This window comes from Stegodyphus dumicola, chromosome 7, assembly GCF_044657685.1.
Source record: "Stegodyphus dumicola isolate Sdum_Otavi_A_Nest chromosome 7, ASM4465768v1".
Lineage (NCBI taxonomy): Eukaryota > Metazoa > Arthropoda > Arachnida > Araneae > Eresidae > Stegodyphus > Stegodyphus dumicola.
The window spans coordinates 33,749,923-33,822,011 of NC_140774.1; the positions used below are offsets into that span (position 1 = coordinate 33,749,923).

Genomic DNA, 72,089 nt, shown 5'->3' on the forward strand with positions numbered 1-72,089 from the left:
TTCTAACTATATTTTACAATTCGTTTTGAAACAAAGCGTCCTTTATTCTGCTCATACGCCAATCATCGCGCAAAAAAATTTCCAAATGTATTCGGGAACGGTCAAAATTTATATTTTTGTTGAAATATGGTATTTGAAATTTTTAGCGTTTGCAATATTTCTGTTACTTCATACAAGTAAGTGAAAATGGGAAAAAAGGGTACTCAACTTGTTCTCTGTAAATGGTAGTTTATAATCCGATACCTCAAAAGTTTACCATTCAATCAAAAGTTTAAAAAAGTGTTTAAAATTTCAAAAATCATGAGATTAAAAATAAACTGCAGTTTCATTATGGTATGCAGATTTCAGTTTAACATCTGAAACAATTTTAAGTTAAGCTATTATAATAGGCCTAACAGTTTAAGAATTAGTCTTCGAGGAAAAAAATAACCTGATATATTAAAAACGATTGACTTAAAATGGCAAAGGCAAATTATAAGAGGAGGAAATGTTATTGCAGTATTTCTTTGCAATTATTTCTATTTGGAAACTTGAGTATTGAATTTTTGTGCAATGTACTTGTTAATTAAAGAAACGATTTATTGTTCGTATCGTTAAACGATACAGCTAAGTGTTTATTTCTTTGGACTGTTTGCGCACAATAATTGTAACAAGTAGTTCTATTACGTTGCTGAGACGACAATGCCTTCTACAGGTGTTTTTGCTAAGAAAAAAAAATCTGCGAACTGAAACAAAAACTGAAAAATAATGGTAAGCAGCCTTAAGAAATTTTTAAAAGTAACAAAATCGAAGCTCTTGAAATGTAAATTGGCAACATTTGATATTCATAGGTATTAGTAACGTGTAATTTGGACATATTTCCTGTTTCAACAAACCAGATTTTCTTCATATAATGAAAACAATAATTCCTTCATTTAAGTTTCAGCAGCCCAAACGGAAACGTGATTAGTGACAGTAACTGCCGTACCGAAGGGCCCGGGTTCGAATTCCGGAGAAGGCGTGGATGTACATTGTCTGTCCCTTCATAGGAGTTAATGGTGGCCCACCTATTAGGTGTCTCCATAATAAAGTGACCACCGCTTTCTGCTAGTGGTCAACGCCTATAATGGCTAGTGCCCGCTATTGGGGGTAAAAATTAGTGTCAATAATAAGGGAAAAAATAATGCAATAACTACTACTGGGATGAGACAAAATGCGATTGGCAAAATAATACTTATCGACTGCCTCGATGCAGAATTACCTTATAAAATATTTCTCCGACCTTCTTAGCATGCCTTCCTGGTGTAGTGGTCAGCACGCTCGGCGCGTATGAGAGAGATCCGTGGTTCAATTCCCAGCGAGGGCATTGCTCATTTTTTATTTCTCCTCCTTCGAAATAACCTAATGTCTCTACAGTTGCGCCCGAACTAAAAAAGGTAGTGGATGATAATTCTCCACCACCAGGATTTGGAGACTGGGTACTCTAATCCCCAGTCTCCCTTTAAAAAGGGGAGTATATAAGGAATTTCTCCCTGCCTTCTTAGCATGCCTTCGTGGTGCAGAGGTCAGCCCGCTCGGCGCGTATTCGAGAGGTCTGAGGTTCGAGTCCCGGGGAGGGCATTGCTCATTTTTCATCACTTCTGCTTTCAAAAAATACCTAATGACTTTACAGTGTCGCGCGAACTAAAAAAGGTGGTGGATGATGATTCTCCAACGCCAGGATTTGGCGACTGGATCCCCTAATACCCAGTCGCCCTTTAAAAGGGGGAGTAAGGTATTTCTCCCGCCTTCCTAGCATGCCTTCGTACTGAAGTAGTCAGTACTCTCGGCGCGTATTAGAGAGGTCCAAGGTTAGAGTCCCGGCGAGGACATTGCTCATTTTTAATCTCTCAGGCTTTCAAAAAATACCTAATGACTCTACAATCTTAAACCTTTGATTTGAGGAAAAACACATAATAATTATTAATCTTAATAATTATTTTACAAAGTTATACTACAATAATTTTTATTGCGAAGGTTTATATAAAATTAATATTTTTCTGAATGATATGTTTTTGTTTATTAAATTATTGCATTTCTGTATTGCACCACTAATGTTCTAAACTTAAAACATACCCATGACACTAGTAAGAATCATACAGTAGACACATTTACCTATCTCTGAATGGTTTTATTAACAACGCTTCTCGGATTACTGTAGACGCTTACATTCTTACTAGCGGTAACAATTCTCCGTTCTCACGAAATCCTCATTTCTGCAGCGGGAAGACAAATCGCGGAAGATTACGGCGAAAAACTTTTCAGATTTGAGATGCCAAACCTTTCATTTCGTTTATTTACTTTTTTAAAAGTGCATTTATATTTCTTCCCGTTTGCTTAAAACCTCTTAATATGCATTGTCGTCTGAAGGATGTGGAATAAAAATCATGTATATCATTATCTTCTTTGCCTAAGAATGCGAGAGATTTTCTTTTTTATTTCGCTTTATTTTATTTTATCTAAGCGTTTGAGGGAAAGATTTATTTTATTTAAATCTTTCGCTTTTAAGTAAACGCGGATCGGTTTCGGGAGTGAATGTGTATGTGTGTATGGAATATTAAACGTCAAAAAAAGGGCATGTATTTTTCGTATCTTTTAATTTATTTATTTCTTGAAGAGAATTTTTTTTACCATTTCTTTGCCGGATCTTTATCAGAAAGACAAAAAAAAAAAAAAAAAAAGTGGTGTGAAAAAAGTACGTGTAGGGATGAGATGTTAATAATTTTTTTAATCTCATTCAGAGATATTGAATTAAAAAAATCATTTTGAATAAATAACAACTTTTTTCTCGCCTCGAATGTTTATTAATTGCCCCAAAATTAATTTTCTCATTTGAAATAAAGGATTATGTCTTTGGTCATTGCTCATCGCTCGTTTTTTGATCAATTATGATTCACTACGTTGTTTAATTATAAGCAATTCAGTTTTTTTCTCTCCCTGTTCAAGTATATATAAGAAATTTTATTGGAAGAAAAAAATATATTTGTGAGAATGCTAAAGCGATTAAACAGACATTTAAAGAAATCCTTTCTTTTTGTACCCTTTCTCAGTTTAACTGGAAATATAATCATTTACTCACAATAACTTTTCCTTTAGAGGTATTTTTAACTGAGTAATAAATATTAGCTTTTCGTACATTATAATAAATAATCATTACAAAAATAAAATATATATGTAATTTCAACTGAAATAAAGCATAGAGTAATTGTGTTAAATACAGTAGATTCATTTTTAACCGGCCTCTGAGAGACTAGATCTCAGGCCGGATAAACGTTGCTGTCACCTATATGGTTTAAGGTATGGACCAAAGACGCGGACCAGAAGAATTCTTCGCTACTCGCCAAGGTAAAATTCGTAGAACTGTTCTGTTGTTATTGTCTGACGAGCGAAAAAATAATCAACAGTTACGTCAAAACAATCTAGAGATAAGGGAAAGAATACCTCCGTTGAAGACTTTCTAAAGAAAACTGGCTTGTATTAACGTTACGCACGGCTAAAACAGCTGATAGATGAAAGTCGATCGGCACACCTGGCCTGCTTGCATAAATTAATCTGGTGTCGTCCGGATCATGCAAATACCTATCACATATGTCTCCTCTACCCGGGACTGGACGTCGAAAGGAACATTTCTCAGAACCCTCACATTTCCAGGAAGCCTACGTAGCTAGGTTACCATTTTTACTTAGTAAACTGAACCGACTTGAACCCCAAGCAGTAATCGATTATCGCTCAGATTCTACACGGGACAGAGCTCCAGACGAAACAATTTCGGTGAAGTTTCAAAATATCCCGATTAGCCGGGGCATCGTTTCCGTAGCTAGGCGGGACTTCGCTTACAGCAGAGCTGTTTTTTCTAGGAATCCTCCGTTTAAACCAGTGCTACCAGAATCTCGTTTCTCACAAAAGTCCATTCTAGCGGGGACCGTCGCTAGGCGTAATAACCCCATAATGCAACACCCCGAAATCAAGACATTATATGGCCATACAAGGGCAAAGTATTTGATATTAAGCTGCATGTGTTGCCTAAACTACATAAAATTCTCTACACACTAAAACTTCATATGTTAAGACATAAGCCACTGCTTGCTGTTCCATAGTATTATGTCCAAAACTACATACATTACGCTAAATGCTAAAAACATACCAAAAATAAATATAAAATTAAACATTAATTCATTTATATTGCACATTGACACGTTACTACGCTTGATATGTGCCAGTATGCAAAGTGTCAATGTACAATACCCAGTCTGAAGATATATCTGCACGGCGAAAACACAAAGGCGCCCACGCAGCCAGCTCGATGTCCTGAATCTGGGTTGAACTGCCAGTGTTCAGCGCTCTTTTTCCCTCAAGCGCTACTGAACTTGATATGCAAAGGAATAAAGCCTATATAATTTAATCTTACTGTAGCAAATGTGTAATTGCTATAACATATAGTATATATATATAATAAGGAGAAATATTGTAGTGAGCTTGCTAAAATATATATATATATATATATCAGATGAAAATATTTACATCAAAATTATGACTTAAATTATCAGTAGCCTCTTAATTCTTCTTTTAATTTTGATGCATCCTTTCTCTATACTAAAAATAGTAATTGCTTATAATAACTTACATTATGTTTAATAAATAAATAAAGTTTAAAAAAATTAAAAATTTGTGTAAATCATGTTACCGAGAAAACTTAACAGCTGATATGATCACCTGAGAAATGATTGAAGAGGAATTAATGGCAACACTTAATACTGTAATCGTCTCTACAAGTATACGGCTTTGAAAATTTTGTGATTTTGCTATTGAATTTATGTAGCGTAACTGTGAAAAAGTGATGTTAATTTAAGCAAAATATTTTAATCGAAATTTGGATACTCTGCGTATTGGAATCAGTAGAAAAACAAAAGGAACCACTAAATCTGGTGAAACGAGAAATAGATGAAACGTAATGTGGAATATTTAAAATTTCAAGATTATTTTAAAATTATTCTTAAAGTAATATTATATATTTGAAAAACAGCTTTTCTTGTCTTTCTTACATTGTTACTTTAACCTTTTTTATTCTCACCAGAGATAATTTATTTATAAATTTCAGCTCTAAAATATTAAGGTAAAATAAAATTCAATAAATCTTTTCTTAAGACCGTTTGGAAAACTTTCAAAATCCCAACTTATATTTTTTCTTTTTAATCAAGCATTGTTAGCGTTACTTCAACGTTAGCGTTATTGTCATTATTGTGAATAAATGTGCTCATTTACTTCCGATGTTTTAAAATCCAGTTGAGTTGAAGGAACTTAATCAAAAGTTTTACTTTATTTTAATGAAATAATATATAGATTTAGAATCATTTACATTGAAAAAGAATCTGATACTTTTTGTTTCGAAATATATCCTTGATGTTTTTCAGTGGCAACAGATACTTTTTTATAAAATTTAAACACCCCAGTATTGCACTACAGCTGGTTTTCATTAGAAGATTTTTCGGAATTCTCTCTGATACTTATTAAAACAAATTTTGATAATTTAATGCATTCTAATAATATCTTCCATTTGCGTATTGCTCTTATATAAACTTTTATTTTCAAAGCCACCAAAAGAAATGACTGCAAGATTCCTGACATTCTATCCATGTGAGAACTCTCTGTAATTGAGAGTTTAGCATAAAAGCCAACCGAAAGCTCACTACTTTAAGTACTAAAGCTCTTTCTCTAAGAGCAAAGCAAATAATGAAATAAAAAAAAAAAAGTGGCAGAAGCCATCGCCGAAGAAGATACATCACCAATAAGTGGCCACAATACTAGAAACACGAAACTGCCGTTCTACACTTTGAACAAACGGCACGTGTTGAAACAGGTGACGTAGAAGTCCCTTGTCTTTGTTTGTCTTCACACATCGGTTGTGCCATCTGTTTGGGTAAAAGTGCCATGAGGGAGAGCTGCTGTCTCCCATGCTTGTTGGTATTGCCAGAACAAACGCCAAAAATCCTGACTATTAGAGGAGAACCAATACGAATTTTGGATTATGCTGAGAGGATTCTACTGTATTCTGAGTGGCAGTTTTAGATGGAGTGGAGAAGCTAAATATCATAGTTCTTTCTGGAGTTGAGTATTTCCTAGGAGGAAAGGAAATGAGTTGAGCTTGCTTACCAGATGGGAATATTTATATTATTGTAGAAGTTATACTATTTTTATTTATTTATTGTTACTGGACCTTGAAGTACAACTTAGTAATTCCCATTTCCAAAAATTAAATAAAAGTTTTCCAGATTTCAAATATATGGTTATTTTTAAAAAAGAAAAAATTATGTATTCATTAGCAGAAATGCAGAGTATTACATAACGCATTTCTTAAATTTTTACATATTAAAATGAATATTAATAGTCTCTCAAATGAAAAACATTTTAGTTTAACCCTGATTTGCAAGTAACTTTTTGCTTTATGTCTCCTCAAAATAAAGATGGAGGAATTAAAAGAATAATATTTTTAATTTTTTAGTTACTAGCTCTTTCTGTTTCATATATTTTGTTGTTTTTTCTTGATGAGTTCCTTCATGTTCTTCTAATGACTGCTACTATTCGTCTAATTCCCAACAAAAGCAGAATTCTGAATTAGTATTTTACTTCATTAATCATCGAGTTCAAACATAATGAGAGTTGTCCGGTTACTTCTAATTACGAAAAATATTTCTTGCTTTATATTAAAAATATTTAACCCTAAATCAAAGTTATAAAATCATAGATCTGCGTTTCTGATACGAATCAGACATCATTTCCTCAAAGGTACACAAATATTATGTAATATATATATACAGATATGATCATCCTTCCATATTTGACTGGAGATTCCGTGTTACTGCTGTAATTTAGAATTGATTTATGAGCTGGGCTATGCAAGTGTAAATCTTAAGAAATAGAATGTCGCAAAATTCGGTATGCATCAAAAACTGATTTGATTGAAATGTTACAATTTAGCGCATATTTGTATAACATTATTTCCTTTAACTTTTTAATTGTTATTCGCAGTGAAATAAATCAACAGTCATGTATTTTTCTAGTGGGTTTATATTAGAAATGTCACTCTACCTTGCACGGGTAGCGGAAGATGAATTCCAAATTAAACTACTCTACTCTAACAATTTCGTTTGACTTTCTTTTACGTACAGGTAAAGGAGCTAAAGTTTGAATGCAGGTTCTAAGTAACTTCCTCTATTATCGGATCACTAACTGTTTAATATTGGAGCATTAAAATAAGAAAAAGTAAAACAAATTTCAAATTAGTATTTTTTTTTTTTTCTGTCCAACGGAATAGTAAAATATCACTATTCAGAAACATATTATACCAGTTATTTTTAGCGTCATAAAATATGAAGTAATATAATATTTTAAAATTTATATGCAGTTGTTAGAAGAGGAATAAAAATTGAAAGTTTTAAAAATCAAAATTTGTACGTATTCTAATATATGAAAACCCTAATTTGACTTGTCGTTCTGGATTCAGACTGATTATATTTATAAATCACTGTTTTTATTTTGTCAGACTGAAACTTGAACATTCAAGTGAATTATGACATTTCTTATGGGATATATTAGCTAACTTGGAGAATTAGTTAACATTGTATGAAATCAGTTATAAGGTATTTCTCCCGCCTTCTTAGCATGCCTTTGTGGTGTAATGATCAGCACACTCCGCCCGTATTCGAGAGGTCCGAGTTTCGCGTCCCGAACAGAACACTGCTCTCATGTCTCCTGCTTCGAAATAACGTAATGTCTCTACTGTATCGTCCGAACTAAAAAAGGCATGGTGGATGATGATTCTCCACCACCAGGATTTGGCGATTGGGTCTCCTAATCCGCAGTCGCCCTTTAAAAGGGGGAGTATATAAATCATTTCTCCCGCCTTCATCGCATGCCTTTGTGGTGCAATGGTGAGCACGCTCGGCGCGTATTCGAGAGGTCCGAGGTTTGAGTCCCGGCGAGGGAACTGCACATTTTTCACGATTCCTACTTCGAAATAACCTAATATCTCTGCAAATGAATATCGAGCAAAACGAATTACGAGCAAAACCTTTTCAAAAATTACAATATGCGAAACTTATCCAAATAACTAAGCCAAACTTATCCAGACAACTGCGAAAAACTTATCCAGATAGCTGTGCAAAAATTTAGACACTTCTATACGTGATAATTTAAGTACTTTTACACTTATTTCTCTATCTCTCTTTTCAGTACAGCGGTGACAGACTTTCAGGAGAGATAGAACACCTAACGATGTTAGTTTAGATACACCTAAACGATGAGAAATCGCATAGCAATACATGGTCGGAAACGCTTTTCTGGAGCGGTAGTGACGACACAAAACGCAAAAAAAGGAAGGACACAAACAGGGAGACAAAACATGTTTTATTATGTTTAGTACAGCATAAACTTGCAAATAAGAATAAAGACAAACAATGATCGTCATTAAAGAAGGTGTTCGAAATTATGACCCCAGGACCGTAATGTAGGCCTCACTTCTCTGACGCATGGAAGATCTGCATCACGAATGGAAGATCTCATGGAAGATGCTTGACGTGCGGTTCCTGCATTACGGTCCGAGTCGCAGTTTCGAACACCTTCTATGATGGGGATCGTTGTATCTTTATGTTGGTTTTTCTTTGTTTTTGTTGTACTCAGAATAATAAACATGTTTTCTCACCCCTTTCGTGTCCTTTCTTTCTTGAATTTTGTGTCGTCTCTACCGCACCAGCAAAGCGTTTCCGACCGTGCATTCCTACGAGACTTCCCATTGTCTAGGTGTACTCTATCGCTCCTAAACGTTTGTCCTCTCTGTGCTCATACACGCTGTATATGAATATAAATATTCGTATGCATACATATGCAGACAGATAATGAACCTTTCCGTGGCAACCATATCGTGTAGACAATCATCCTGAAAGTGATTAATATTTTTCAGAATATTAATATACATATATGGATACTGAACATCATACTGAGCATCGGTACTGAAACCTAAAATGATTTATTATATAAAAGACCAAAATTATTTGAAATCATATGTGATCACCTTAAAATACATTCATTGCAATTTCACATGAATATATGGCAGAATATTTGATGAAGAAGTATGTTATGGAATTTGACTAGAAAATATTTTTTCATCAAATGCGCAGTCACGTATATTTGACGAAAATCCTCGTGGTGATAACTTTCTGTAGATGGCAAGGACGTTCAGAATTTTTTCAAAGCATATACAGAACATTTCTCTAAGTCTAATGAATTTCAGGTATATGGTTTGGTTTATTGAGATTACAGCAAAGAACACTAGAGCTATCTGCCTAAGGATAGAGATGCCTTCGTGGAGAACTTTCTAAGTGAAATTGGGTTGTATACACGTAACACATGGGGAAATCCACGAAAACGCGCATGCAGCCAGCTCCATTGCCTGGAATCGAGTACAGGAGTGAACAACCGGTGTTCAGTTACTTTACGTCTCGGCCGCTGGTGTGCGCTTTTTACGTATATATTTGGTGTATTTTACGTACAGTATGAAAGCAAACACTTTCTCCCCTAAATGCTAATGCGTATTTAATGGCTAAATGCGCATTTAAAGGAAATGAAGGAATTTTCTTTTCATTTAATGTATTTTATTTCAAAAAGATTACGCAGTTAAAATGCTATTTTTTCCCATGAAACAAAATACAAACCGCATATTTTTTTCAATTAAATTATAAATTATTTTTTACTTATTACTTATTCCCTTTCTGCTCATTTTTATTAAACAACGAAATAAATTTTTATTTATGGAAACTCTAAAGTTTAAAGCGTAATCTTGCTTTAACTTTTTATATGTTAAATTAATTAAATAATTATTTTTTATTTTCATAAATTAAAATACAAATTTATTTCAATAAACCAAGACTTTTATTTTTTTATAATGTAAAATAATAAAATTAACAAAATACATATTAGTTCATTTTTAAACTCATAGTTTGGAATAAAATTTTAATAACTGCCTACATATTTGCAGTCATTAACAATCATTAAATTGTTTCTTAATAAACTGATTAAAGTTCGTGTTCTTTAATTCTATCAAGTCTAGCTGACCTGTATAATTTTCATATGACAACTCAGTTTACAAACTTATGTCGAGCTACCGTTGCCGATAATTAATCAAAATCATTAAATTTCAAATCAAAACCTGAAATGGAAAACTGGATGACAATACATATTTTTAGTATTTAGCAAGTTAAATATTATAACCATAATTTAGATTTACAAACAAGTAAAAAAGAAGAAAAAATGCACAAGAATTAAAAAAAAGTTTTGCAGACTAACAACATAAATAACAACTTCAAATAAGCATTCATATTTACAGAAATATATAGAACTTAATCTGTTACTGAACAAAAATAATTTACGAGAACTACCTAAAGAGAAATAACCAAACATTAAAATATTCAAAGAGAAATAATCTAAATGTAATATACGTAAAGAGATGTACCTGAGCAAGAATGACCTGATAGTATTATATCTAAAGAGAAAACATTTTCATAAAATATGTCATAATTTCAAAGTAAACGTACCTAAAGAGAAAATACGTTTTAAAATTTTCTGCCTTATTTTGAAAATATTTCTAATTAGAAATACGTGTTTAAAATCAATAATGCTATTCTTCTGATCTTTTAAATGGGAATTACAAGAGTTGTGAGTTAAACTTGCTTACACAAATCGTATAACTCAAATAGCAAACTGTTTCGGTACAGAATATTAGGCCTAATATAATCGTTGATGCGTAACAACAAAAACTAAAGTTAGCTTCGTAAAGTAGCGCTAAATCCGAGTATAAAGAGACTTTTGCAGGTGTACAGCAACTGGCTAAAATCAACTTAGCACTCCAAACCCCACTTGAAGTCGAAGCAGATTTGAAGAGTCCAGAGTTCCTGAAGTGTCGTTTGCTACTAAAGAGGCCACTTCGTACAACAGCCCTCCCTCTGCAATTTCAATATTCTTCTTTTTAGGCATCCTGGAGGTCAACACAGCTGGATCGTTGTCTATGGCTCACGTTCGTCACTCCTCCTTGAGCTATAAAAATTTGCTTCTGATAGATTGTACTCCAATTCAAATTATTGTACCCTTCAAATGGCTTTAATTTTTATAATATTGTTTCTGGAATAGTTTCAGACTTTAAATTTATATATTTGATAAACTTTAGATTCCTTCTGTTATTATTGAAAGTCAACAAATTTATTCGATTATTATTTATTCGAAGACCTTCTGTATATAAAACACATATTACTTTATTTATTTGTCAAATACATAAAACCATATTAAATTACTTCCTTTTAAAAACATATATGGGGCTTTCATAGTCTTTTGCGTAGCATTTATTAAATGATAACACACAAAGAGGCAAAATACCGAGCATAAATTATAAAAGCATCTAATAAAATTTATTTTATTTGTAAGATAAATACATAAAACAATATTAAATTATCTCATTCTTAAAACATTTAGGGGATTTGATAGTCTTTTGTGTTAGATTTATTAAACTGTTAAAGTATAAAGGGCTGAAATACCGAGTGTAAGTTATAAAATCTACATTTGGCTACATTTATAGCTAAGCTACAAGGTTTGGTATTAAATTTGCATGTTTATTAATGCATGCTGAAATATTACTCTATTTAAATATACCCTCAAAGGCCAGTGATTAAAATCACTGAATACTGGCAGTATCGCACAGAGTTAAATCGCGAAAAATGGGCTATTTGTATGGCTGTTTACTTAATTTTCCCCGTTTGCTACATAAGTAAGAAACCCGTTTTCCCTAGAAGGTCCTTCACGAATTCATCTCTCCCTTTAGGCGGATAATTATCTTGTTCTATGCAATATTCAAATTTATAAAATAATAATAAATAAAATAAAATAAAATCTGGAAGGTTTCAGATTTTAATTAAAGTTCAAAGGTTTTTTTTAACATTTTGTGTGTTACCTTTATTTTTTAAATATCATGTTCTTCACATTTAAACCATAAAACTCAGTTCAAGAGCAATATCTCAAAATAATTTTAAATTGAGCATATCTTTAGAATTTCCGATACACAGTCTCACGCGCTGGAGATAAAAATGTTTTTTTCTGTACAACGTTGCCATCACTCGCTTTGAATTGAAATTCACCGCTGAATGTCGACATTCTCCAGATTTCGGTGTTTCACCGTAACATATGTTATTCATTAAACTGTGAATGCTTATGTAAAAGAACCTTTCTGTTTTAGTCCCACTTTCATTTTCATTTTACTCTAATGGAATACATTTATAATCGAATCAATTTTCTTGCGTTAATTATACGTAATTTATTAACTATAGTTATGAAGATGCAATAAAGCAAAATTTGGCTGGCATTATGTAATTTACCCACATTCCAAGAAATCTCATCCTCACCATTAAAGTGATTGAAACCCGTCAGCAACAAACGCACGGCACATGGGCATCTTGTGCGCATGCGCAGAGCAAGCACCAATAAGAATCCAACTGTCAGCCACGTCATCACGATGGCCGCCGAAAATCAAATCGCACTTTATTGACACCTGGCGCTAAAAGCTTAAACAAAGTGCTGTATAATAGGGGTTTATACTAATCCCTATTGATCTAGTTCATTCACGCTTTTCTTGAGATTCCTCTTCCCCCTCACTCTTTTCTCCCCTTCTAGTTTTTCTCTGCCCTATTGGTGGATTCGATAGGGGTGAGCATAAGAGAAGACATGATTCTAGTTTTTCCCTAATTGTCACACTACAGAACTGTCGTGTCAAATTCACTGTCATTTCTATTCCCGATACTAGGGTAGCTGTACTCAGCACTCGATACACTCAGCTACTGAGTAATGTACAATTCGGCGTCTCATCAGGTAAGTGATTGATAATTTCACTTTGAACTAAGGAAGTTTAGTTAAGAGGAAAGGATGATTTAATTAAAACATTTGCAGCTGCATCCCGGAACCAACTGAAATTATTTTATATTTATGTTTGGCTGATTCTGATACATGGCTTCTTTATGTGCTAGGATTTTGAATTGCTACTTAAAAACATATGAAAGCACCCTAAATATAAATAAGCACACATAAGTAAGCTTTTAAATAAGACACAACTGTGCTCTCAAATACACTGTAATTAACGTAAAAAAAAAAAAAAATTATTTATTTTGAAAATCAGAAAAGAGCTTTATTCAGCTTATAAAAAGTGGAAATCTTTGCTGTTTTAAAAATTAATGACTTCGTAAACATTATAAAAGGAAAACGAGTATTATTTTTTTATCTCAAAAATAAATATAAAGAATCATGAATTGCAGAACTTAACCTTTACTAAAAACCTTTACTGACCTTTACTGAAAATTGCTTTAAACAAATACTTTATCTGTACGTTATAAACTTGGAAAACGAATAAAGGTTGCAGTTTAGTAATAAGGGATAATATTTTAAGTAAAATATTTTTTCTGTCTGACTTTTCATTCGCAGCTGCTAATCTAGTTTAATTTATATGTACTTTTATTCCATCCTTTCTTAAATGGCATACTAAAAATTATTTCTAGCAGGATGGATTTATGTATGACAACAAAATAAATAAGAAGAAGAAAAGAAATTAAAATTAAAAAAATTCTCATTCTTAACAGATAAAGTTAAAATGGAGTAACAGATAAATTCAAAATTTCACAAAAACCTGTGCTTTTATATTATATCAAACGTTACATGCGCGGAGAAGAGATATATGAAATTACTAAAACTGAAAAATTGTTTTAAATTACTAAAACCATGACACAATCTGAAGATAAATTTCAAATAAAACAGAAGAAATAACATTTGCACAGTTAGTAATGGGATTTATGCTGTCATTTGCTGGCATGTGTTGGTATCACTGTAGGTTCTGAAATTGATACAGTGGGTATAAAAGGAAGAAAAAAGAGAATTAAATGTTATTAAAATATTAATCTGTGTGTTAAATTTGACATGATATGCAGAGAAGCCATAATATGTAAATAAAATTATATAGAGCATTTTATCTTATCTGAGTTACAAACATTTTTAAGCTAAAATAAATGTATAGAATTTTACTCATCCTATTCAACTTATTCGTATAAAAATATGAATATTCATTTCGTTATATGGTGGCAAAAAATCTAATTTGTTTATAAACATGTATGTGCTTAAAATATCGTTAAAATTTGAGTTTTTACCGATAAAGTAACTTTTCATCTTATATTAGCTTTAAAATATTTATGCACCTGCAATATTAAGAGCAGGGAATTTTTATTCCCTAGTTAAGTGTTAAACGGAAGTAGAAAAAACTTACGCTGATTTTTTTGGTATGCAGATTTCTGATGAAACTTTATATTTTACCTTTCTATTAGTTTACAATTTTGAATTTTAAGTTTGAAGGATCTCATATTGTATTGTTGTAACATCAAATGATTACTTTCTAAAACTATATTTTAAAAAAGTATTACAAACAATATTCAATATAACTTATACTAAAAAATACTTGTAATAATATTCAGTATAACGTATACTAAAAATACCTGTAATAATTAATTTAATAATACTTGTAATAATTATTTTAATTCTGCCTTTTTTAAACTAATTTTTGTAGGAAACAAACGAATAGCTAATAAATGACGATGTGGGTAGTAATAATAGTGCATTTTATATTAGTCATTCTAGGAAGTGTAAATATTATCAAATATTATTTAGTCATTATGGGATGCAGTTTTAGAAATACATCAGTCGGTATTCGCACTTTTAGAATGATTCAAAAATTGCTTTAGGCTCTTTTAGTAAAGTACATGCAACTTTTAGAGAAATTTTTATATCTTTTATATATATATATATATATATATAAGTGCCTTTAATAAATAACATGAAAATTGCTTTTTTAAATATCAGTAGATTTATCAATATATCATTTAAGCTCAGCTTTAACATTTGTAACATATCAATTTACAGTATTACATCTTGAAATAAATACAAATTCGGTACAACTTACTTTCAATCATTAAAATTAAAAGATTGCTTGCTTAATATCTGCACATTACGAAGCATATAATAAGCTATATAGTTTTCAAAACAATGTGCTAAAATAATAAATAAGCAGAAAAGAACGCAAATGATGTTAATTCTTACTTAAAATTGCTTAACTTAAATTTTGGTTATTCGTAAATACTTCTTCAGCTTAATTATAAAAGTTTGTTCCTAATCAGCACTTTGGGGTTTTCCTAAAATGTACAACTAGTGTTAATTAAGTAATTAAAATTGGCTGTTGGGGTAACAGCTTATAAAATTTATATCAATAAATTTTTATTAAACGTATATCATAAAAAGATAAATTTAAGAAATATAAATTTTAATTCATTAAGCCATGAACATTTTGATCATAAACTATACGTTAACTCTGATCATAAATTATAGCATCAATGGTAATTTAATGATCCTTAATAGTTTGAGATAGAAATGTTACATCATGTTATTAGTGAATTTTACAGAAATCTATGGCCTTCTTGCTGAAAATTATATGAACATTTCGTTCAATACCTTAAGTAAATGTTCATTATATGTTGCAAAATAAATTAATAAATAAATAAAAACAATAAATTTCATTTCTAAAATGTCTTCAAATTCATTTATCAGCAATAATTTCTATCAAATTAAATAATTTGTTATTATGATTCTTGCATTTTTCCCACTTCGCTGCTAATTCTAATGTGAAGCTTATTTTCATCTTTTAAGTTAATACTACATATTTTATAATGAAAAATAATTGTGAAAGAATTTATTGCCATTTCATTGATTCTATAAAATAATAAAATTTGATTAGAAACTGCATCAAAAACCGTTACGAAGCAGGAATTAAGTTTTTAAATATGAATAAATTTAGAAACTTAAAAGTACATCATCATGAAAACATCTTTAAATGAAAACTTAAAAGTACGGTTTGATTGAAAAGGATTTTCTTTAATTTTTCATAAATATAAAAAATTAATTTTCATGATACATATGAGCACTGAAATAATTTTTTTTCTGTTAAACTTTAAATTTAGAAATAATCATTAATTTTATTTCTTCTGCTCTTAATTTTGTTCAACTTATTGTATTTAGAGTTAAATCCTTTGCTAGAAAAGAAACAGTTTACATTTCCAAAACAACTGAGTCTTTTCTTAATTTTTCAACTAAAATTACATTCTCTTAGGTCAATTTGCATTCATAAGCCATTCTTAAAGATTTATACTATTAAAAACCCTCGGCTGAATTTCAGGTAATGAATTCGAAAGAGAAAAGAGACTTTTTGAGACAAAAAATATTAATAATTAAAAATAACACCAGATTCGTTTATTTAAACTAATCAAGTATTTGTCTCAATCAAAAGACAAGTTAGAAATAAGATACAACATCATTCTTCTCTCGTCACCAAGTGGAACTACATTAATAAAATACATATTCAGCTTTTAAAATGAGAACCGAACTCCCTATGAATCATGTAATTCCCTTACTCTTGAGTACTTTTGAGTGCTAATTTAGATCGCCTTAACTTCCTTTACTCGAATAGCAGGATTCTCAACAATATCCGCAACGACCGTAGAGTTGATTCAGCACTCATCTTCGGAGCTAAAGAGTAGACTCTATCACTTAAGTAACTTTCAACCCTATTCTTGTTGAAACACTCATCTAAAGCAATCATTAGAATATGTTATCAAACCTCTTTCTCCTTCTTTGAATAAATATTACAAATTGCTTCGAAACAAATATTAAAAATATAATAAATTTTCACTGTAAATTGTGTTAAGGATCTTTCTAATGAAGTCATTCTCACTGAAATATATTTACAATTTAAATGCATGTTATAAATTAAGAGTATTAAGAAATCGAATAAATTTTGTGCATATATATTGACAAAGTTATAAAAATATGGAATAGTAAAATAGCATGCAAGACATTTGTGAAGTTGCTCTTAGAATTAATTGTTTGCTTTCCTTTAGAGTTGAGCTGCGATGCGGTAGAGTTGTTTAGAATTGAAATTTAATATATTAATCAACGAAGTATTAAGCGTGTCGTGTTAAATATCTTGTGGTATCGTCGATTTTTGTCCACGATCAAAACTGCCAAGCCTTCTGACGTAAAATTATTTGTTGTTGCAAATAAATGATTTTACATTACTTTCTTCATATGTTTTGAAGACAGATCTCTTTAAGAGAACACAGGAATTGAATTAGAGACTGAATACCATTTTTTATTCATTAACAAATTATCTACCAGTTAATTACTAACTTTTCACTGTTTGAAAATATTTCAATGAACCTATTCATGGCGATAACTTCCTTAAGATGATCCCATCTAAATGTAAGAAATATTTTCCTAAAATATTATAACAGGTTGGAAACGTCAGTAGTTGTCTTAGAGAACTTTACTGTAGAGTTTTGATTAAAATCAAACGATAAACTGCATGATTGATGAAATTTCCCCAATTGCTAACTTTGTATTCCAAATTAAAATTAAGCTTGTATTTTCTCCTTCAAAGAAACAAAAAGGCATCCACATGAGGCAATGCTTCTATGGACTCCAATAAACAGCCCTGCAGTATTGGGTAAAAATCTGTAAGATATTTTATGTCAATTAATAAATTATTATGATTCAAGCCCTTTATAACTTTCTTTTCCGTATTCCTCACCAGAATGTAAATTAGATTTGTCTGTTAAAGTAAGCTAAGTGTTTTGAATGGTTAGATAAGGTTTTCTGGCAACAGTGTCTTGCTATTACTTATTCTAGCCATTCCTGCTTAAAGTTATATTTCGACTTTAGCGTTTTGTTAACCGATGTTTTAAAATATAAGTCTTATACTATGTTATCAGCTTTTGAATTTAATTGTGTGTTATGTTAATGTAAATATCCACAAATAGTGGAAGTTTCGTCTGTAGTACAAGTTGTACCTGTACTGTTCAACTTTAAACTAAATATTTTAATCTTCTCGAATATTTTATAAATTGTTTAATACGTAAAGATAACTCAAAATTACTCTAGTGTAGTCTACAGGATTTGAACTCTGGCTTCTAATTACAAAAGAAACCCTACAAGCCCACTAAACTTTTCAGTATCAAAATAAAATAGTGGAACACCCTAGACATGAAATAAAAAAACATAAAAAAATAGAAAGTTTCAAATTTAAGATTTTTTTACCTAAAGTTATGATTAATATTAAAAAAAAGAGTAAAACTGTCAAGACTTGTACGAGAAATGTAGTCATCTGAAGAAAATGTTAAAGCCTGGCTATTGAGAAAATAATGAATAATTTTGGTCTAATTGCTTCATTGATCAAACATTTTTGCATATCTCATACATCAGAAGTTTTTAAACTTGCCAATACAATGTTTTTCTTTTTTTGACGGCTTCCTGAACAACTTCGACTTTTTAATAAACATATGTTAACGATTAATACTATATAATATCATAGTCTCATGTTAAAGTTAAGCAAAACGGATAGGCATGTTAAAACAATAACACAGAATAGAATAATAATATTGCATAATATTGCGATGTGTAATTGTGCACTATACAAGAATACAATATATAACAAACAAGTAAATAAACATAATGTTCCAGGATTTCTTCCATTCCCAGTAAACAAAGCGCGATGTCTCATTTGAGAGACTGTGCCTTGCAAATGCAATACAATGCATTTAAATCGCAAAACTAAGAGAGTGAAGCTACGTGTCACATTATTTAATAATATGAATTATTATATTGCCATTAATATATCTTTTTATGTATCTCCAATCAGACACTAGGAAGAGAATTTAAGATTCTGTTGAATTTTAAAAATCGTGGAAGTTCATTGATATCTACTTAAACATATACTTTACAGCAAAAATGAATAGAAATTAGGTAGGAAATAAACTAATATATAGGCCTCTTTTCATACAGCAATAGGTAAGTAGACATAAATATCTTCTAACTCATTTAGCTATAAATAAATAAAGATACATATTTATTTATTTATTTAAAGATACATTTAAAATTTGTAAACTAAATTTAAAGGTTTTCAAGACCAGGAAATGTTATATGAAAGTAAAATATTCGGTTTTTGATACAGCTAATTCCAAAAATACACGTACTTAAGCATAGGATCATATGGAATGGGCAATCAAATCCGTGATTTCCATGAATCATGAAAATGTTTATGTTTTGAAAACTTGAAGCTTCACATTTTCCGTCATTGAAAACTTTCGCATATTAACATAAAAATGGCAAAATTGTAACTAAAAAAGAAGGATCTTTCTAATTAGCAGTATTCGGAACACAAATACCAACTCGAGGTTACCCTGAATGCTACACGTTATTTCAATATGTCATCTAGCAAAATCTGTCGGAATTTTTTGCAAATCGCTGACCATCTCTTCCTTGAAAATTCAACAAGTTCTGGACATTAATACTAATGGGTCCTGGATATTTCTAGGAAATTTTGCCATTATACATAAATACTGCGCTAAACACATAACTCCGGCTGTTAACCAAATTGAGCTACACAGCCACGGTTATGAATTTTAAGCTATTAATTGAAATCTGCACTGTTATTCCGATATGTTTTGTTAAATTTTGTAGAGAAAATCTTAAATTTGAAGAATTTTAATCATGTACTTCATTTGCTACATATCATCTTGTAGAGATATTAGGTTATTTCGAAGTAGGATCCCAAACACTGATGACAAATGAACACACTTCTTCCAAACACAGATGACAAATGAACAATGCCCTCACCGCGACTCAAACCACGGACCTCTCGAATACGCGTTGAGCATTCTGACCACTACACCAAGAAGGCATGCTAAGAAGGAAGAAGAAATACCTTATAATCTTAGTACACGCATGTTTATTTTCAAAGCTCTCTTCTTAAACCTATTTTTACATTAAAAGCAGATTTCAGTTTTGCTTAAATTAAAAACTTTGAAAATAGGTAATTTGTTTTCTTTTCTTTTCTTCTCTTATAACTGAAAAGAAGGATTCGAGTGATTTGAGTTTTGAAAAGATTCGAGAAAATTTAGAGTTCATGTCCGGAGGTAATCCCAATAATGATCAATTTGGATTATAAAAAACTTCCAAAATGTGCTCCCATGTTAATAGTAGAAAGTGGAAAACTTCTTGACTGTAAAGTTTTCGCTTTCGAAAACAGAAATAATGTTGCGATCCATAAAATCTGCTGTTGATTTAAAATTTTTTCTCACTGAAATTAAATATACGATGTCAAAAATTACTTTAGTAAGCAAGATAAACTTTCATATTTTCAGGACGGCATCCCAGGATATCCAAGTACGTATGCTACTCTTGGTGGCTCCCGATATTTATCCCTGAGCTCTTCTGCTCCCTTAGAGACTGTATTCCGTCCGGCAGCAACGTCTTTCTATCAGCCCTACGTGCCATGGTTGGCAAGGCCATATACATTAGAAGGTTAGTTTTGTTACACTAAATAAAGGCATAAAATGCAGGTATATTTGAGGGTTTTTGAAGAAACTTAATGGCAAATTCTTCAATTCATGTGTCTCAAATTATAAAATAGTTAATACAGATTGAAGATGAAGTGAAAGGGAGGACTGAAGAATTTTAAAGTAATTTTATGTAATGCCTTAATATTTTTTTGCAATCATAAACTCTGATAAAATTACTGGTGTTTCAGATAGTTTCGTATTTTTCATTGGTACGAAAATATTTCCTCATATGAAATATCAAGCTCCTGTTTTAATTTATTCTGATTTTAAGGACGGTAACTTTAAAGTGGGTAACGTGAAAGTTATTGTAAATGCATAAAACAGAACTACAGAATCCTAGTTCTCATCATATTTCTTTACTTAAATCCATTGGATAAGGAAAAAAAAAGCGATGTTTTTCAGCATATGTAATAGTGTTTACGTATAACTTGTGGCAAAAGAGTATACATGTAAAGGAGCTGTTGCAATTTTGAGGGGGGGGGGGAAACAAATGAAAATAAAAATGCATTATTCCTAAGAAATTTATGTATAATGGGAGCACTAAAATATAAATCCAAACTTTTTAACTGGTTTTAAGTGACCAGAAATTTATTTTTATTTACTATTAGACAATTAAAAAATTTTATAATTTTATTGCAGTTCTTCTTCCAAACACAGGGTGCAAATTTCAAACTTCAGATATTTCTAAATTTATTTCTATTTTTATTTGTATCAAACTGTATGTTATTCAATACTTTTAATTTTTGAAATTCAATGTCATTTAATATGCTCATTATACTGGAAAGGAAAACGAAAATTATCTGATTAATGGTCACATAGTTGGAAAGCGATATATTACAGCTTTTGCAAAATAAATTACAACAAAAAGAACAGATCGAAGAATAAAATTGAAGATACTAATAATTAGCAGCAAGAATCGGAGTTCTTGTTAAAAGATGCGATTCTTATCACTAGTTCTTACGTTATTAGTATATTTAGTAATGAGATACGAATTAAAGATCAAAAGTTAGTTCCTATTTCAGTCCAAATGCTTTTTCATCAAAATATTAAACTGTGCTTCTTTTCTCCAGATTTTCGAAATGCAGCCAGTACCCCTTTGGGCAAGCACAGACGAAACAGAACAGCTTTCTCACAACAACAACTGTCAGCTCTGGAACAAACTTTTACAAAAACACAGTATCCTGATCTAGAAAGTAGGGAGAACTTAGCTCGGAAAACTGGACTCCCAGAACCAAAAATTCAGGTAATGTTTTCTAGAGTTTTTGATGGTCTTGATATAAAATGCTTTCTCAAAGGAACATAAAAAGTTTAAATAGCAGATATAAGAGATATATATCAATTTAAATTTTACTAACATGTAAAATTCCACAGTTTGTAATTAATTTGAAATGAAAATGCTCAGTATGCAGATGAGAAAAAAGACGCCCGGTCTTTAGCAATCAGCAGCAGAGAATTGAATTTTCCTTTAGAAATTAACGCTAAATTAAGGAGAAAAATTCATAGTTCTCCTTAGTTAGTCCGTGTGGATTCATGAACTAAATCCTCAGTTCATGAATTCACACGTTCCTGGGGGCTGTTTGTCACCCAAAAGGTTCGTAAACCGAAAATATTGTTCCCGATTTTCCACAGATGATGTCTTATTTCAAATTTGTTGCTGTACCTCGTGCCCAAATTCATTACAGAAAAATCAATAGAAATCTTTTCTACGAAATAAGTAACAGATAACAAAGTTTACTTATTCTACCACAGTTGTCTCTAAACTGTGTTCCACGGAACCCTGGAGCTCTGAGAGTTAAATTCTAGGGTTCCGTTAGTCAAAATAAAAATTTAAAAAGAAACTTACAAGTATAAAGCACTCACAATAGTTCCCTAGCGTTAAAACTAAAAAATATAAAGGTATATTTATTTATAGATTATTTTTAAGACTTAACATGTGGTCATAATATGTCAAAGAGAATGACGTTCAATTCTTTCCAAAACTAAACTGTTTTTTAATTGGGAGTGTATTTAATTTAGATGACAGTGTTAAAAATTATACAATGGAGACCCTTTTTCAATTGAAGAAAATTGTAAGAGAATATTTCCCAGAAGGAAAATACTAAGCATGATTTTATAAAAAGTCCATTGGAGTATTACGATAAATCAGAACGCTTGCTAGTGAAGGAAATATTATCGATATATCAACAGACTCGACATTAAAATCTAAATTTAAGTAAGAGCATTTCCTAAAATTTTAGCTGTAGATTCATGCAGAATACCTAAAAGTTTCTCACACCCCTATGAATATTATAATTCCATTCGGACAACGTATTAAGTGAAAAATCTTTCTCAAAGTATGTGACGACAAAAACAAAATATAGAAACAAATTAAATACAGAATATGAAATGCGACTGCAGATAACATTGATACAGCTATACTTCGATAGCTTAGCAAAAAATGCAAGCATAGTTCTGGCACTAAAAGAATACAAGTGGAGCTGACACTTGGAGCAGGAGTTAATACCATTAAGGAATAAATTACATCAATTTTGTGTTACATTTTTTATTTAATATTATTACATTTTTTATTTAATATTATTACATTTTATGTAATATTATTCTCTGATTGTCTTTACATAAAGTACCTATAGCATATTGATCTACTTTAAATATTAAATTAAGATATATTTTTAAGGGTGGGATGAGGCTCCCCGAAAAGCCCTATAGTTCTAAGATTTCCTTGACAAATTTTGAAGACCACTATTCTACCATACCTATATGAAAGAGAGTAGACTGCATAAGTGACTAGGAAGAGAATAAAAAGAGATGTTATTGTTCATATAAAAATACTCCTTTCATAAAAACATCAGATATATGTTTGGGGTATATCTTTTTTTAATCTTTTAGCGCCATTTGACGTTGCTTGAAACTCATGGGTCTCCGTTTCACACAGAATTTATCAGTTTCAGTCAAAGAGCTTTGTTGTTTGTGTTTTAAAATATTTCTAGAGGAAACCATGGCATTGCAGTTGAAAGTGCTTATGATGTAGCTTGTTACAGCTTTATCAGGATAATATTATCTCATAAAATTTTTCACCTATCCCATTTCACACGAATTTTGCTGATCAATGAATAAATTCATATTTTTTTTTCTCACCCTCTTAAAATATTACCCACATTATTTACTTTTGTTGCTATCTCTGAAACGTTTTTAGTTCTTTTTTGATGAACGCAGTTTTATAATCATGAACCAACTCTGATAATGTTTCGACAGAGACTTCCTCAAAACAGCTCTGAAATCATTTGTTGTCTACTTGAGTGTTCGTAACACAAAACGCTTTCGTTATCCGAAGCTTCTTAATTTTTTAGCCCAAAGGAGGCCATTACTTTCGAAATGGGAATTAATGTTGGCTCACTATAAACAGCGTAACACTTTTCAAATTGTTGCTGCCAAATACTACCGCCCAGTGTTATTTTTAAAGAAATTGAATGATGAAAAATCTGCATGTGTGTATGTATGTATGTTCCTCATATTGTGAAAACACGATAATACCTAGAACATCAAACTTTTAATAACTTAATCTTCCACCCTAACATTGAACCTGTAAGCTGTAGTTTCGAATTTCAAATTTGTTTTATTATTTATTTCACATTGTGTAAAACTTTAATGAAGTTTTGATTAATAATTTCAACGATTTCAAAGTGAGCAGTGACAACAGTTTTCAAAATAAAACATTTTTATCTCCAGCGTTCGAGACTTTTGCCATTCTGGAAAATGTAGGATATTTATTTTTCGATTTTAACTAACCAACTCGGTTCTATGAAAGCAATGTGTTGCCGCGGCTGAAAATAAATACTTTTATCTTCTAAGCACCAGCGTGTTGTTCAGTAAATCTAAGATACTTTCATATTTAATCTGGAAGTTTATTGAGTAATAAACTAAAGTGATTTAAAAGCAATAAACAGATTTCTTAAGAATACTTTTTAATGTTATTCATTTAAATAAACAAATATTAAAGCCATGAGATAAGTAACTAGAAATATTTAATATTTTTTGAAGTTATGCTGGCTGGACTCATTAAAATCATAGTTTCCAAAGAGGTAATGTAATGAATATAAAAATATATATGTCAACCTCTAACACTCAACCGGGAATTTTAAAGATAGGCTATTTTTAAATATTTTTTGATTTTGCTGTTGAAATGATTTTATGTAAGTGCGAAAAAATTTAATAATAAAAGACAAAAATATTTTATTGACCATTTTAATAAGAAAACTAAATATTGGTATGATGAACTGAGAAAAGAGTGAGAAAGATATGAATATGTATATCAAAACTTAGGACATTCATCGGAAATTCTAAACGTATGCTGCTATGTTTATTTTTAAAAATGTGATTTTTTGTTATTGTTATTGTTGAACTTTATGTGACATAAGTGCAAAGAAAACGATGTTTAATGATAAAGCTAAAGATAAAAAAAAACTGAGAAAATTAAATTAATAAAGCAAAAAATCTGAAAGCTTTTAGATTTTACATTAAGCCCGATGGGGCATTTTTTAAACTTTTCTGTGTTACTATTATTTATTAAATGTTCTTTGCACTTAAACCATAAATTCAATTCAACAGTAAATATCTCAAAATAATTTTAAAATGAGCATATCTTTAGAATTTTCGATACACAGTCTGGCGTACTGGAGATAAATTTTTTACATTTTTTTTTCGTACAGTTTTGCCATTATTCGCTTTGAAATCCTTGAGTTTGTTAATAAAAAATTCGTTGAATATTACAATATATGAAATTGATAATCAAACAAATTTCAAATTCCAAATTATTGCTTCCAGATGCCCATATTCAGTGGAGGATTACGTTATTCAAAATTTGACGGCTCTAGGTACCGTTATTTTTTCACAGAGAGAGAAACATACATACATTTATGCAGATTCTTCCTTATATAATTACTTTAAATGTAATACAGGTTTGTAATATTTGGTGGCAACAATTTGAAAAGTGAATCAAGGCAGAAAGTGAATCGAGGCAAAATGCCAAAACGAATTGCACTTCTGGGCCCTTCTGGCTTCTTCAAACTAATAGCCTTCTAGGCTAACTCCCTTTGGGCTACAAATAAATAAAAATTGGGTCAGGAGTAGTGAGTGTAAGAGCAGACTGGTATACTGCAAACTCAGCGAGACCATATAAAACTTTAACAAACCCTTTGGAGCGACGGTTAAAATTCGAAGTCTTTCAAATTTTGTTTTTTATATTTATTTCTGTATTGTTTGCCTGATAATTAGTTTGTAAACCGATTTGCTCGGGGTAATAGGCATTCGTGATTCTAGGTTCCACTGTTCTAAATTACTCTAAAATCTGATTCCATGGATGTTAATAAGAAAATATAAAATAATGTATATTAAAATACATGTTATTTCAGATTTTATCATCTCAATGACTTTAATATCTGTGCACTTAAAATACGAACAGTAGACATATTAAAGATTTTTCTTCAACCATCTATAAAAAGAAAATATCAGTTCTTTGACAAATATTCCAATTTATTTTTGGTGAAATAACATCAAAAGTCATAATGCTGATTGTGCACATCTTACACAATTCGGCAGCATTATTTCAGCATATTACATAATCATCATAATATTGTACTTTGTAACAAACAGATATTGATATTTTTTACTTAAATATTTTTGAAAATCATAACTGCTTCATGTATGTTTTCAATGTTTATGCATAGCCTTGGTATTTCTGGAGTAATTGCTCTCTATAAGTGTGTTTTTAACGTTTTGGTAAAAAATAATTATATAATAATTTTCCTTTTTTAAATAAACTGTTGTTTATTGTTTCTGTAACAATGAGCAAAATGTCCATTGAGTAAATTCTAGATAGGGTTTCATAAAAATAAATTATAACAATTTAAATAATGAGAAATCATGAAAATAAACTTATTTTTTAAAGATTTCAAGAAGTTATTCAAAGGCTACGGACTTCAACAGAATCTAATCTGTCGTAAGAAATAAATAGCCACTTTCATTTTAGAAGTTAAATACAGTCAAGCCTCTACTACAACCAAAATGACTTCTTAATTAATTTTTTTATATAATTTTAATTCTTCTTAATTTAAGAGTTATTATTTACTAGATTATTTTTGTTAATGCGTGTTCCTCGTTTGTCCACCATGGCCTTCTTTTAGTGCATAAAAGAATAATTGCTAACAGAACTGCTGAGAAAATGTATATATTAATTTAGAGGGTAACTCCATACTATTATGTGTATAGAATGCATGTTTCAAGGGAAATGACTTCATTCAAAATTTTTAAGTTTTCAATATCTGTGAGGAATGTAGATCATGCTTCATTAGAAAAAGTGTAGCAGTGTTGACACAGAATTTACGTTTCACCTCTGCACAATTCATCCAATTTGAAGAATTTTAATTCTTTTTTAATCATGTAATTAACATAGAATTGGTTTCCCTGAAATTTTACATTTATATTTTCGAAAAATGCAAACTAAAAGCTTGAAAAATATTTCGCATACGTATGTAATAAGCACAAGACGTAGAAAACTAATGTTATGTAATAATCCCAGTGTCTAAATCAGTATTTTATTTCCCAAAATTTGTAATGCGAAGCACCTTTATAAGTTCTGAAATTTTAACGAACACTTGAGTAAATTTAGGTTTTGAGTTATAATAAATAATAACACAAATATATTAGATTAGAAAAAGCATTTATTAGCCCAAAGGGGCGTTAGACCCAAACGGCTATTAGTTTCAAAAGGGCATTTTCCGTCGTTTCACTTTATGCGTTGATTCACTTTTCAAACTGCCTGCCATCAAATATTATCGCCATGTATTGTATTTAAAGATACTAAATAACGTAAAATTTTCATAAATACATGAATGTTTCTGTCATTGCGAAAAAACAACGGTACCTAGAACCATCAAATTTTCCTCCAACCGAACATGAGCACTTGGAAGCCCGAATTTTGAATTTCGAATTTGTTTTATTATTTATTTCAATTTTTTTTAAAACTTTAGAGAATTTTTGATTAAGAAACTCAACGATTTCAAAGCGAGTGATCGCATTACTGTACGGATAAAAATACTTTTATCTCCAGCGCATGAGACTGTGTATCGGAAATTCCGAAGATATGCTCTTTTTAAATTATTATGCGATAATTCTGTTGATTGAATTTTATGTGAATTAAGTGAGAAGAACTTGATTTTAATAAATAAAGGTAACAGATAAAACGTTAAAAAATGCCCTTTTGGGCGTAATATAATATCTGAGAGATTTCAGATTTTCTTTCTCTTTTCTTTTCTTATTTTTATGTAATACCTATAAAAGAAAAATTTTGAATTTTTATATTTACAAAAATGATACATAATCTAATTAAATGAAGCAAGTGATCCAAAAAGTAATTAAAGCATTTTTAGTTCTTAATGACTTTGACATGTTTGAACCTTAAAATTACGGATTCCTTTAATGTCAGGTACAGTGTTAGAAACCTGAATTCTTATATCAGATGCAGCATAAACTCTTTCTGTATTTGGATTTTCTTGCAACACAGAGTGAAACCATATTGTAACGTTGTCGTAAAAGATAGTAAAGTATGAGTAACTCGTTTAGAAATAGGTCCCGATATGCTTCTGACAGACTTATCCAAAATTTGTTTAACAACAGTAGCTCCAGTCTGAAGATACGCAAATGTTTTTGATATATTTTCTTCTTTTCTTGTCTATCTGGTCACAGCTAGTTTACATGAATTATAAATTTCATTTCTTGAAACTCGTTTACAGATAATGATTGATCAATATTTAAGTACATTTTAAAGCACTTAGTGTGTGTCTGCTGGTTATAGAACATGAAACAAGGAAAGAAAATTGGTATTTTATTGACTTGACAAGGTAGTAAAAACGCATGTATTAAACTGGTATTGTTGTGTTCAAAACTTACTCATCCTGTTATTAATTAAATCCATAACATGTATTTTGCATAGTAATAAATCAGTACATTTGTTTTTGCCTTTAATTAACAAAAGAATTGATGCCTATAGGTTTGGTTCAAAAACCGACGAGCAAAACAGAGAAAGCTGCAGAAGGGTGGAGATAAGAATTTTGCAGCTCAGGATAAAAGTAAGGAAATTATCAGTTCAACTACAACTTCACCTCAGACCCCCACCGATAAAGAAACTTGCACAAGAACTATCGCAGCACATTGCAGCTCTGAGGTTCAAAGAAGCAATACTGTGTCGAGTGCAAGATTGTTAGAATGCTCTGCATCACAAGAAAAAAGTAAGTCACGATTTTAAGATAATAGTACTTTTTAAAAAAAGAAATTATACTACACTTTGACTTTCGAAAACATGCGGTTTGTCTTTTTAGATTTTATTGTAACCTCTGAAAGACGTCATAAATTTGAACGCTTGCAGTGCAAATCATGCAACAGTGATTGTTTTCGATGAGAAATAGTTAAAATATGATACGAGTATATATAAATATTGTGAATAATAAATAAAACGGAAAAAATTAGAAATCAGATTGCTTTTGTGACAACAAATATTTCCACGTATGGTTAACTAAATAAGAATTATTAAGTTTTTCTAATTCTTCTAACTCAGTGATTCTCAAACTTTTTTGTCTCATTTTTGCACTGCGCTTTTACCATTACTAGGCGACCATTGCCTCCCTTCTTCTTTTCATCATCCCCGTTCTTTCCAAAACTACAAAAATACATTTATATTTATATAAATTTTGATTATTAGTGCGTTTTATGAATTAAAAAAGAACTAATATAGAAAATGCTGATAAATAACAAAATCGAATAAAAATAATTTTTATACCCATAAATGAGAACTAAATGCTTAATAAGTAAAAAGGCTGATCACATTCTCCCCCTCCCCTCAGAAGCTATGTAATTCTTACCCAGGGGGGAGTTCCTTCCGCCCTATTAGTATCTCTGTTCCAACACGACAGTACCGAAATATAAACAGTTGAAAATAAACCCACTTTTCGTCATAAAAATGCATGATTTATATCATCCCTTAAAGTTTTACTCAAGAGTTTTTTATTCCCTTAAACACTCTAAGGATTGTTTCTGTGTATTCGTAGGTAAAAATGAAGGATAGATTTTGTACATAAAGGAGAATTTTCCTGTAAGATGTCTTCACAACGTTGTCTTTTATCAATAAACTTGAGAAAAACAAATACTTTTAAAGCAGTTCTCAGAAAATTATGTCATATTTTCCTAATAAAGTTATGAAATAGATTTATGAAATTATGAAATAGAACACTTATTTCTGAGACATAAATGACTTTTATATAAAAGTTCTTTAAAATGAGCATTTTATTTTATAGTACCTCTCGGAGAAAAAGCCGAAAAATACTGTTTAAAACCATCATCTAATGATTCGGATTAAATATCTTAAGTTCATGCTACTTCAAACATATTTATAAACAATGTTTTACTACATATTACTTGTTTGAGTCAGACAGGCAAAAGATTAGGTCTCAGATCTGTATCACTAAAAATATTCTGAGTATAAATAATAAAAATAAACTTGGATAATATCCTACATAAACTATAATATTGTTGCGTGCGTACGGGTTCGTTATGAAATGAATGCACAAGTCCGATGAAAAATGAACAAAAATTTATTATTATCACAACAAAAATGCTTAAATTTTCTCAAATTATCATGCAGTATTACAATATCTCACAGTAGTTATCTTTTAACTACTCAAATGTCCAATAGAACGTAATTCAAAACAGCTAAAGAACGCTAATCCGCGAATTCGCTACAATCAACAACAATAGTTTTCTAAACAACAACAAACTAAACAACTACTACAAACTGAGATGTTTTCCTCCTTTTATAAGATTTTAAAATCACGCGCTAGAATTTTCCAGTACTTTCTCGAAATCAAAAAGAGATATTTATTTATTTAACGCACGCGCTCTTGTATTTTTAATTTTTCCGGCTTAGCTTTCTTTTAATATTCGTCACGCGCTGCACTGCGCGAGAAATAAAATCATTTAATTTATAATTGAACTAACATTAGCTTTTTAAATACCAAATTCGTAACACTGCCCCCTTCCCAAGGACTGCACGTCCGGCAGTACAATCCCTGGACAGGAAGCTAAACTTACAACTGTGGCAAAAATGCAACTGAGGCATAAACATTACATTACAATATCAAACAATATTAACAATAAATGCAATAACTAACTTAAACAAATGAAATGCTATCAAATACTAAATACAAAACAAATACTAAATACAAATCAAATACTAAATGCAAATCAAATACTAAATACACATTTATAAACAAAAAGGACCATGGTCTGATACTATTTACAATTATTTACATTACGTACTATGGCCATAGTAATGAGCTAACCTGTCGTAATGAACGACTTTAGGTTTAGAGTTCGAAGACTTACGAATCCGAACCACGACGTCATTCAGCCTTTTTAGGACTGTATACGGGCCATCCCAAGGTGACTGTAATTTCGGACAAAGTCCTTTCCGTCGAGTCGGATTCCACAACCACACCTTGTCTCCTTCGTGGAACTGATGTTCAGTAGCTCTTGTGTCGTAGCGGGTCTTCATCTTCTCCGTCGCCAAGTTGACTCGCTCTCGTGCAAAGTTGTGCATCACTTCAAACCGGGCCTGGAGATCTTGAATATATTCCTCAGACGATGAAGGAGCGTCTGGAGGGCGGCCAAACAAGAGATCACAAGGCAGACGAAGGTCACGACCGAATAGCATCTGTGATGGAGAATAGCCGGTAGTCTCGTGGACAGCACTGCGGTAAGCCAGTAAAAACAGCGATAATTTCTTGTCCCAGTCCTGCTGGTTTCTGGAAACTACTAATGAGAGGTTATTAAGGATGGTTCGATTGAACCTCTCTACCATGCCGTCCGACTGGGGATGTAATGGCGTCGTTTGGGTCTTGTCAATGCCGAGTAGTTTGCATAGTTCTTTGATTACTACCGAGGTAAAATTCCTTCCCTGATCGGAATGTAACTGAAGAGGCACTCCGAACCTGGAAATCCAGTGCTGTATCATTACCTCAGCTACTGTAACAGCCTCTTGATCAGGAATAGGATAAGCTTCAGGCCACTTGGTGAAGTAATCAACGACAACGAGTATGTATTTGTTGCCATCAGCAGTTCGTGGCAGAGGTCCCAGGATGTCAAAGGCGATTCGTTCAAAAGGCGCCCCTACGTTGTAACGTTGCAGCTTGCCTCGGCTGCGTCTCTTAGGTCCTTTCCTACCTGCACAGGCATCGCAAGATCGGCACCACTTTTGCACGTCATCCTTTGCATTATTCCAGTAAAAGCGCTCACGAACTCTCTGTAAGGTCTTCATTATTCCAAAGTGACCTCCCGTAGGGCTGTTATGTAGTTCTTTAAGGACATCAGGAATGCGGGATCTTGGAAGTATCAGCTGCCATCGGAACGTCTTCCCATCATCCGATTCGAATTTCCGGCATAAGACGCCGTTTCGAATGTGAAGTGAATCCCAGAGTGCCCAATATTGTTTGGTTGTAGGACTACAGATAGAAATGTCCTGCCAGGTAGGTTTTCTGTTTGACGACTCCATTAGATCAATTATGGGTTTAATGTCGCGGTCTTCCAGCTGGTCTTTCCTGACTTCATCATCACTCCACGGTTCTCGATCAGCAGATGTTGATGATGTAATTTGTCTTGCGACCGGAGTCAGCAGCTCGTATTTCGCTTCCACCCTGGAACAATATCGACAGTTTTCTTGGCAAGGTCTTCTAGACAGGGCGTCGGCGTTTCCGTGTGATGATCCCTTACGATGACGGATAGTGATGTCATATTCTTGGAGTCTCTGTATCCACCTGGCTATTTGACCCTCAGGATTCTTGAAATTTAAAAGCCAGGTCAATGATGCATGATCGGTGCGGAGCATGAATTTTCTGCCGTATAGATAGTAATGGAACTGTTCTACAGCTTTGACTATGGCGAGCAACTCTTTCCTGGTGACACAATAATTCCTCTCCGGTTTAGACAGGCACTTGCTCCAGTACGCCACTACACGTTCTTGGCCGTCTATTTCTTGGGACAAAACAGCACCAACACTTTCATTACTCGCGTCGGTGTCGAGAATAAATGGTCGGTCAAGCTGAGGATACGTCAGGATTGGAGCAGATGTTAAAGCCTCCTTTAAGTTGTTAAATGCATCCTCGCATTCTTTTGTCCACAAGAACTTTTGGTTGCTCTCTGTCAGCTTGTGTAGGGGTCTTGCGATGAAAGAAAAGTCCTTCACGAATTTCCTATAGTAGGTGCAAAGCCTTAGGAAGCTTCTCAGCTGATGGACATTTTCGGGACGTTTCCAGGATTTAACGGCTGATACCTTTTCAGGATCCGTGCGCACACCTTCTGCAGAAATGACATGTCCCAGGTAAGTCACTTCCTTTCGGAACAATTTGCATTTAGCGGGACTCAGCTTCAGATTGGCTTCTTTCAGTTTCTGAAGCACCTTCCTAAGATTTTCTAAATGTTCTTCAAAACTCTTTCCGACGATGATGATGTCGTCCAGGTATATGAGGCAGGCTTCGTAGGAAAGGCCTTTCAAAACAGTTTCCATAAGACGTTCGAATGTTGCCGGCGCATTACACAGTCCAAACGGCATCACCTTGAATTGCCAAAGCCCTTGTCCCGTAGTAAATGCCGTCTTTTCTCGGTCTTCAGGCTGTATTTCTACCTGCCAATACCCACTCTTTAAATCAAGTGTTGAGAACCACTTGCTGCCAGAAAGAGTGTCTAGAATGTCGTCAATTCTAGGAAGAGGGTAACTGTCTTTCTTCGTAACCTCATTCAACCGGCGATAGTCGACGCAAAATCTTGTTGAGCCGTCTTTCTTTCTGACTAGGACGATGGGAGATGCCCATGGACTTACTGAAGGCTCGATGACATCGCTTTCTTCCATATCTTTTAACAGTGTTCTCACCTCTTCCTGTTTAGCAAACGGTAGACGTCTTGGATGTTGCTTGATCGGGGGATGATCGCCGGTATCTATTCTATGTTGTGTCAAACTAGTTCGACCCACGTCAGAAGATGAGCGGGAGAAAACAACTTGAAGATCTTTAATGACGCGATCGGCAGCATTCCTCTCTTTATCGTTTAATTGCGCATTCTGCAATAACTCCGATGTAATTCTCTCTGAGGACACGGATTCTTGGATGTTACTCTTTCTTTCAACAGTGGTTACTGGAGTACATGCTGCAACCACTTCACCTTTCTTAATAATTCTCCCCTTCTCAGTTACATTGGCGACTCTCACCGGGATAACCGTTCTGGATAGGTCGACGAGTGTTGAGGCTACTAGTACTCCTTTTGGGCTATTACAGTTATTGGGATATTCTATGATGCCGTAGCGGAAATTTCTGTTTTCGGCTATGGATCCAGGAAGTAAAATTTCTGTTCTTGCCGGTATTGTGATATTGTCTTGTGCTATGATTTTATGGACAGATTTAACTTCATCATTGACTCCAAATAACGCTATGTCCTCAGATGTAGAATGCAATTCGTTATTTTTAAAGTCCAAGGGAAAATTGTATTTCCTTAGAAAGTCCGATCCGAGTATGCAAGAATCAGTGATCTCTGCTACATATGCCGTGTGATGGTAAGCGGCACTTCCAAACGTGATGTTAGCATTTACTTTTCCATCGATGTTGATCTTCTCACCGGACACAGTCTGTAGGGTAACGCAGGGCGGCGTCCAGATAAGTTTGCTTCCCAGTTGTTGAGCCAAATCTTTTCGGATGATGGTAACGTTGGCTCCTGTATCTATCGTCATATTGCAGGTAACTCCATTAATATGTCCTATTATGAAAAGTCCATTACTGCCGCCTCTCACTGCAGAAATCTGAAGCGCTTTAAACTGGGGCTTTTCATGATCTGGCAACCTCCGCCCCGCGAGATGGCCACTAATTAGTTTCCCTGCTGTTTGTTAGGAGCGGTCTTAGCATCCGTGCCCTGGGGTGTTCTGCAGTTTCGTCGGATGTGTCCTTCAGCACCGCAGTTCCAGCACTTTACGGTCGGTTTCTTGTCACCAATATTCTGTCTCAAGGCGTTCAGTTGTCTAGTTAAATCGTCTAGACGAGCAGTGACTTGATCCCCTGGCTCCTGGACTTGAGCAGCTCTGACTGGATGGCGGTCTCGACGGGTGGCTTGCTGGGCTGCCTCAAATTTCATGGCATACACTAAAGCGCTTTTCAGATCTTTAACATCCGCCATTCGCAGTGCTTTCTGTATTTCAGGGTCCCGGATGCCATCGATGAAATATTGCAGGGACAGGATTTCCCTTGTTTCTGTCGGGCACTCCGAAAAGGCGTGATGTGACAGCCTTTCAACATCCGTGGCGAGCTCCTGAAGCGTTTCGGTGAGCTTCTGTTGACGAGATTTTAATTGGAGCCTGCTGTAGTCTTTTAAACATTTCTCCCCGAAGCGCAGCTCCAAAGCGCCGGATAGAGCTTCGAAATCTAGCCTTTGATTTTCGGGAAGCGTCTGCAGGATATCCGCTGCGTCTTCTCTCAGAGAAGCGGCGAGATGACAGGCCTTAGCTTGGGAATCCCATCCATTCGCATCCGCAACGGTAGAAAATTGTGTCCTATACACCTGCCAGGAGGTCTTCCCATCATATGTAGATAGTTTCAGAACGGAACGAGCAGGCATCGATAAAAATTTAAAACCTTCAGAATTGTTTCCTACCGTCGCTATGCACTTCTTTAGGCTGTCAACTTCTTTGGCGACGGCAGCAGAAACCCTATCATCAATTTGTTGTTCGACGGCAGAAACTCTCTCTTCTATATGTTCTTTTACAGAAGAAATTCTTTCTTCTACTTGTTCTTTTACCGAAGAAACTCTTTCTTCTATTTGTCCAACTTTAGTTTCAACCGCGTCTATTCTGCCTTCCATAGCCTCAAATTTATTTTCTATTACGCAGGTAATTTCTCTTTTCATTTCGTCCTGACCTGCTTTCATCTCGTCTTTAAGGGATTTCATCTCTTCCTTAACGCATTCCTGGCCCAATTTCATTTCTTCCTTAACGGATATTTGACCAGCATCCATTTTCTCTTGTACAGCTTTTATATCTTCCTTAACGGAGTTGACGGCTCCTTCCATCTTTTCTTGGAAAGCAGCAAATGCAGTCATCATTTGCCTGAATTGTTCTTCCATCGCTCTTGTTATTGGCATTCAAATCCCACTTCTGACACCAAAAATTGTTGCGTGCGTACGGGTTCGTTATGAAATGAATGCACAAGTCCGATGAAAAATGAACAAAAATTTATTATTATCACAACAAAAATGCTTAAATTTTCTCAAATTATCATGCAGTATTACAATATCTCACAGTAGTTATCTTTTAACTACTCAAATGTCCAATAGAACGTAATTCAAAACAGCTAAAGAACGCTAATCCGCGAATTCGCTACAATCAACAACAGTAGTTTTCTAAACAACAACAAACTAAACAACTACTACAAACTAAGATGTTTTCCTCCTTTTATAAGATTTTAAAATCACGCGCTAGAATTTTCCAGTACTTTCTCGAAATCAAAAAGAGATATTTATTTATTTAACGCACGCGCTCTTGTATTTTTAATTTTTCCGGCTTAGCTTTCTTTTAATATTCGTCACGCGCTGCACTGCGCGAGAAATAAAATCATTTAATTTATAATTGAACTAACATTAGCTTTTTAAATACCAAATTCGTAACAATATAATCGGTCTGTTAGTTCATACTTCTAGTTTCGCTAACATTATTTTCGCTGGTTTAAGTATCTTGACAGGATTGTTTTCCCATGCGACTCGAAACTAAGCCTCTCCAGTCCACAAATGAAGATTCTCGAAAGACTCCAACAATCTGTTCCTAAATTCTATTAATGGACGATGTGTATTTATATCTTTTAATTAAACATACATTTCCACATAATCTTAAAACTTAATTATTTAAATCGATCTCAAAAAAGTGAACAATCGATAGCTTTAATTATTAATACATCGATCAAATTTTATTTTCTTTAAGATATTACTTTAAGATTCTGTAAGATCTTATTTTATTTAATATATTTTCTTATTTTATTTAATATATAGAAGCACAAACGGGAATTTTGTTTGGTTTTCTGCAGCCGATACCTGTTTATACGGATTCAAATACTGAATTAAGAGAAGCGATAATATATTATATTTAAACAAATCTTAACAGCTGACCATAGTTAATGTTATACTCACGATCTTGAAAGTAAATGATAACCATGTCCCCAAAAAAGTTCATTTTCAGAAATCTGAAGTAAAATCAGGGTGGTGATTTGATCAATACTGAATAATTCCTCAAAAAAATTTTATTTTGAAGGTAAACAGTTAACTTTTACAAAGACCGACCATCTGAAAAGTATTCAGTGTTTTAGGCTAAAAGATACATAAGTAACTTGTGCTGTATGATAATGCTTCTGCGAATAAGACAGCTATCGTTAAGGAATTTAAATAGATAGTTAGTTTATAAAGGCAAAACACAAGAGCTATGTGCCTAATCGAGAAATGTATTTGTGAAGGATTTTATAAGGAAAACGAATCCTTATTTACTTTATGCATGGAAAAACCATGAAAAACATATGTAAATAACCCTTTCGCCGGGATCAATAACCAGCGATCAGCGGTTTCATCCACTTGGCTACTTGCAAGTTTCCTCAGACATAATTTCAGAGAAAAAGGGAGATATTCTTAGAACATTTTCTTAGTCTCCTAGGGCTACTTACTTTCAATTCTAAATGAAACCTTACCTTAGTGGGGCAGTATTGAAAGTATTTCAGAAGTTCAAATTATTCATGAGGGAACTGATGAATTGAAAAGTATTCAAAGAGTTCGTTTTTATAAAGAGATCCAGAAGTTCTGTGAAAGTGGCAAGGAAATGTATATAATATAAGAAATATTCGTAATCAATTAGAAAGCCATAAAAACTCTTTTCTTCAAATCTGAAGTTTCATAAATTCAGTTTTAAAAGTTTGTTGATTTTGTCTGTATTTGTCAGATGAAGATTTAAACGCATTGCGTAATTTACACGAAAAAAAATTAGATGATCTTGCGATTAATCATTTTTGAACTTCTTGCGAGCTTTAAATAAATTTTAACAAATATCCATTACAGCAAACGAATATGCTTATAGTAATAACTTTTACCTACATAAAGCAGAAAAAAAACTATTTTATATTGTTTTCTGCTAAGATTACTTTTTTGCTGTTCCTTTAAAATTGAAATGCTCTTTGTATCTTTCCAGTAGATCTCAACCTAAATTCCATCTCTGGCAGTGAAGTTTCTGGGTCAAAAACTTCACCGGAAGCTAATCCTGATATAAGTTATGGTATGCACACGATAGGCTACTCAGATTATAAGACAAAAAGCTTAACTCGACAATGTAAGTTATGATGTTAATTTTTATTTTTACGTAAGATTAAAGCTTCAATATTTAACTCTTTAAAATATTTTAATAGTAATTAATCTAACTAGAACTCAGACACTATTTCTATCCTGCCCGCATTAAACTATGCATGATATTTCTCTTATTGAACTTCCCAAAATAATATATTATGCTCTTTTCGGAACTGCAATTGTATTTTGATATTTTGCATTTTTGTAGCACTATTTATTATTTCTATTTATTAATTTGTTTATTTAGTGAGTCTCGGGTGATAATTTTATTGCTTATTTTTCTACAATAAAGCTTATGCCGGCGTATTGTGTTATTTCGTGTATTGTGTTGGAATTCTGAATCAACTGACGTTTGAACTGGAAGAAGAGCACCATTAAAACGTGAGACAGCAGCAAAACCTCTCATAACTCGCCTTCGTGACGATTTTATTGCTAAGTAAACAATATTTGGAAATGTACTACAAACTTGGCAATATTCTGAAAGTTTTCCAAAGTGCAACATCAAAGCGTAGGAAATTTTTTTCTCTGGAAGCTTCTCTAGTATCCCTATAAATACGGTTGTTAGTTCAATGATTCAGTTCAAAATCGCTGCACTGAGCTTGCTTTGTTAGGATTTTCCTGTTCTGCGATGTTCGTATTTTAAGAAAATCTTGTCTTATATATGTCTCATATATGATGATGCATTTCGATTTTTCCCTGTTCATTTGGCACAGTTATTAAAGAGATCTGTAAGAATACTGAGCAAGTAATACTATAATTTCAAAATGCTCAACAAACATTGCTCATAAAAAATATGTTTAATGTAATCGAATGAAAACAAATTCATATTTAGCTTTATCCAAATTATCACAGTAGCACTGTGACAGAAAAGAAAATTCACCTGGCAGTGTTAATAGACCACTGAAAATTAAACTCATTTCTTACAATACACAAATAATCAAGAAATTGCTTTAACTCTTTAAATCAAAATAGCAAGCAACGGATTTACAGTATTTAAATTAAGCTACTGAGGAATCTCTATTATTAAAAGTATAAAATTCCTGGGATACATCCATGATTATTCAAATTCGTCGAGAAATTATTTATTTAATATTGTTTGAATACGTACTAGAATTAAATGAAAGAAGTCACGAAATTTATGCATATATAAACTTTATTTAGAGTGCTAAATTTACAATACTTATACCATTATCCATATTCACAGAATCATCAATCATTTTTTAGACTCTAAAGAGACTCCAACTAATGTAGTTATTTTAAAAAGCATAATCTTTAGATATTATTAAATATTGAATTCATATTCATCAATTTCTTTTGGACACTTTAGGTTTATCCACTGTTCCGAAACGCCAAGATGATAGCTTCGCAGAAGACTTGACTCTAGAAACTTCGAACCCAGATCTAGTCAAACAACAGCATCCCCTCAACTTGTGGACCAGCAAGATTCCTCCTTATCTGAATCCTACTCCTTCGGATCCTCATTGCAGATTTTTGCCCATGGTTCCATCCTTCTTGTATCCGCACTTGCCCGGGAATTGGCCATATACGTATTATAGTGCTACCGGCCCTAGCGAAGTGACTCAGATTTGCTCTGGGAAGCCATCATGCATATCGATGGAAAGAGGAGATGGTGTAGGTCAGTGTTTTGCTGAAACTGACTCTTGATTTGTTTCGGATGTTTGGACCTTTTACAATTAACAATCAAGACTGCACAAAGTTGTAAATGTTATTATTTATTTACCAAATCAGTAATGGCGAACCTTTCAGGCTTGTTATCTCAGGAAACTGATTAATTTAATTCCACTGGCATGTCGATCTTCGAGAGAAACTGCTTTCTGCTAGTCTATATAATCCTTTATTAAACAAGAGTGGTGTTTAATAAATGATTATATTTATCAATCATTTATTCAATCATGAGTGGTGTTGTGTATTATATACTTAAACATCAAATGATCACGAAGATAAATAAGTAAAAGAAACTTATCCTTAAAGAATTTAAATTAGTTTCATTATTAAAAGCAGCTCCGTACAGCAAATTGAATAAGCAGAAGAAAAACAGCTGCGAAGCAAAAATATGAAGTCAACAAAAATGAAAGAAAAACCCATGATTTTTATGATAGACAAAGATATTAGCATCCCGAAATATTACTTTACTTCTAATGCTGGCAAATAATTCATTTGAAGAGACACGGCATGTAAAACAGTGTACTGGATTTATGAAGAATAATTAATCACTTTTTGTCGAAGACATTTAATGATATGTAGTCAAACTCAGAATTATTTGCATTTATGGGAGAGGGTTTGATCTTCCTCCAGGACTTCCTAATCGAAATTAACGCAGAGAAAAATCTGTAAATGAAAGCGGATTCTTCAATCCTTTCAAGCCATGTAAACAGCAGTTATTTCATGTCAGTTTCCTTTGCCATGTATAATATCGCTTAATCTTAGTTGAAAAGTCTTGCAGAAATATGTGAAAAAAAACTAATAGATATTTAAGGATGCTGAAAAGTTTTGAAACGAAACAATAAAATAATTCAACACAACTCTTTTAAGCTCGCATGGAGCCTGATTAGAACTAAATCAAGAATAGCTGTTTATGGAATAACCAGGAATAATATGGGTGCAGTTTCATGCTAAAAGTGTGGTGTATCTCCGTTGAGAAGCTGTTTACAGGTTCGTCATCACTACCTTGATGTGGAAAATAATAAAATCTCCAAGAAAATGCAAAAAAAAAAAAAAAAAAAAAAAAAAAAAATATGAGCGTCAGGAATTTCAAATCATTATTTAGGTTCCTGAAAAATGTTTCTGTATAGTACATGAATATGTACATGAATTGCTGTAAATCAAATTGCCGTGGAAAACAGAATTGAATTCATAGAAGGAAAGAAAGGTGTTTGTACTAACATTAAGTTGAAAAATCTATTTGGATATTGTGAAATCTTAAAGTAAATTGAATTTTTCCAAAGAATAAAATTATAAACTATTAAAATTTAATTTGAAAATTGAAATAGGTATAAATTTAAATTTACTATTACGTTAAGTTTATTATTATATTATTAGATTAAATTTACTTAATGAGACAAATTTAGCAAAGAAATTTTTAATGTAATATAAATTAAATTTTTTCCTTCAGTTTTCAGTTTATGAGCTTATAAAGGTACACTGCGAAAAAAGAAAAAAAAAAAAAAAAAATGGTTTACAGTTCTACATCTCCCGTTCTATTGGGCTGATTGACGAAATTCAAACTGTGTTTTTCTTGTCTGCAAAGCACGACTTACTATATATATATATTAGATTTATAGTATATAGCATTGTTCTAATTTAGGTATTTTGTTACAAAATCAGACTTTTCTGGAATAACATAAATGTTTTTCCATATTTCGATTCTATGACTCAAATTGTGCCTAGATATTAAATTTTGTAATTTTCTGTGAGAAATTTACGAAGAAATTCAAAAAGTTTATCTTGGTACATTTTTTCCGGTTTGTGCCAAGAATAATTCACTTAGTTAAATTCTTAATTTATAGTAACCTCCTTCCTTTCATTTTTTTATTGATGCACGAGCGAAAAAAAGGTCCATCGTTCATTTTTCAAATAAGTGTAAATAGGTGCGTAAAACATATTTTCGTTATTATCGCTTATAATAGTAAATACGCTAAATTTCAAAACGCGTCAAAATGTAAATTCACGTATATCTTAGGAAATTTGGAATAAAAAACTCTAATGTTTTGAAGGTATATCTAGAAATACATCTATTTTAAGAAAATGTTAAAAATTTTTAGGTTATAATAAAAAAAATGTTCGAAAAATTTATAAAAAATATTTAAAAATACAAGTTAAAAAAAATCACAAAAAATGTGCGAATTATATTTGGATTGAGCTTAAATTTCAAATTCTGGAAGAAGAAATCAAGTAAGTTTAATAAGAAAGAGATATAAATAAGTATCGAAGAGGAGCTAAAATTTTGAGAGCTAATTTTTTAAAAACTACTCGTGCGACTTTTTTATAGAACTTGGCAGTTTGGCATAACTTGAGTCTTGTCATTTCAGAAAAAAGTCCGATTTTGTGTCAAAATACCTTTATTCTAACAATGCTATATGTAAATCTAATACATATCGTATGTCGCGTTTTCGAGACATGAAAAACGCAAGTTGTATTTAGTCAATTGACCCAGTACAACAGGATGTATGGAACTGTCCCCCCCCTTTTTTGGGGGGGCATTAGCGCTACCACCTTGGCGCAGTTTACGGATTGTTTACAAAAGGAAAAGGATGTGGACTTATAATTACAAGAAAAAGTATTTAGAATGCATATAGTTTACTACGTACATATTTTCTGCTTTAGATATTTATTACGAAAATCAATCAATAATCTATTTACAAACGGATTTTCATTTCGCTTATTCTAGTGGAAATTTCTTAATAATTACTTTAAGAATAGATACAAAAGAATTGTTCCTCTGAGCGATTTTATGTTAAAACTGTATTCCCTCAGAATTTTCTTCACAGTCTCTTCAGTTGTACTCAAATCCCGAAAGCACATATTTTAAAATGGAGTTAAAAAGAAGTTCAGTCTAAAAGTTGTTAGAATGCAACAAAAAGAATGCCTGTGAAAACTGTAACATTGCTTGTTAAAGTTGAAGAATTATTTTGCTCATGGTTGCGTGAAGAACTGTTCTGCGTATAGTTTCCAGAGTTTGGCGCATTTTGAAAATTTGGCACTGCCTAAGATTGGATGCGCTCGCTAATACGTACCTTTGTAATAAGTTGCATCATTTTAAGATAAACATGCCTTATCCTGTGCTATAACTACAAACGTTTTATTTTGAAAACATATAGAAAATTTAATATCAGAATTTGTATGCAATTATCGACTTTGTTCTTAATCGTTATTTTAGCCCTTCCTACTGACGAAGAATTATTAAAATCTGAAGTATAACTCCTGTACAAAGATTCTACTTTGTGTTTTAATGAATGCAATGTCCTTCTTTACTTCCGTTAAACAAACGATTGTGAAATAACAAAATGCGTTGTTTATATGTTGTTGTTCCCTGATGAAGTGCACCGTTTGTTTATTTTGATGGTAAGCTAATATCATGCTCTTAATGACTAGTTTATATTAGATTTCTTTTTCAAGTGATATTAATGTAAATCAGTTTTTTTTTTTTTTTCAAAAAAACCAAAGAGTTTTTATTTACTTTCTATTTTTAGATATATTATTTAATAAAGTTAATAGACGGAAAATGTTGAAAACTGTGTCCTTTCTCTAACCAGTGCCAAATGACACTCTTTCTCACAATAAATAAATACCAGATACGCCATTATGGTTCTAACTAATAAAGAACCATGACAGCATAGTTAGCCATTACCAAAAAATGACCATGACCAAAAAATATGGTACTTATTATATTTATAGGAAATAGGTGTAATTTAATTGAACTCATTTATCTCCTTTACGAATTTAATAGCGCATTATTTTATACTGCAGTCAGCATGAAACAAAATTGTGTACACAGAACTCTAGAAAGGAAAAGAAAAATACGTGTGATAATAGTAGTGACAGCTGACGATGTCTGCCAAATGAACTCTACCACAAAACAAAAATATCTGATGTATACACCCCATAACTTCTTTGTACGTAATATTAAATTATACGTATTTTCCCTGCATTTCATTTAAACTTATTTCTTCGAATTTCATCAGAGATATTATACTTCTCATTCAATTAATTCACTTCTTACATCGCGACAAGGCAAAAATACATAAAACCTCAAAATATTTTTATTATAAATTGAAAAATATGTAACATAAATGCAGTTAAACAATTTAAAGGACAACTTTTACAATTAAAGTTAGAGTTTCTAAGCATAAACAAGCAATTCGGCCGGCGGGCAAGAAGGCATATTTTTCGGTGCACAAAACTGAAAATTTACTTCCGGTCTCACTTGGCAAAAAGACACGCGTAGAAACTGCCTTAATTTGTTGTGGACGCTATGCTGAGTCAATATTTTTCCAACTTTCAATGTTTTTGCCCCAAATTTTTTTATTGTATTTATTAGAGTATTTTTAATATGTTTAAGGATCGATTTTGCAATTAATGAATTAGTTTCTGAGAAAAAAATAAAAAGCACAATTTTATATAAAAATGTTAAAAAAACATGATCTCAATCCTATTTTCATTTCAAATAATTTTTCTTTTCACTATTTTTTAAAACCCATCCTTGTTTCTATTTAGCATATATTTTAAATAAGCAGTAAAAATAATTTAATTCATATCTGTACAAGTTTTAAGCCTTTAAGAAAAATTACAAACTCAGAAAACGCAGTTTAAAGAATGTAAACTGCCTGAAAAATCATTCAATAATTTTAAATTTCTTAAAAATTTTATATCTGAATTTCAAGGCAGATATATATAAAATATATCCTATACTGCTCAATTGACTACTATAAACATAAATTACAAGCTTTTGTTTAAAACCTTATCAGGCTAGAAATATTGCAAAAAAATCATAAAATGCAAGTAGAATTTTGTTTTACCTGTTTTTGTTTTTTATAACGGGTTTAAAACAATTTCAATGTACGAACTAATTATAATATAATTTCTAAAACAGTTATAATGAATATTAATAACATTAACTTGCCGTTTTATTCATATTTCAAAAAGCAAAATTTGAAGTTTTAACAGGCATAAAACATTTTTTTTTAAATATATATAATTTATATTTTAGCCTATGTCATTTCTTCTCTTATTTTAGGCATTTGTTCTCGTATATAAATTGCGTTTTTAATTAATTTATGTGTATTTTAATTAATAAAAGAGTTTAATGTTTGTTCCAGCACTATTTTAATACTGCTACAGTCAGAAACTTGATCACTTCAACATCATTTCTTTCTGTTCGTGTCTTATCACACATAATTTGAATTTTTCAATAAGCATAGCAAAGTTAACTGATAATACACATAAAATATTTACTGAGCTCAATGTTTACATTTATATAAACTTGCCAGTTTAAAGGTGAAGAAAATTTTTTTCCAACTTCACTTTGTATTTAAATAAATTAGTTTATATACATAAGCAAAGTTTGTTGATAGTTGGAGTCATATTTAATTACACTCCTTTTCATTTACTCAGATGTTTAGTAAGTTACTGAAAAAAATTAAGAAGTTAAAAAAAACTAACACTGAGGGGTTGTGGCATATAAAGACCTATTAAAATTTTTAAAAGCCTTTTTATACCATTTATTATCGTCAGATCATTTCAAAATTCCTCTTCAGTGTAGTAAGGGTATTAAAGTATTTTTCCAGCAAAAAATTAAAAAGTCGGTAATTTCATCAATTTTGGGGTACCATGTCCCCTTTCAAGAAGGTATATTTTTCGGTACACAAAACTGAAAGTTTACTTTTGGTCTGACTCGGCAAAAAGACACGCGTAGAAACTGACTTAATTTGTTGTGGACGCTATGCTGAGTCAATATACGGGATAATTTAATTACTTAAATGATAATTCCGGAATGGATTAAGCTAGCTTAATTCGCAATAATAAAAGAAAACGTTGTCTTTGTTGTTGCGAAACTTAGTTTCTCCAGATTGGCAACAAATTCACTATTCTGCTAAGTTTCAAATGTAAACAAATATTGCTGCTATGGTGACAAATATTAGGCACTTAAAAAGCTTTTAAATTGTTGATAATTCTACAATTATTGAATTTAGGTTAACTAAAGGCATAAAAGCTTTAACCGGAAATAAATCAATCATTTTTAAAGCAAAACATGCCCAGTTTACCAACATATTAAAATAAAAAAAACTGAGCTCACCGACCTGAGTAACAGGCTGAGTATACATACATGTTTACATACTTTTAGTGTGACCGATTGCAACCAAAACGGGAGGTGCACAACTACGTACTATAGCAGTCCTATATACAAAATTTCAACGTCCTGAGGCTACTCATATTTGAGTTATGCGAGATAAATACATACCTATGTTCATACATACGTACGTACAGACGCCAGGAAGAAATCTCTTCTAAATCTATTTTAAATCAGTTTTACAATTCGTTTTGGGAAAAAGAGTCCTTTACACTGTCCTTACGTACAGATGTCAAGCAAAAACATCGTTAAATTGCATTCGATAGAGGTCAAAATGAATATTTTCGTTGAAATATGGTACCCGGAAGTTTTCGTGATTACAATACTTCCTTTACTTCGTACAAGGAAGTAAAAATTTCAGTCATTTTGGGCGGATTTTAATTCAAGTTAATTCAAGTTGAATTCATAATATTGTTTGATTTTTCTTGTGAGTATTTTTCTTTAATGTCAAGTTTAATTTCTTCATATCTAAGAATGTTTTTCTGCTATTGTTTACAATATGTGCTTTTCGTTTTAAATGCTAATTTAATTTTCATAACCAAATAAACACTTATTCTCTAGATCAAACTACTTGAAAATATACATAAATTATTAATGGATTTTTTTTTTTTTTTTTTTTTTTTTTAGTCCAAAGGGATTTGAATCCCAAAGGACTATTAGTTTCGTTTTGGCATTTTGCGTCGGACTCATAAATGTCGGTTCACTTTTCAAACTGTTGCCACAAAATGTTAGAGTCCTGCATTATATTTGAAGAAATTAAATAATGAAAAATCTGCATAAATGTATGTATATTTCTCGTATTGTGATAAAACAACGGTACATAGAGTCATTGAATTTTGAATAACGTAATCCTCCAACGAATATGAGCATGTGGAAGACCAAATTTGAAATTTGAAATTTGTTTTATGATCGATTTCCTATTTTTTAAAACTTTGACGAATTTTTGATTAACAAACTCAAGGATTTCAAAGCGAGCAATGGCAACGTTGTGCAGAAAAAACATTTTTATCTCCAGCGCGTGAGTCTCTGTATCGGAAATTCTAAAGATATGCTCGTTTTAAAACTATTTTGCGATATTGCTGTTGCACTGGATCTTATGGTTTAAGTGCGAGGAACATGATATTTAATAAAGAAAGGTAACACACAAAATGTTGAAAAACGCCCCTTTGGACGTAATTTAAAATCTGAAACATTTCAGATTTTTTTTTTTTTTTTTTTTTTTTTTTAATTATAATACTTTTGTTTCTTCGCTGAAGAATTGCCATGTTTTTTCATCAACCTCGTCTTCTGTATTATTCCGATTAAACGAGAGTTAACTGCAAAGAGAGGGAGAGAAAGCCTCCGAAGCATGCAAAATGGAGTTTAAAAATAAGAACCAACTGAATATTTTAAGTGAAGGTAACTGCGTATTTTAATGGGCTCAGCATGCGACTTTAAAGTTCAAATCAGCTATTAAATAACATTTAAAGAACTACAATAACCAAAATCAAAATAAAATTGCTTCCATCTCATTTTAAGAATAACTTCGTAATTAGTTTCAAATCTACGGCTGCATAAAATGTTGCAAATAACGAAAAATATGCTTCATTGTTTGTAATTTTGTTCAGTTGGCTTTGAGAACAAACTTCAAGATTTCAGAAAACGCCAAGTGCATTTCATAATATTTCGTTCTCTGTTTACACTAGAGTTAAGCTCAACATTTCATATGGAATAGGCAGATTTGCAATCAGTAAGAAAAATAACGTAGCAATAGAGAGAAAATGACAGTTCTGTCTCGAGAGCGGAAGATCAGATAGCTCAGCTGATAAGGAGCTCCCAGGAAGGAATGGTCAGACTTTTGAGGAATTCTTATTTTACAGTGGGTATAGGGAGCCTTATTGGACCTCGGAATTGTGTAAGGTACTTGCTGTGTTACTAAGGAGAATGGTTTGATATTGATACTTTTTTAAACAGATATTACTATATAATAAAATGCTTCCTTCACAGAGTATCTTCATTGGAAAATAATTATCTTCTTACTTGCACTCATCCTACGGTTGAATATCTACAACACTGCTACATATAATGGGCTTCAAATAGACAACAAAAGTCACATTTAAATCAAATAAAAATTTATTAAAATACAAATAATTTTTTTGCACTATAAAAGATATTTGATTAACTGATACATCGATATCATAAAAAGGACCTGAATATTAACTATATACATATAAAAAAACATTAAAAAATTTAATTTATATAATAATGTCCATATGCAAGACTATTCACCCCGTCATTTAAGAAAAATCGTTTGTCATCATACTCAAATATACTCACTTTTCTCAATAAAATCGTCCTCAAGCTTACGACTTCCAATCTCGATCACGTTATGCTTATGCAATTTTCTTTTAAATACAGTTTTTTATAATCTTTATGTTTTACATCCCGCCAAATTACAAGTTTTAAAACTCGTTTTGCAGTTTTCTTCTCTAAGAGTTCGGTTTTTAGAGAGTGCATTTTACTTTTTAACCCAATGAATTCAATGGCAATATTTCCGTTTAACTCATCTTTCCGATGACATTTTATTTGCCTGGGCTGTGCAAAGGGTATATCCTACATGTATAAATCTTTTTGCATCTCATGATAGAAATCTTGGCATAAAATTTCATAGCACGGTTAATCTGTACGTGTAAAAAAAAAGATATTTTGTTTTTATATTTCATATAATCAGAATGAAACTCATACATAAGTGTTTTAGACATATCTACGATTGAAAATCCAACATATGTAAATCTATTTAAAGTTAACGTTTTAATTTGCCTTTTTAAATCTACTAAACCATTGTCGAAAATCGAAAAAGCTTGAAATGCAAAAGAAGCGATGTGCTTCTTAGCTTTTCTTTCGTCATTTACAAGTTTAACATCGAAACGAGCTCTTACGTTCTCCATAATCCTTCGAAAAGCACCTAGTTCATCAATTTTAAAAAGGATTTTTTCAAAAGCAGAGTTGCAGTTCTTCCTTTGATTGGGCTTAAATGTTATGTTTGGTTTTAACCAAGGATGACTGCTCAAACATTTTATGCACTTTTCTCAATTTCAGACCTAGTAAATTTCTATAGCGTACACTATAATGTTCTTTATCAATTCAAATTTGGTACCCCCATTAATAATAATCTGGAGATTTTTTATGCGAAATGCCGACAGATCACTTACGAAAAACGAAAAGGAAGTAGCTGACGGTCACTTCGAATTGGTAGCACAGGCAACAAGGAAAAATATGCCTAAGAGAAATTTCAATAACAGATACAGCTTTCCTATAATTGCATGAAATGTTAAAGCTAAGAATATAGCAGATTGGTAATCATAACTGAATTTGTTGTGTAAACTAGTAAATGAACTTAACAGCACAAGAAAAACTAATTTAGCAATGGCATGTAACTGGAAGCAAATCTTTTAATTTCAGGTTACCATATAATTTCATTTATATTTTTCAGTTCTAAAATGTAGCTGCAGAAAAGAATTTTAAAATGATTTTCTGTTTGCATTTCAGCTGTAGCGCAATCGATTGGACAGAAAACACCTTTACTTTCTCCTATCAAAAAAGGCGATTTTTTTTTTTTTTTTTTTTTTGTCCAAAGCCATCAGACTTCGCAATAAGTAGCCAAATGTCAAAAATAACAAACATCCAAATATTCAGGGCGCTCCAAAAGCAATAGACCGAAAACGCTAATTTATTGCAACTCAGCTTTTTTCATACATATTTCTTTAAATAATATAAAAAGACGGTTTTTTTTTTTTTTTTTTTTTTGGTTGCTGAGCTCGTTTTAGAATTTCAGTTTTGTCGAGATATGAACGTTCCTTGTATGCGAAACTTTCTTTTTGGAGATTCATTTATCACTCCGACATTCACATTTTTGAATCTCATTGTGATTTCAGAATCACTATAATATACTGCACAAGATGACCGACCCGCTTGAAACGCATTTTTGAAAATATTTGTTAAATTTCTAAGTCAATGAGATTTTTGCCTTATTAGCTGCTTGCACTCACTCTTAAATATAATCGCTGCAAACAATAATTCGTGATATAAAATTCATTATTTTATAAAAGTTTATAGAACAAACTGAAATATTTCGATCGAAATTAACAAAAAAATTATCTCCGAAAAGAAAATAATGATAATAAAAATATATGTTTGATTTTTGTTACATATAGTAACATAAGCCTATAGTAAAGTACGCTAATTGTAAAATATTCATTCATTAGTAACACAGGGCCATTAATCAACACTCAAAAATTAAAAACGTTCATACACTATTGAAGCACGAATAATAGGATTTAAATTCTACAAGGCTAATCTTTTTAACTTTAACACTGTATCCCGCATAATGATATACGAGAAAGTGATTATATCGAAACTTTTGTATTTATCACGCTTTCTGTGAACATAAATCATAAAAACAATTAATCAAAAATCGCAAATAGAATTTTGAGATTAACGTTACATAACATATATATATATACAACTATTCACTTTTCAAACGAAAATTAAAAAATACAAAATAAACATTTTTTACAGATTCTTCAGAGATATTGAAACGTTTAAAATTATTTAATTCAAAAATAACACAAAAATAGTTAAAACTGCATCTTTAATCTCCCCTTTAAACTTTGACTTCCAGTTTGGGAACAGTAACTTCGGGCTTGTCCTTCAGAAAAACTAGTATATCTCAACTTCTAATCAACATATCATCAAGGCGAAAAAAAAAGTGTTTTTGATAGCTAAGACTATGGCCCCTAAAAATTCTAAATTAAAAGGTATTGACATTTTTACCAGAAAAATGCCTTTTGAATGTGGTCAGTTACCTAAAGAAAGTTTTCTGAGTTACCTGAAATTCAAATTCAAATTGCAAGCTTTTATTAAGTAAATTGTTCTTTATTTAAAATCATACTCTGTGATCTGGATATACTTATCGATTACGAAGAAATGGAAACCTTTAGTGCGGAGTCTGACGTCTCATAGTTTTGCCTGAAAGCCAAATATTTTATGATTCACGCAGTTTTTCAAGAATAAAGCTTTGAATATTATAATATATCATAAGTGAATAATAATAAATGAAAGTCCTTGATACAAATAAAATGAAAAGCCGAATGATTAAAATTTTATTGGAAAGCCTAAAGTTTTAATTTTACAATTAATTTTTAATAAAAGTCTAAACTTAATAACGCGCTCGAAATTTTTTTTGAATTGATAATAATAAATGAAATTGTAATGCAAAATAAAATCAAAAGCTTAGAAATAAGGAAATCAAAAATTCAAAAATAAGATAATAATTGTAATAATAATAATAATAATAACTAATAATAAAATTAATGTAAAATCAAATATTAAAAGAAATAAATATAAAATGTAAAAAAGTAACAATAAGAAAATGGAAAAAACATAAAAAAGTATTAATTATTAATAAACAAATAAGTAAAATTAAAATAGCATTAAAAAGGGAATATAATAAACGGATAGTAAATAACCATGAATTGCAAAAATATATACATAAGAAAATTATTAATAATGACCTATGGTCATTAATTTTTGCGTAAAATAAAGAGTTTAGTCACAATCAAGCCGCATCGTTGGCTCCCCACTTAATCTCTTTTTTATTAAATAAATACAAGTTCTGCTTATGAGCTCAAATCTTTAGTCAGTCATTGGTCAGTCAATGAGACCGTCACTTCGTCAGTTACTGATTAGACAATTTCCAATTTTTATTCAGTCACTGGGTCAGGCAATGAGATCGTCATTTAGTCAGACACAGGTCAGCCAATGTCCACTTTTTAATCAGTCACTGGTCAGTCAATGGGATCGTTACTTAGTCAGTCAGTGGTAAATCTATGTCTAATTTTTAGACAGCTGTGGTGTAGTGTTAATGCTTCAAAGGTGTGGTGTTGAACTCCAATGAAAACCCTAATGATAGAACACCATATGAAAATTTTATTGAGCGCCGAAAAAATGGCTACATACTATCAACAAGAGAAAAAAAACCCTATCTTTTTTTTTAAATCAAATTCTATACATTTTACGTGCGAGAGCAATACGTGGCTCTCGAGCTTGTGTTTTTAACATTGCCAACAATTTAATTATTTTAATAACAACTATTTTAACAACTACTGAAAACTTATTCGAAAGCTAAATAATAATAATTTTCATCTTATGCTCACGAGACATCCTTGTCCATATTAATCTTCAGTTTCTTCTTCCTTTATGCGATCTTATCTTTATGCGATCTTCTTCCTTTATGCGATCTTCTTCCTTTATGCGATCTTATCCGTTATAATAAACGGATAGTAAATAACCATGACTAAAAGATCGAGATTACCATGAGATTACCAAAATCGATGTCACTAGTCAGTCAATGAGATCGTCACTTAGTCAGTCACGGGTCAGTCAATGTTCAATTTGAGTGAGTCACTGCCAGTCAATGAGATTGTCACTTAGTCAGTCACTGATCAATCAATATCCAATTCTTATTCAGTCACTGGTCAGGCAATGATATCGTCACATCCTCAGTCACAGTTCAGTCAATAGCCAATTTTAGTTAGTCACTCAGCAGTCAATTAGATTGTCACTTAGTCAGTCAATGTCAAGTTTCAGTCAGTCACTGGGCAGTCAATGAGATCGTCACATAGTCAGTCAATGTCAAATTTTTAGTCAGTCACTGGTCAGTTAATGAGATCGCCACTTATTCAGTCACTGGTCAGACAATGTCAAATTTCAGTAAGTCACTAGTCAGTCAATGAGATCGTCACTTAGTCAGTCGCTGGTCAAACAATGTCCAGTATTTATTCAGGCAATGAGATCGTCCCTTAGTCAGTCACTGCTCAGTTAATGTCCAATTTTTAGTCATTCACTGTTCAGTCAATCAGATCGTCCCTCGTCACTTAGTCAGTGACGCTTAATTCAATAGCCAAATTTTAGTCATTCACTGGTCAGTCAATGAGATCCTCACTTAGTCAGTCACTGGTCAGTCAGTGTCCAATTTTGAGTGAGTCACTGGTCGGTGAATGAGATCGACACTTATTCAGTTACTGGTCAGTCAATGCCCAATTTTTATTCATTTACTTGTCAGACAATGAGATCGCAATTTTTCAGTCACTGTTCAGTCAATGTCAAATTTTTAGTAGAGACTGGTCAGTCAATGATATCGTCACTTAGTCAGTCACGGGTCAGTCAATAGCCAATATTTAGTCAGTACTGGGCAGTCAATTAGACTGTCACTTAGTCTGTCAGTGTCAAAATTTTAGTCAATAACTGGGTAGTCAATTTTTAGTCAGTTACTGCGCAGTCAATGAGATCGTCATTCGATCAATGTCCAATTTTTAGTTAGTCACTGGTCAGGCAATGAAATAGTCATTTAGTCAGTCACTGGTGAGTTAATGTCCTATTTTTAGTCAGTCCCAGTCACTGATCAGACAATGAAATCGTCACTTAATCAGTCACTGGTCAGACAATGTCCAATTTTTATTCAGTCAATGAGTAGTCCAGGAGATAGTCACACAGTCAGTCAATGTCCAAATTTTTGTCAGTCACTAGTCAGTCAATGAGATTGGTGTCATGGCAAACAAATTTATGACGAATATAAACTGAAATTATGTAAACTTATTGCAGATCTTGATAGGATGTTTTAAACTGTTTTGTTTATTTTTAATTTTTTTAGCAAAAATATTTCAGTAATGTTTTTCTTAGGTTTGAAATTCTGAAACGCTTGCTAGGATCCGATGAAGGATGTTGAGTATACTCGTTATCAAAGTAGATAACAGGGACGGTATCAACGACGTCATCAACGAAGCATTCTTGAGAAACTCGAATTGGTTTCAGTTCTATTCTGTCTATTTGATCCACTTTGCCATTCATTTCTGGCTCATTATTTGTGTTAACGAGATTACCAAAATCGATGTCCCTTTGTGCTTCAAGATCGTTATGCGATACAATGCGTTCAGCATCCAATAATTTTATGACTGATTTGTAGCTTTCATATTTTCTTTCAAGTAAGGTGAAAACAATGACTAGTTTAACGTTACTTTTCCGGGACCAAGAGAAAAATTCATTGTGTAGGTCACATAAATTTTTAGGTTACGTTAGATCACACTCGAATATGTATCCCACAAAATCCCTATCTTTTATTTATAGTATGGCCCTTTGATCCATACCATTAAAATATTATCGTTTGAAGTTAATCAAAGATAGAGGCTGAACCATTTTTCACCCATGCATTTGTTTTTATTTAAGTATATGATGTCCTTCTTGGAATAATAGGATCATAGCCACTCAAGTATTTGTTATTAGCTCTACTATATATCTTCGGTATCATTGTTATTACCTTAGTAATTGATGTTTCTGGATTACTTAAACAGCCCTTAACTATGGGTAGCACACATTCGAAATCAGCATAAATAACATACAGTATCCTAGGATGGAATTTAAAATTATCAAAAGCCAGTTACTTATTTAAATTAGTCATTAAAATTTTTTGAAGACCAAAATCCGCACAATATTGCACGTGATCTTTCAGTAAATCTTTACCTGCGCAGGCAAAAAGTAATTATAATAAATTGTTAACAATCTACTGGAATTTTTATTAAACAGTTATGAGACTTTTCACCTTTGAGGCAAATGTAGAAAGGGTGAACCACTAAGAGGAGCATTTCTTGATATTTTTAACTCTAGTTTTATTTTTTTTTTTAATTTTTATTTTTATTTTTATTTTTATTTTTATTTTTATTTTTTTTATTTTTTTTTTTTTTTTTTCATTATTTTGCTTAAGATACTTTTCCTGTTTTTAAGAATTCATCATAAAAAGACATAACTTTTCTTGCGGCTACCGAGAGATTATCGTCACAATAGTCACCAAATTTAATAGTAATTTCTAAATGGGCTGTAGTTGTTTCTAATTCTTCTTCGACTGTATACCTTATGAATTTCACACTATTAACGCAGATTCATTTACTGCCTGTATTAAGAGCTAAATATTTCTGTAATCGTTCGCATACACTATCATGAATATTTGAAAGAAAATGAAAGAAAGCTTCTTCAGATTCGCCTTCGGGTAAAATGCTGTATTTCCTGAATGTATTAAGATCCTCCGCAAAATCATGAAGCGTTTTTTTTTTTTTTTTTTTTTTTTTTTTTTTTTTTTTACTTCTTGGCTAAAGGATGAAATGCGTGTATCTGGGTGTTTCCTTTCGAAGTTGAAAGTCTTTTAAGACATTTTCATGGTGTTCCTTTCCGCAGCCGGGAGCATTTAATATGTTTTGCATTGCCGGAGTGTAGGCGCTCATGCCTCAACATATTCTTTTGAGCCGTGAAGCATTTTTGGTAAAATTTGCATTTCCACTACAAAAGGAAAAATATTTACAGAATTAGTCTTCTTGATTTTAATCACAAAAACTTTTTAAAATTTTTTTCAAAATCACGAAAATAGGTTCTATGCTTCCTTTTTACTAAACTAATATTAACTAAGTTTGCTGTTACACATAATTTATTTTAAACATTGTATTTCAGATAATTTCGTTCATCTGATAATATAAAGCACCTCGAAACTTAGTACAGAAAGTTATTTAAAGACAACATTGAATGGCATTTTCAACATAGAACTTTAATATTCCCACATAAACATAATAACACAGAAATTGCTTTCTAATAAAAAAATATATATACGTCAATAAACAATCAATGATTAATTTATAAAAGCATCTTAATAATTATATCTGTTGGAACATATTTACATTAATAATATATTAAAGTATTATTAAAATGATCTGCAACTAAATATATCTGTCACACAATAAAAATACTGCTTTAAGAAACAAGCATTAAAAGATCTTTCTTATTGTTTTAATGGATTTCCTTATATTTTTATGATCACTGCAGGGAATGATAGCATACAATTCACAATCTTGAGGCTATAGTCTGTTTTTAACTTGTATGGTTTATCCTAAGTTTTTAACAGTTAATTTTTAGTTAAAGCCACTTTCCTATCTTTCTTAATTTCAGCTTACAGTTTCCTGCCAGAACGTATTTTCAAAATCGCGGTTAAATGTAAATGAAGGAAGAGCAAGTATTTAAAGTTCTACTGTGTTAGAAAGCCAGAGATTCTGATCAGCACGCGATCGTCTCTCTCTAAATTATTTCTATTCTTGGCCGTATTTCAGGCCCTTGATAGCTTTGCCGTTTAGTTAGAGTTAAGGGGCCAACTTCTGTAGAATTTTGATAGCTTCGGCTATATCTTTTAAGTTAAGTTTTATTTCTTAGTATTTTTGAGTTCAAACCGCAGTAGAGGCTTTTCTGGGCGTCCTCAGAGAAGACCGACTGTAAGTTTTATTTGAACAATAGAGGGTAATTTACCCTTTGTGAGTTTACGTTTCTAACTTTCTGAACTAAGCGATTATTTGCTTACCAGTTCTCAAGGTTCCACACATTCAGCTGTAAATTCTAGGTTGGAACATTACAAACTCATAGCAACATAAATGCAGAGAAGAAAGATGGATGAGCTGAGAACCAGTTCTGAGAAGTTATGAATTCAATATTAAGAATGGCGAGAACCTGAGAGTTAGAGAAAGCAAATTTAGAGCTCAGGGGATAGCACATAATGTTTTATTCTTCCACATTCCAATGAAATTGCATTCATTCTACTTCTTGATTAAAGATCCTATGAAAATCAACGATTACTATGATTACTAAAAGGATTTTCGATCCCATTTTTTGCTTGATTTAAAGAAGAAAAACTGATTCCATTGTTGAGTATTTAATTATTCTCTTTAATTTTATCTTCAGTGTCAGATATATTCGGTCCGGCAAAATAACTTGCTTTTTCAGCTGATTCCATCAGATTATCTGTTTCCTCCTCTTTTAATGATTTAGCACCAAACTATTAATTATCCAATACAATACAAACATGGATATTAAATAAGTTAATACAATGCAATGCAAACATGGATATTAAACCTGGATATTAAATAAGTGCATTAAAATTTTTTTAGCCTTTCATTGTAAAAATACAACATGTCAGGTAATTAAAAAGATGTTTTACTAAAAGATAATTAATTATTATCTCTAAACCTTAAATTTATATCTAGTCTCCATATAAAAAAATGTAAAATTACTCAATACGATTTCATTAAAAAATTTTTATTTTTGAATTGAATTAATTAATTAACATATTCTTAATTTAAATAATTAGATGAAGAATTAGAAAAATCATTTACTTCTGTGATCGAGTCCATTTTGCAGCGTTCCTCTTTCCCACTGTGTCATTATTCCAGCTGATAATATAAAGTGCCTCCCACTGCCTATAGTATATTGTTATATGCTGCATTGTTATATGCTGCATTTCGGTATTCTGTTTATAAAAGCAGTGCTGTTATCGCAAAGGGTAGACTAAGAGATGATAAACATTAACATACGATTACGCGTCTCTTTTGAGCAACTGCATGCTGTCCATTGTATGTTATATATCAATGTGATACATTATGTGTTATCTTTGAATGACCTTTGAAATGTACACAATAAATAGTTTCAATCCTTTATGTCAACTTTGATTTCCAGCGATGAAATCTTATTCTTAGTCAGTATCTTACTTGTCTAATATTAGCATTATGTTTGCTAGTGCTATCTTGAATAATAGTAATCAAGAAAAGGAATGTTATCCACTTTGAGTTATCTTTGAATGAGCTTCGTTCCGATCCTTGATTTTAATTTAGATTTATAGTTGCGTTATCTTCTTCTTGGTCAGTATCTTATCGCTCTTAAGGAAGTTTTATTTTCATTCTTCGAGAAATGTTTCTGCATTTTGCTATGAAAAAGAAAACAGGATGTTTGGACTCACTGTAGTGAACCTCGCCGTGAAATATTCCGATGTTTCGAGGATGCAGATAGCAGATTCTTCTACTAATAGCATATTTCTAATGCTGAAGAGTTTCCTTCAGCCTAAGATCCAGCTTAGAATTACACTGGTGTGCAAAAATTAAGGACGAAGTCGAAAAATTAGCATATCAGCTGAACGAAGAGGCAGAGCGGACAGAAAGACCAATCAGGAGATTAAGTAAGGTGATGTACGGTAGCACATGCGCAGATATGCAGGTAGACGTAATGGGGGAGTGTCTGAGTAGTATAAAGCATGTTGTCGGTGTAAGATCAGTATTTCTGGCAAAGAGATTGCACGCCGTATAGCAGTTAAAATCACACCGAGTTGCTGCCTCAGCGAGAAATGGAGAATAATCAATCTGTTAAACGACATCTGGATGCTTTTACCCGAGGTCGAATCATTGGGAAGTTGGAGGAAGGCCGCAGTGTGACAAGTGTGGCTGCAGAGTTCGGAACTGCTCACAGCATCGTTTCACGACTTTGGAGACAATTCCAAACTACAGGAACAGCTATCCGTGGGTTTAGTAGTGGTCGTCCACAAAGAACCACACCCGCAGATGACCGGTATATTACCTTACTGGCCAGAAGAAACAGGCGGCAAACAGCGGGAGAAATCGCTAGACACACGACACAGGCGACTGGACGACCGATATCGCGTTTTACCGTGGCCGGAAGACTGTACGGTGGTGGTCTGTTTGCACGACGCCCTGTACGGTGTGTACCTCTAACGCCTGCCCATCGGAGAAGGCGTTCTCTGTGGTGCCGGGAACACCGGAATTGGAGAGACAATGAATGGGGACGAGTACTCTTTACAGACGAGAGCAGATTCAGTCTGAGTAGCGATTCTCATCGCATACTCATTAGCAGAGAGCCAGAAGCCGCAATCATCCCTCGAACATCATTGAAAGGGACAGGTATGGAGGTGGCGGTGTTCTCGTTTGGGGAGGCATCATGCTTGGTAGTCGTACAGACCTTCACACCTTCGACGCAGGTTCAGTCAACGGGAGCCGTTATTGTAACGAGATTCTCTTCCATATGTGCGTCTTTTTAGAGGCGCTATGGGTCCGCAGTTCCTTTTCATGGACGACAATGCACCATGTCATCGCACAGTAGCTGCCGAACAGCTCTTAGAGAGTGAGGATATTGAACGTATGGATTGGCCGGCACGGTCTCCGGATCTCAATCCCATCGAGCATGTATGGAATTTTCTAGGCAGACGCTTGGCAGCTCGTACCTTACCACCAGTAACGATTCCGGAGCTTCGATTGGCGCTGCAAGACGAATGGGCAGCAGTGCCTCAACAACTCATTGACACCCTCATTTTCAGCATGGGCAGACGCTGTGAAACCTGCCTAGAAGTCAGATGAGGTCATATCCCCTATTAAAGACCGGATGTTTCTTGCTGGACACCCATCACAGGGATGTTTCGGCCTTCAGTCGCATTGCGCTCCATGCTACCTTTTCAATAAAGCTTCTTTTTATCCCTCTGATTTCTCTTTTAGTAAGTGTTGCTTACATTACTCATGTCCTTACGTATTGGGGATCTTACGGTATTAAATGTGTTGATTTGGAAAGCTTTTGTACAAAGTTATATTGAAAAAACCGTCTCGTCCTTAATTTTTGCACACCAGTGTATGTGCCCGATTTTATGGAAAAATCTTTCTGGATTAGAAATCATTTCAACTCCTCCGCTGCCTGATCTTCCTGATGGATATATCTAGTTCGGTGACAACTTGTTGCTGGGCGTAGCGGAATTCTAAGAACGTTTGAAAATTCATTTTCGGCATTGTATTGTGAAGGACAGGAAGTGCATCCCCACAAACGCGTCAGTAATGATGTCCCCGTGTCGCTGGCTGTTACTTTCCGAGAAAAATCGACGAATTCGAACTTTGATCTCCAAGTGCAATTCTCATGGTGGACAAAGAACTACGTGTTTCAACAGTGTGTGTTCGCGCTCGTGTGATCAATGTGAATTTCCAATATGTTTTCGTAAATTTAAATGGAAACTTGCAGTTAAATAATGCTTCATTGGAGAACTCACTTAAAGAGTTTTGTGAGCTCGTAAAAAATTAAAAAATATCTATGTGTTTACAAAACAGAATTTTCGGTAATCTGTTTATAAAAGCAGTGCGTGACCAACTGTTGATTTGTGAAGAAACTTGCATAGAAGAAAACATCTCGAAAATATAGATAAATTCAGACATTTCTTCTAAAATTACTTGAGAAAAAGGTTTCCCGACAATTGGATAAAATTCCTGTGCATTGTGATGCGTGTGAGAGTAAAGAGATAATAAATAATCAATTTGGCTACAGGTGCAGAGGCCAAAAATTGAAAAGAATTTAGTAAAGTTGTCGCTTTTTAAAATATTATGGATCTAACCCTTGATTTTGTGAAAGAAGGTGAACAATATTACATTTATATAAATGGCTCTTTTGTGTACAATTTAAGTCTTGCGAAACTTTTCGATTTGTGTAAATTCCACCTAACATTGAGTAATCTGCAAGTAAATTTCTGCAAAAATACACACATTCTTTTTTAATGCAATGGCTGTCTATGTTTTAGTGTTATGTCTTATTTTATTTGCTTTTTAAGCATATAAAGACTTTTGCTTTAACTGACTGTAGTCTATTTCGTTAATGTTTAAACAATTAAAATTAAATTTATGAATATATATATATATATATATTGATTGATTGACTTGTTATTTAAGAATGAGCACAGTTTTAACTTTTCTGAATGTTTTAAACAATCGCTTAGAGGTTTATCTGTCATTTGTTCATATGGTGTCAAAATAAACGTGTTAATTTTATAAGAGTGTGCAGAATTACGGAGAGTGTTATAGAAATCTATAAAGATCATAGAAAAACTGTAAACTTTGGTAGAATAACGCTTTATATCGTATCGGAAAAAAAGAAAGTTTCTTAATGTAAAACTGGGAAGAAAGCAATGAAGCGTGCACTTTTCATAAACCTGTGAATAAAGCGTTTAAAAAGAAATCGTGTAATTGTTAATAATATCGATCAGCAATGGCAAGCAAACTTAATAGAGCTCAGAAATTTAGCAAAGAATAATAATGCCTTTAAATATTTATTAGCATGTATTGATATTTTATCGAAATACGCATGGGTAACATTCCGGTAAAATAAAACTATTAAAAGTATTACAAATGCCTTTGAAAAATATTTTCTGAAGGCTAACCGAAATTTTTATAAACAGATAAAGGGACGTAATTTCTAAACATTCATTTTTTTAATTATTTAAAAAGAATAAAAGCTTTTACTTTACTACTCACAGTGAAATAGAAACGAGTATTGCTGAGCGATTTAACTGTACACTTAAAACACAAATGTGGAAATATTTTAACACAGTTCAATACACGCAAATATATAGAGGTTTTAGATCACTTAATGTATAATTAAATCCTCCTGTACACAGAAACATTAAAATAAATCCAGTATCTCTAATGAAAAAAAAAAGTCTGTTTAAAAGTTGGCTTTAAAAAATTTATGTGGGCGTACTGAAAATCCTAAAGTGGAGGATATAGTTAGAACAAGCTAGAAAAAAAGGGAATTCAAAAACGTTTATGAACAAAACTGGTCTCTCGAATTATTTAGCATTTACGAAGCAGGCGAAATTCCTATATATAAATTTAAAGACTTATCTAATGAAATCATTAACAGCTCATTTTATGAGCAAAAATTACAAAATATTGGGTAGTACGTACATTGTCGAATTTGAAGAAACGTGTGAACGTAAATGGGAAAACAGAAAATTTTGTAAAATTTGAAGGATATCCTAAAAGGTTTAATGCCTGGCTCTCTAATGTGAAAAGGTTATAAAACTATGGAAAATGCTTTCAATGGTTAGATGGAATCATGTCTTTGACACATGTAACTTGTAAGCGAATCTTCTCTACGCTACTTTCCTAAAAATAAAATTTCTCATTTTATTACACAGTTACCATTTAATATAAATTTCAATGGAGAATTCGAGGTAGGAATTTCTGAAATAATTTAATCACATTCGTTGCACGATATAAACAAAAATAAGAATTTATTTGGTTTAGAAAACTAAAAAACTATTTCAAGGAGCATCACTGAAGGTTATTATGAAACCATTCCAGATTTAATTGAAACTATCATGACTCCCGATATAAGAGCTAAAGTTGGATCCATTTCAAATATGTGACGAAATTCGTAAGATTGAAACCATTTAAAAATACTACGTAACATAATTTTGACAGAAGATATCAGGAAATTTTAGGATTTGAAATAACAGAAATTCAAGGCATAGCTGAGAGCCCCTACGTAGCTGACCCACATGCGTCGTTCCCAGTTATATTTATGTATATTCAGATATCAAAGAACCACAACTTGTAGGTGATACTCATGCACCATTACTAAGAAAGTTAATAGAAAAGATGGAGAAATTATAAGCATTCATTATGATCGTCTTCAGTATGTTCTCGTGAATCGCCAGCATTTTCAGACAGTAGAAGCAGAACTTCGATTTTACTCAGGGCAACTAGCACCATTCGAAAGAGGCAAAGTGTAACTTGTTTTGCCTTTCAGAATATCAACAAACACAAGAAACAGACCTTAATATCTTTATAGGTGGATCTAAGACATTCGATGGAGTAGAGAGCACTTTTGAATAGTTCGATGGCGAACGTGCAATTCACACTTGGAAGGGTTATCTACAACCCTGGAACAATGTCTTCCAGGTAGAAGCGTCCATTACAGCGGCTACTGAATACGCTTTAGCTTCGTCCTCTCCTTCCATCACTCTTACTCAGACAGAATCCAACTGCTTAAGTCTTAACCATTCCTCCCCAGTCATTGTCAACATACAGCATCTTCTGCAAAGCAGTTCCTATAAACACATATAACTGGTATGATTCAGGGCACACGCAGGCTAGACAGACAATGAAACACAAACTTGCTAAGGCAAGTAGTAAGATAAATGCAGAAGAAAGCTATATTCCGGCACATCCCTGCTACTTGAAAAAGGATCAGTTTCAAAAGGGCCCCTCTGAATTGGCTACAGGAATAGACCTTAGATGACACCGGAAGAAGTACACACTATTTCTTCACGAAAACCAATCTTAAAAGATACGTATCCGTCCCACAAGTCACCAACTTTGTCACAGATCACAGACCGTTTTTTCTTTATTTCGTTCGCTTTGGCATTTCGGAAATTGCAACATGGAAACAAACTGCGGAGTAGAAGGCTCTCCAGATCATTACATCTATCAATGTTCTCTCACCAATGCCACTCACCTACGACAGTGATTCAGTAATGTGGGCGCTCATAAACGCTTTATAATACAAAATCGTGTGACTGTGGACAAGATATGTCAAATTGCAGAGACATTAGGATTTTTTAGAAGCAGGCAAGATGAAAAATGAGCAACTGCCTTTGCCGGAATCGAACCAATCGAACGAATCTGAAATACCGGCCCAGCGTGCAGAACCACTACACCACGAAGGCACGTTAGGAAGACGGGAAAAATACCTTATAAAACAATAACCATGATTGCAGCCCAGAAACAAGATATCGGCCAGGTCGCATACGACTTCCACTCATTGAACTACTCCCACTTTAGTCAACAAAAAAGTATGTATTCTGCAAAGCAGAGCTACAACGCATTCTGAACACTTAATGTGTTCATGACAATTACAGTAATGCGATCATGCAAATTACAATGAACAGCGAACTCCGTGAACTTAAGCAAACTCACTGTATTTGTGTTCGTGTTAAACACCCGCAGGGTGCTCCCATTAAGCTCTAGGCAGTTGTTGCTTGACGCGAAATTTCGCGTCAAGGAACGTGAGACATATGTTAGAAAAAAGGAAACACAGAAGTCTTTTGTTGCCCAACATTGTTGGTCCGAAAATCACACTTTCAGTTTTTCTGCTGCTAAAATTATTCAAAAAACATCTTCCATTGGAGAACTGAATTTTCTAGAGGCATATTACATTCAAAAAATCTCTTTCTGTTCTAGTTAACGATCCTAATTCCAATCCATTATTGTCTTCTGCCTTTAAAGAAATTATGTTTTAGTTCTGGTTTCATCAACAGATGGCGCCACTTGCTTATTCTTGTCCAGGATTTCTTATGTAATCATTATATCCTATCTCGTTCATTTGCGCTTTTGCAGCTGAGGATGGTGGTTCGGTAAAACCATCGAAACTACTCCTGTGAAAATTTGAAAATATAACGCTGATTTTTGTCGTTTGACTTCTGAATTAGTATTTGTTCGGCGTGTTATTGTGCCTTAATTATAGACCAATTATGTTTTATATAGTTCCTGCTTGCGCCTGACCAATTCTGTTTTATGTAGTTCCTACTTGAACCTCTGCACTGAAATCGGATAGATAGAAAATTGATATTATCCAAAATAGAGTGTTGTAAATGCGCCCTAGTATGTGCGAAATGCATAAATTAATAAGAGCCTTAAAATCATAACTGCATGCGACTGTACACAGATTATTTCCCGCACATTTTTCAGAAAAGTTGCAGGATATGGATTTTCTAAATTGGGGGGGGGGCAGTTAGAGAATGCAATCCGACCATTGAATCTGCATACAAAAGGCACCTATGTTATATTCATTCAATGTAACTTGCATGCTTGATTGCTTCGTTCACCGGGTACAGAGCATTTGATTGGTTTAGTTTGGTTTATTTAATTATGGCAAAGTACTCAAGGCCTAAGGGAAGTCATTTCTTCATGGAGAACTTTCTGAGTACAGAACGTCCGAATGGGACTTGCAGATAACTTAGATGAAAATCGTCAGCTACGTCTAGGATCACTAACTGAAAGTGTGAGTACATGTCAATTTCTGCTCTCGTTTCCGTGAGACATTTTTTATTCGTTTTCAGATTGCAAGTGCTTTCATCTTCGCGCTTTAAACCTTCTGTACAATATATATATATATTATATCAAATATTATGTAAAAGGCCCTTAGAGCACTAATTAGTCATGCTGATAAAAGCTGTTTACAGCTAATAACCAGCTGTATGAAGAAAATCCTGATCCAAGATTATCACCATTATTATTACTGCTATACGTGCGTTTCATTGAAGTTCACTGTCTGTACCGCTGTTAAGTGAATGACAGCTTTAAAAACAACAACTTCTGACAGGTATAATTAGAACAGTTTATTCTAAAAGATTCACACGTATCATATGTATTTATGTTTGTTTTAACCTAGTCTTTTTTTTTTTTTTTTTTTTTTACTTGTGTTAGTTCATCAGTTCATCTTTTAATTAATTTTCCTAGCTCTAATTTCCTTTCCTGCCTTTTCCTGCACTAATCCAAACCCAGTATCAGAAAACTTTCAAATAAAAAGTTGCAAAAAAAATTGTATGTGGAAAAAAGTGTATAAATAAACAGAGAAGTCTGAAAAGTTAATACAAAAGTTATCTGTACAGTTTAAGTTTGAAAAGATAGTTGTATTGAGACAGTTGAACCTTTACTGAGGGAAAGGGGAAGTAAATTTAGAAAAATTCGTAATTTTGGAAGCACTTAAGAGGAGGGGACCCACTTTCACTGTCATTTTCGTAAGATAGCTTCAGCAATTTTCGACGAATGCGAGTTATTGTTATTTACCATATCCTATTGCAACGCAATTGTTTTCTATTATATAATTCTTTTACATAATTTGGATCTATCTTTATTTCCGACTGAAATAATCTGATATTGTGCACATAAAAAATAAAATGATATATACTAATTTTCAGTATGCAATAATTATGTCCAATTTCAAATAAGTTTATAATAAAATGTTGCTTTTTTTCAGAGAATCTTTCAATATACTAGCTTCTGTTATTTTGTGTAATCTCACTTTTCCCTTTATCTAACCACCATATAATCTCGATACTCAGGAGTTTACCACAGATGCAATCAAAGGTACTTATGGATATTAGCGCAACTACCTTGGCGTTATTTAGTTATTTAATTCAGAAGAAAACGAATAACTTAGAATTGTATAACATTATGTATTACTCACACATAATTTATGTTTTAATTAGGTTTTTATCCTGAAAATCAATCCATATGTTTATTTACAAGCGGGTTTTTGTTTCTTTTGTTCTGGTGGAAATTCCCTTTAAAATTAGTTTAGAAGCAATTGTTTCATTCGGCGATTTTTCGATAAAAAATCGGAATCGTCGGCAGTATTTTCCGTTGCACAAAAGCGTATTATAACATTGAGTTTAAAGCTGAAAATATTTCAGTTTATCTATAAAAATTGTTAGAAAAATTATCTATAAAAATTGTTAGAAAAATTATCTATAAAAATTGTTAGAAATCACTTTATTTTTATAATTTTAAGTTGATAATTTCAGTCTTCATCTTTAGCAACAAGTAAAATATTACTGCTGATGTAGCTAGAAGAACGTGAATTGCTTTGAAATGATATATATTTTGATCGACAGTTTTCTTATACATGGACTCTATTATATTTCAAGTTATATGGTACTTCTTCCATTTTTAATTAAATTGAATTCTGATTCGCACGCGTACTGTAATTAATAATTCAAGTAATCCGATTTCTTCAAGAGCAGTTTATTTGTCACAGTTTGAAAAAATATCAACTTGTGCTGCCATCTATAGGGCAAACCGATTATAAATAAAAAAATAGGAGGTAATTTTGAGCATTTACTTGTACTGCCATCTACGAGTACACCTTGTAGTAAAATACGTATAAATTATATTTAATGTTTCTGGTCTCAAAATATTTTTATAAGTAACAGAATAAATTTTTAAAAAATTTTCAGAGGCTTAGAAATTTTAGAGAAAAATTTAGTAATAGTCCATAAAATAAATAATTGTGGAAGTAAAATTCCAGTCTTCATACCAATATCTTCTATAACTGAATCGTCTTTACTCTTAATGCATATAAAAAAGGCACTGTTTAAAATTATGATTAACATTAATGAGATGTATATTGATTTATAATTCCGAAGCGGTTTTTTAAAAATATTAATAGGAAATTGTGGCATTCAAAATTTTAATGAAAAGAAATAAAGACGCTGACTATTAGTAGAAGTAATATTCATGTATGTAATTAGTAGAATTTAAAACTATTATTAATATACTTTTTAAAGAAACCATCTAATCAAAATTAAAAATAAAAGCGTTTAAATAAACAGCTTCAGCTACGTAAATCAATTACATTTTCATACTTTGCTTAGAACATCGATTCTCAACCGGTGGTACGCGTACCACTGCTGGGGTGTCACAGAAAATATGTGGTACGCAAAGAAACACAGTATTTTAACTATTAAATTCGAAAATGTATTACCCCGCTATTCTATTTAAGTTTTTACTCTATCACTAATAAATTTATGCGATCTGAGTTTTGAGTCAATAGCCGCTCTAACAAAATAATCCTTTCTATTTTCACAAATATTCTTTTAGGCATAGCAAAATTTGTCACAAATGCTGTTTTTAAAAGGAGTAATAGAAATGGATGTTTTTTTTTAATATGAAATAAGAATAAGTTGGTAATAAAAGATAATAATACCTCATTAATTCTTTTAGAGCCAATCGATTTATTAGCATGTCTGCACTTCATTCGTCACCATTTCCGGGCTCGTATTGCTCTACTTTCAATTAGAATCATTTTTCTACGTTGATTTACTGTCTCTAACTGCAGGTATTTTGTCTTCTTGTTGCTTTGCATTCTTTATTTTCCTACGCAATTTGAGAATACCGTCGTTTGTTTCTGAAGAACTCGTAATATACTAGGCATTTAAATAGTTGTGAAAAAATAATAAAACAAACCAAGATTTTCAAAATGAAAAAATGGCTAGCATTGACTAATTGGAAGGGTGATGATTCACAGGTGATGGATCCAGGACAATCTACTAGCACTAAGAATACTGAAAAGAAAAAAATCTGATGTGTACACCACATGACTTCCTTGTACGGAATATTAAATTATACGCATTTTTTTCTTGAATTTCATTTAAATTGATTGGATTGAATTAAATCTACTTCGTCGACAGCGCACAAACCACAATAGAATAAATGCACTCTTTAAAATTCACTATATTTGTTTACTATAACGACACTCTGAATGCACAAAATTTATATCATTTGAAGAATTATCGTTGCCACATGTTCTATTCAAATACTATAATAAAGCTAAAACGATGTATGAAAGAAATTAAGCAAACAAAACAGAAAAGAAACAGTTTTTCACAGACGATTTAGTATTTCTCATTCAATTAATTCAGTTCTCACTTCGCGACAAGGCAAAAATACATAAAAACTCAAAATATCTGCATTAAAAATTACGAAGTAAATTTTAAGCACTAATTTCCTCGAAAAAATTCCAGAAAGGATTAAGCATGATTTAATTCGCAATAATAAATGAAGGCGTTATTTTTGTGTTGCGAAGCTTAGTCTCTCTAGATTGGCAACAATTCTGCTGTTTCAAATGTAAACAAATATGTCCGCCATGTTATTTAAAACTTAACCGCACTTAGACAGCTTTTAAATTGTTGATAATTGTACAAATATTGCTTCCAGAATTACGAAAGGAATAAAAACCTTAACAAAGAGATAAAAACAACATAATACAATCATTTTTAAAGCAAAAAAATGTACAATTTACAAACATATAAGCGTAAAGAAACTGAGATCACTGTGCCGAGTAACAGAGTGAATATATATATAAATATAGTATTTATATACGTTTAGTGCCGCCGATTGCAACCAAAATACGAGGTGCACATCTACATGTTATAGCAGTCCTATATACAAAATTTCAACGTTCTGAGGCTACTCGTTTTCGAGTTATGCGAGATACGTACGTACGTTCGTACAGACGCCACGAGAAATTCTCTTCAGAATTCATTTTAAAGCAGTTTTATAATTTTTTTGGAGGAAACGAGTCTTTTATTCTGTCCTTACGTACAGATATGACGCAAAAACATCGTTAAATTGCATTCGATAGCGGTCAAAATGGATATTTTCGTTGAAATATGCTGCCTGAAACTTTTCGCGATTACAATACTTCCTTTTTACTTCGTACAAGGAAGTAAAAAGAAAAAAAAAACTTTTTATAGAAAATATAATGAAAATTATTTGTCATTTGGGTTTGCTTGGAATGAGAGATGAAATGCACTCTTAACCTCAATGTGTCTGCGATGAACTGCTATCCAATCAAAGTATGAAACCATCGTTTCTTAAAAGACAGCTTGAATATAAGCATGCCAATTTAAAGTACAAATCTGAACAATATTTTAAGAGGGAATTAGCGGAGGTCAAATATATAAAAAAAATAATAATGATGAGGATGAAAGATTTTTGTTGCTTTAAGTGAAAAAGCTTTGGAAGCTGTTTACCTAGTAAGCTTAAGAATTGCCAAGACTGGCCAGGCTCACACTATTGAACAATCGTTTTAACATCATTCAACGAAAAAGCGGCTAATGAACTCAATAATAGTCCCTTATCAAATGATACAATAAGTCGACGAATTCATAAAACGGCAAATTCCATAAAAGTGACACTTATGCGAAAAATTAAACATAGTGAGTATTTCGCATTGAAATTAGACGAACGATTGTTGTTTAACTTCTAAAATAATAACGAACTTTGTTCAGTTATTAGTTTACATACGTTTTGATGAAGGTCAACGAATTGCCAAAGTTTTAAATCGTCTTTTTGAACTTATATTAGAAATTCAAATTTTTCTCTGTGATTCAAATTTGAATTGCAAAAACGTTTATTTAGTGAATTATGATTGGCGCTTATATCATATTTAGCTGGTATTTTTGGAAAATTTAACGAATTTAAGAGAAGTAATTTTCTGCTGCACCCCAGCAGTGGTATACGCGTACCACCGGTTGAGAATGGCTGTTCTAAACAAAGTATGAAAATGTAATTGGTTTGCGTAACGGAAGCTGTTTATTTAAACGCTTTTATTTTTAATTTTGATCAGATGTTTTTTTAAGAAGTATACTAATAATAGTTTTAAGTTCTACTAATTACATACATGAATATTACTTCTATTAATAATCAGCATCTTTATTTCTTCTCATTAAAATTTTTAATGCCACAATTTCCTATTAATATTTTTAAAAGTCCGCTTCGGAAGTATAAATCAATATACATCTCATTAATATTAATCATAATTTTAAACAGTGCCTTTTTTTATATGCATTAAGAGCAAAGAAGATTACGGTTTAAGAGAAAAAGTGCTAATTTGTTTACCATGAGAGATAAAATGCAACGATAATTTGATTACCACGAGAGATAAACGTAATGATAAAAGCTAATTAAAACTCGAGCTAAGGCTTGGATAATAATATTTTTATTTTTTTATCCATTTTAGAAAGATTTCTAACTGAAATATTTTTTAAATAAAAGAAAATTTATCCTCCGACATTAAAAATCACTGTTTTTCAGTGATATTTAATTTCAACACGTATTTTCCCAAGGATTATGTAAAAGAAATTGGATTAGAAATCCATTTTATTCAAATGTACCTGAAATTTTATCTCGTGAAAAAAAGAACAATTGACAGAAATTTCAAGTGATCGAACTCTAACTGAAGACTTCAAAAACAACACAGTTGTTGATTTTTGTCTGAACCGAAGAAAAGAATTTAAAGGCATTTCAAATAAAGTTACTAAATTTTTATTGCCTCTTTGAATAACCTATTTGTGTGAACAAAGATTTTCTTCCTTCTTAGATTTGAAAAATAAATACAGAACAAAATTTAAAGTAGATCCTAATTTACGGTTAAAACTAAGTGAAATAAGACCAGACATAAAGAAATTGATCTATCTTAAACAGGTCCAAATTTCAAACTAAATTTTAGAATTAAAATATTGTAACTGGAATTTTGGAATTAACTGGAATTAAAATGGTAACCAATTCTTAATTTGATATTTTTTATGAGTGCATATTTAATGCAGATAGCCAACAGGTTGTGCAAATTGCAAAATATATATATTTTAATATTTCTATTGAGAAATTGAAAAATAATCTTTGTAAAATGTAGTGGTGGTACTCAAGTTTTTCAAATTTTGCTTACATGGTTCACGTTCGGGAAAAGGTTGAGAACCGCTGGTTTAGAACGTTCCAACGAAAAGTATTTAATATCTCTTGGACAACTGATCACAGACTCATGGTTTCAATTTAAGTAAATCGAACTCAGTCGTCTTGCTTCAGGTCACTTAATATGATTTAGTAAAATTATGGGAAAGTTAAATAAATATTTATGTAAATACTTTAATAAAAAGAATTGCATCAATGTGTAAGGTATTTTCCATTCCAAAATTTGTAAAAAGAGGGGAAAAAAACATAGGAAAGTGTTAAGATTTCAACGGTCAATCCAAAAGGCCTCTTTTCACGTTTAATATGGTTTATCATTAAATGTTATCTATAGAGATGGCCGAGTGGAATAATAAAATAATTTTATAGGATACCAGATGAATATGCATTTAGATAATTTGGGAACGTTACATATTTTCTGTATATTAGAAAAGTGAAAAATACATATAACGTAATTTTATTAAATATTTATTAATGTTTTTATTTAGATACATCGTAGACTAAATTAATTTTTATTTGAATCAGTCAGATTTAAAAGTTAAAAAAATTAATGTTCCTCAGAGCTGCTTCAGTTGCTTTTAAATTGATTACTTTGTTATTCAATATCACACAGATAAAATTTGAAAGATAAATATTTTACATTTTGCTGGTTGGCAACATACTCGAATGAAAAGTGAAACTATCAGGTTCAATGTTCCGTCTTACTTTCTTTGGGAACATGCACAGACCTGACTCGGAACAGGGAGCTTACTAAAGCTATGTTCAATAACTGTGGGAAGTAGACAAGATACACAGGAAGGGTATACAAAACCCTTTATTTTTCACTCTTTACAATAATTTCCGTACTTCGGAATACAGAGACCAACTACTTGTGGTCTGAACGTAAGAATATAAAAATATAACTAAACTCTAACTTAAATTTGGAATAATCAACAAGGGCCTACGTGTAAGATTGGCCGGATATTAACAGGAAGCCGTATGTAGTACAGAGAACTGTTAACACTACAATACGTTTAAAATTATCACGAGGATTAAACCTCTGGCCTGGAAGGCAACTAGCAACTGAGTAAAACTTCTAAGGTAAGCGGCCTGCTTCGACTAACTCCTTCCTCTCTCTCGCTTGGCAAAAAGCCACAACTTAAGTACTTGGCGTTCGCCAGACAAATTTTGCATAAATAAGTTAACGCTTTTAATTCTGGCCGGAAGTAGAAAATAAGAAGTGATAGTAAAGATTTAAAATAAAATAAACGTTAGTAAAACTTAAGATCC

General features: G+C 32.1%; 1 protein-coding gene across 1 annotated transcript; it reads left to right on the forward strand.

Moving 5' to 3' along the window:
- The first annotated feature begins 12,897 nt into the window (after positions 1-12,897).
- On the forward strand, positions 12,898-40,776 carry LOC118197506 (uncharacterized). Its single transcript, XM_035369020.2, has 6 exons — positions 12,898-12,921; positions 20,337-20,496; positions 21,605-21,777; positions 28,579-28,816; positions 37,834-37,971; positions 39,313-40,776. The coding sequence occupies exons 1-6, from the start codon at positions 12,898-12,900 to the stop codon at positions 39,648-39,650; spliced, it is 1,071 nt and encodes a 356-aa protein (XP_035224911.1). The 3' UTR covers positions 39,651-40,776.
- The last annotated feature ends 31,313 nt before the right edge of the window (positions 40,777-72,089 follow it).

What these genes read in the sequence shown, in the direction of transcription:
- LOC118197506 (XM_035369020.2), top strand. Translation starts at nt 12,898, where the DNA reads ATGTACAATTCGGCGTCTCATCAG. An exon ending in CTCTGCATCACAAGAAAAAA is followed by an intron (nt 28,817 to 37,833) that starts GTAAGTCACGAT and finishes GTATCTTTCCAG; the next exon opens with TAGATCTCAACCTAAATTCC. An exon ending in AAAAAGCTTAACTCGACAAT is followed by an intron (nt 37,972 to 39,312) that starts GTAAGTTATGAT and finishes TGGACACTTTAG; the next exon opens with GTTTATCCACTGTTCCGAAA.